Raw genomic sequence first — 60,948 nt, 5'->3', positions numbered from 1 at the left:
AGCTGGGGAAACACAACAATGGAGGCCTAGGCAAGGAGGTGGGGCCGGGAAGGGAGCTAGCTTCTCTTATCTCCCTCCCGATCTCTTGCAATCAGCTGCTGAGCGGTTTCTCTTTCCCTCTTGTTAGCCTTTAGCTCTTTCTTTTTCTTTTTTAAAAAAGCACGACCTGCTTTTTGCCCCTGGGCAATTCGGCTCCAGGGACCATGCATTCGTTCCATGAGACACACAGACGCTCTTACTTTTTAGGAGGAAAAAAGTGTGTCTTATGGAGCGAAAAATACGGTATCATCTATCTATCTATCTATCTATCATCTATCTATCTATCTATCTATCTATCGTCTGTCTGTCTATCATCTATCTATCATCTATCTATCTATCTATCATCATCTCTCTTTCTCTCTCTCATCTATCTAACATCTGTCTATCTATCATCTGTCTATCTATCTATCTATCTATCATCTATCTATCTATCTATCTATCTATCTATCTATCTATCTATCTATCTATCGTATCACCAATAGTTCAAATTCTGACATATAAAAATCAGCTGCATGAGATGGCCACTTGGATCTGCATGTTGTGGTCCAGCAACTCAATTATGAACTATAGAATTGGAAGGGACCTTGAGCGTCATCCATTCCAATGCCCCCTGCAATGCAGGAATCCTGCCTCCAGCCACCCCTGGGTGGGCTCAAACCACCCATCTTCTAGTTAGCAACCAGACACACCAAGCCATTGCGCCACAGAGACAGAGCTGTATCCTCCTTGGTCGGGGAAGAGGTCCAGAGTCGAAGATGACTGGTTCCCCGGTTGTACCCAGTAGTGGCATATGAGAGCTGAAAATATTTCCAAAATATTTCGCATCTGGCAACCAAGATGCCCCTTGGGTTTCAGATAGTACATGGGTAGACGAGTCTTCAAAGCTGGGGACACCAATGTTCTAGCACATATGTACCAGAAGTAATATATTTGGCATTAACTCGGGCAGCGTCTCTGCAGGTATATTTTGCTCTGGGAGGCTTAGTTTGGCCAGAATTGAGTATACACTTCCAGAGTATAGCTGAAGTGAATGGAAAAGGCTGCTTGCGCAGGAGCAATGTGCTCACACAGGATGGGGCTGCACAGAAGACGCTTGGTTGCAGGAGTATAGGAACATACCAACACCCACTTTTCCACGGGAGAGGTCCATCACCTCAAACGGAGGGGTTCATGGGATGGTGGGCTCTGAACTTAGCACTGTGCAGGTGTGTGGCTGCCGAATGGCTGGCAGAGCCCAGTGTCGGTTGCTGAGGTCATGCTCCCTCCATCATTCACATCACCTACACCTCCTCCACTGCCTTGCAATGTCCTTCAGTAAGCGGGTCATCTCATCCTGCCCCATGGATTTCTGTTCAGTGACAGATACTGGTAGATTCCAGCGAACCGGCTTGCGGGCAACTGCTGGCTATGCTTAGAAACTTTGGCCCTCCAGATGTTGCTGGACTACAACTCCCATCACCCCTGGCCAGTGGCCATGGTTTCCAGGTCTGATTGGAGTCGTCGTTCTACAACATCTGGAGGGTCACAAGTCCCCTAAATCTGGATCAGAACAAGAACCAGTTCCCTTTATGGACCCAGCTGAAAGCAGGGGAGAATGAGCATTAGGCCTAAAGATGAATGGTATTAATGTGTGTGTGTCTTTACATGAGGAAAAAACTATAGGAAGCCTCCCTGGTCTAAGAAATCTAGCAGCACAATGTTGGAATTTCCATGGCTTGTTTTTTTTGGTGGAAATTTATACCTCGATGCAGAAATGTTATTTCAAAATCTCTTTTTTTTTTAATTCAACTGTTATTCAGCAATATACAATACGGTTTATAAACAAATGTCTTACCTTGTTTCCAATCTTTCTCTTTTTTATATTTAAAAATAAATATTATTGACAGTGAATATCCATTATGGTAAGATGTGCCTTTTTAAAAAATCAATAGTTCCCCCCAAAAAGAAATAATTTAATTTAAAAAGAGGGGAGAGGGAAGGGAGGAGGAGAAAGGAAATAAAAATAATAAAAATAAAAATCCTAACCACAATAATCTACTAAAAAATAGGACCCTTCCTTAGAAGGGCTTTGGCCCCCCGCCCACCCATGTCTTTACATATCATCATAAAAGCAACTGTTCAACAGTTCGTGCAAAATTAATTGTCAGAGGAAAGGTTTAGGAAAAAAAGACGTTGGAAAGGAGAGAAATAATAGCTACCTTGTGTGGAACAGGGCATTGATACCATAGAATCTCGAAATTAGATGCATTATTTCAGGTGACTGACCTTTGTGTAATGTCCCAAAAATATGCTTTACCCCTCCCCTTGTTGAATGTGTTCATGCTTCTTTTCCAGTCTCTTTCTGTCCATCTTTAAGATTCTAGTTCTCATTGAGGGTTCTTTTTCCGTGTGTTTTTTGTTTTTGTTTTAAATAGTTTCCTTCTCATTTGGCTGAGGATTATCAGATAAAGAAGTCCATCAGTGGTCTAAGAATAAGTGTACAAGCTTATGGAACATCAACAGGAACGAATAGAGGAAAGGATCCGTCACGTAAATTGGCTCAGTACCTAGGAGGGAACAAGAGGAAGAAAAATGAAGGAGGGAGGGAGAGAGAGAGAAAGAAGAGAAAGGTTTAATTTTTGCAGCAGTTCAGAATCATTGATACCTTTAGTGTTTTGGTGAAGCACTGAGTGGTCACAGTGCAGGCACGGGGAACCTTTGACCTGTCAGGTGTTGTTAAACTACAACTCCCATCATCCTTGGCCATTTCTGCTGGGGCTGATGGGAGTTGTGCTTCAGTAACATCTGGAGGGCCACGGGCTCACCCCACCCCACCCCACACAGAATGCCTTCAGTTCAGGCAATTTACAGCAGAGGTGTGCAACCTGTGGCCCAGGGGCTACTTGCAGATCTTGCGCTCATTTTAGACGACCCCTGGGCTCATTTCTGGTGGATGGCAAGGAGGGAAAAATGGGGGGCGGGGGGCGGGAGGAAGGGTGGCAGAAAGAGAGTGTACAGTAGCCAGTTAGATGATGGACCAATGATGCAAGGACCGTTTTTAGAAGTGTATGTCCATAAATACAACACATCCCATGTTCATTGTCCAGGTTGGGTGTCATACCTACTGTCTATATAGGCAAGGGGAACGCTTGGATTGTTCTGTCTAGCCCAGGGGTAGTCAACCTTTTTATACCTACTTCCCACTAATGCATCTTTCTTTATGGTAAAATTTCCTTACCGCCCACGAAAGCTCGATGGAAGGAGGATTCAGCTAGTGCCGTTGAACCCCCTACCGCCCACCTAGAATCCAGAAACTCCCACTAGTGGGCAGTAGAGACAACGTTGACAACCCCTGTTCTAGCCACTACAAATCTTTCTGGACTGATCTATGCTGAGATGCAGTGGCTGGTTCCAGGGCCGTCTTAAGCATATCGGGCGCCTGGGCGCCATGGTGCAATAATCGCTCCGGCGCCCCACCCCGTTTCTCACCGTGGCGGGCGGGCGGGCACAGCGCTGCTGCAGCGGGCACAGCTGTGCAGCGTCCCCCCTGGCGGCCTGCGCCACCCAGGCTTGCCTTAGAGCCGGCCCTGGCTGGCTCCATAGTCAATATTGTTGACTAATGCATGCTGACTGTGAGCATGAAGACGCTGAACTCTGTTCAATGTTTAGAGCTTCAAAGATATTCTTTTAAAAGAAATCTTATCCCCCCCACGCTTATTTAATTGAAAATAAATAAAGGCATACTTGGAACATAAATTCTATGGTTGATTACAGCTTGCATGGATCGAAACAATAAAATATCATATTGCCTAGATGATGAAAAGGGATAAAAAGCAAGCAAAAAGGTGCACTCTTCTCTGCCTCTATCAATCGATAACACTCATCCTCCTGTCTGCATTCCTGCTATTAGATTTCAGTGCAATCCAATTTGGAGAGCCCCAAAGAGCGTTCCAAGAAGCCATCTTGCAGGAATACGGCTGGCCTCCGCTGTCCATATGCAATTGTAATTAAAAGCTCTGCATAAATAGTTGTGTAGGGGTGCATCACCATGGATTAGCCGTGTGTGTTGAAAAGAGAAAGGTGAGCTCACACGCCTGTGTTTCTGGTACAAGTGAAATACCACCCAATGTAAAGGCACTATAAAAGGTAAAGGGACCCCTGACCATTAGGTCCAGTCGTGACCGACTCTGGGGTTGCGCACTCATCTCACGTTATTGGCCAAGGGAGCCTGCGTACAGCTTCCAGGTCATGTGGCCAGCATGACAAAGCCGCTTCTGGCGAACCAGGGCAGCACACGGAAACGCCATTTACCTTCCCGCCGGAGCGGTCCCTATTTATCTACTTGCACTTTGACGTGCTTTCGAACTGCTAGGTTGGCAGGAGCAGGAACTGAGCAATGGGAGCTCACCCTGTCATGGGGATTCGAGCCGACGACCTTCTAATCAGCAAGCCCTAGGCTCTGTGGTTTAACCCACAGCACCACCTGCGTCCCAAAGGCACATATACTGCTCCCTTAAAGCAGAACAATACTGATGCTGTGTAGATGGATGAAGAGGGGAATCAGAAGAAGCTCCTTCCCCTTTCTAGTGACGGAGAAAAACTCGGTTCATTTCACATTTCAATGAGAAATGACACAATTCACACACTGTGCACCAAAATGTCACTCTCTTTCCAAGATCACAGATCTCCAAATTTTGCAATGTGTTTCTTCAGCCAAGTGATGTATACAAAAAAAGTGTATTTTTTTGGGGGGGGGGGAAGTGTGTATAAGAATCCATACATACATGGCAATAATGTCCGAAAATATGCACTGCATCCGCAGAAATAGCTTGCAAAAAAGTGCATAATAGGGAGAATGTGCACAAAAATGCAGATGAATTTTCATGATTTGCTGATAAGGAAATGTGGAGAGCGGAGAGTGGAACTTACGGTAGAAAGAGAAATGCCTGTGGGAAACCCACAAGCAGGATTTTAGCACAACAGCACCCACCCCTCCTGTGGTTTCCATCAACTGGTATTCAGAAGCATTACTTGCTCCAACTGGGGAGGTAGAGCATGGCCATCACAGCTAGTAACCAATAGTAGCTTCATCTGCCATGAAATTGTCAACTTTTCTTTTAAAGCCGTCTATGTTTGTGGCCATCACTGCCTCCTATGGGAGTCAGTTCCACTGATCCTTCAGTTTTTCCAACCCTCTTTTTTTTTAAAAAAAAAATGCAGTCTAAGCTACTGGCTATTTAATTTAATTTATTAAGCAGATTTACACTTGGAAAGAAAATATCTTCACACAGTGGCATGTAATTACATTTAAAATACACATAGCACTACAGATTCCACCCCCACAATTTGGGAAGCTATCATACAACCTCACGGAGGAGAGGATGTGATAGCTTGCAGAGCCTCCAACCAACATGGCTCGGAGCAAAATTGCTTTCTGTCCCCCCAGCAATGCCATGAGTACACATGGAACTCCCTGCAGCATGATGTATTTTGAGAGAGTTCCAGGCCCGAGCTCTGTAAAACGAAAACAGTAGAAGGAGTGCCTCTGTGCCTGCGGTGCCTTTCTCTCACTGCTGGGTAATTCGCAAACAGCCCCCACAGGTCTTAGATTAAATGACCAGACACTGTGCAGCAGATCCACTTAAATCAATAGTTAACTGCAGCCTAAATATAGTTTGAGATGCTTAAAATGTCAAGGCTATTATGATAGAAGCTCAAATCATACACCCTTAAAAAACAACAACAGACAACCACCCTTCACTACAACCTGAACATATTTCCAAGATGTGCTATTCATTAAATATATATCATCCCTGAAAGACTGATCAAACCTGAGTATGATCCAGGAAAAGTTACACTCCATTTCACACAGGCACACACGTCCCTCGGTGACTGCAATTCTTGATGATTGGCAGCTGTACATAGGAACTAGCAGTTCCTCCGACTTGCATTGCAGACGATGCAGTGTGGAATAAAAAAATGCTGTCTGTGGTGCAAATCAGGCGCGGATGCAAGCCATTATTTGGGTTTGCCCCCAAGCAAGTATCTATATTGCTTTGCAGCTTAAAATTGTGTGTGCCTGCAATCCAATGTTCACTCGGGGAGTAAGCCCCGCTGCACTTAAAGAGGCTTATGTCTGAATAAACATACATGGGGATGCTCTGTTAAGTCCCACTTGTACCAGTGGGATCCGAACATTTCAGCTTCTCTGCTAACCAGCTACCCTTCTGCAATAAAATCTGCTACAAATATAAAAAGGAATTCATGATGATGGAAAAGCAATTATTTGCAGAATTTGCTTTGCAAATTATGTGGCCTGGGAGATGCCGCAAATCCAGTGGTTCACTAAGCATCTCCATCAAGACCCTCTTAGAAAAACGGTACTGTTAGGGAAGAGTCAAAAGCTCTGCAATACAGCATCTGCTGCCAGGCAGCGTGTAGGCAATAGATGGACCAGTGGTCTGGCTTGGTATAAGACCATTTCCTATGCCTGTCAAGTTCACTGAAGACAAAAATCAGCACAGATCACCTAGATCAGCCATGGGACAGGATGTAGCTCAGTGGCAGAGCACCTGCTCTGTGTGCAGAAGGTCTCAGGTTCAATCCCTGGCATCTCCAGGTAGGGTTCTGCCTGATACCCTGGAGATCCTCTGCCAGCCATTGTAGACAACTCTGGGCAAGGTGTACCGATGGTCTGGGTATAAAACAGCTTCCTATATCCCTATGCACCACCTTTAACCTTTGCCATTTGGAGTATCCTAAAAGGAGCATTTAGTACAGGCATAGCTGCTGCAACCAGTCTGTTTCAGAGCTGACCTAACCCCAGACTGTAGCTTTCTTTGCACTTTGCTGTGACCAGACAATGGCCTCTGCCCCATCTGCTTGACACATCTGCATTATAAGTTTATTTAAACAAGCTTGAAGCCAGTTCAAATGCCATGGCTTCCAGCCCACTGGATAGAAGCAACATTCTGAAAGAAATGACAATGACATGGCACAAAATTCCAGGCTGCTTTTTAGAAGCACAACTCTCAAGGATGTGCAATCTCCAGCGACTGTTAGGAGATACTTTGACACTGATTTAGGACCGAGCGAAAGCTGGTTTTCAACATCACAATATATCACGATGTCTGAAATAAGGATGGAACTATGTAGAAGTGAACAGCAGGGTTGGGTGATATCTGGTTTTCAGCTTTGTGATATATCACCAGCTAAACATTGCAATATACTAATATATCATAATATCTGAAATAAGGATGGAATTATGAAGAGGAACTGGTTAGCGTCTCTTTTTTCTTTCATATTGTGATTTTTGCACAACACCCCCACCCCCAATTTGCAATAAATTGCCAAGTCAAAAATTATGAAATCAGTATCATGATATGGACTTTAAACTGGTTTTGGACGATATGTTGATATATCACTCAGACCTACTCTGAATACCAGTTCCTGGAAAATACAAAGGGGGAGGGTGTGGGATAGTTTCTGCCTCACACTTTAATCCGTCTTGGCTCCCCCCCCCCAATAATTCTGGGATCTGTAGTTTGTTATGGGTGCTGAGAGTTGTTCACAGGCTTCCCATTCCACTCACTGAGCTACAGTTCTCAGAGTCCCTTGGGAAGAGGAGTTGAATTGTTAAACCACTCAATGCATATTAATCTTTTCCTGCATGCAAACTGCGGAAGTTTAAAAATGCAGGGCAAATGTTGGTTTACAACAGATGGCTTGTGGAATCCCCAGGGGTATTTGCCTGTCTTTTGAGAATAATCTCTTATCTGTTTTGTGAGTAGGACAGCAAAGAGCTAGATAATTAATCTTTAAAGGTCACAACCCTATAAAACATTAGGCTTAGCATCATAGTTCAACACTTGGTCAGTTTTTGCAGACCAGTGGGTCAAACTGAGTTGAATTTGCTTCTTCCGTATGCCTGTGTGGATCTCTTAGATGAGTTGTGCAATGATGCTTAATATTTGTACAGTGCTTTCCATTGCTTAGAATACGTCATGAGAATGTGAAAAGAGCTGGATCAGATCAAAGGTCTATCTAGGCCAGTATCCTGTTTCTCACTGGGCAGAAAGGTGCCTCGAGAAAACCCATAAACAGGACCTAAGGGCAATAACCCTCTCCCAGTGTTGCTCATGAACTACAGGTATTTGTTCAGAAGCATACTCCATTTGGAGTAACCATTTGATAGCCTTATTTATCACAAATTTGTATAATGCCTGTTGAAAGCTGGGAGCAGGCTTGAGGAATTTGGGGGCAATGTGCCATCATTATGCTGTTGACACTCAGCTCTGTTTCTCCAGAACACCTGAGTTGGGAGAGGCTGTGAAGTCCCTGTATCAGTGTTTGGATACAGCAGTGAGATAGATGGTGAAAAGGAAGCAGAGCTTGAATCCTGGCAAAACAAGGCCAGTAGTTCCCATGGCCAAGAAATTGGTACAATTGCCTAACCTGGATGGGATTGCACTCTCCCTGAAGGAGCAAGTCTGCAATTTGGGGTGGGTGCTTCTGCATCCAGTTTTGTCATTGGAGGCCCAGGTAGCCTCAATGGTTAGAAGTGCAGATTGAAGCAGATGTTTTAAGGAACTGTTTTTTTAACTGGCAATTTTGCTGCGTTGTTCTTTTTGTAAACTGCTTTGAGGTCTTAAAAAAAATATCAAACAGTATGTGCATTTTGTGAAATAATAATAAATAAAGCTGCCTTTATTGTGAAGCTGAGGCTCCAATACTTTGGCCACCTCATGAGAAGAGAAGACTCCCTGGAAAAAGACCCTGATGTTGGGAAAGATGGAGGGCACTAGGAGAAGGGGATGACAGAGGACGAGATGGTTGAATAGTGTTCTCAAAGCCACCAACATGAGTCTGACCAAACTGCGGGAGGCAGTGGAAGACAGGAGTGCCTGGCGTGCTCTGGTCCTTGGGGTCACGGAGAGTTGGACACGACTGAATGACTAAACAACAACAAAGCTGCCTTAAGTCTGCAGCCATCAGCATGTCTTGTGGCAGTGAATTCCACAGGTTAACTACGCATGATGTGAAGAAGTAGTTCCTTCCTTGCCTGTCCGGAATCTCCTAATCATCAAGAAGTGGAGGAAAACATCTCTATAGACACTATGTCCAATTTTATAGAACTAGGAGCATAGGAAGCTGTCTTGGACCAAGTCAGATCTAGCTGATCTATCTCAGTATTGTCGACACTGACTTATAGCTGCTGCCCATGGTTTCAGACAGGAGTCTGCAGAAGTACAGAGACATTTTATTATTATTATTGGGGGAAGGAAAAACTTCAAAAACAGACATACACAGACAGAGTGCGCTTTGTAGCTGCTACGGAATGCCAACTGTTTGGGGTGGGGTGGGGGATGTAAAATCAGTTGAGGGAGGAGGTGGAATGGAGTATCATTTCAGGAGGGCATGGCTGGCTGCGTGGCTGGAAGATCTCTGCCCTGCCTCTCTTCCTTCATGGAATTCAATGCGGCTTTAGGTTTCCAGCCAGTCTCCTTCGTACCTCCGCATGTTCAGCAAGCGCTGGCGCATCGCATGCCTCCCAACCATCATTTTGTCCCTACTAAGCTTTGTCCTTTTGAAGTCGGAACTGCTGCCGGACTGAATGGTGACATCTTTTCCTTGCCCAGAGCCATATTTGCAAGATACAGATTCCGCTGTTCTGCTAAAGTGCTCCACTTCTCCGATGACAGCAATTTGCCTCCCCGTTGGTAACAGCCCAGCAAAGCAAAAATAACGGTTGCTAAGGACTGTTGTGACAAATAACCCCCCGTTTCACTGACACCCTGGCTTTTACCAATGCAAAACCCAACAGGAGCTGTTTAATATTGATGCACACAGTTGCTTTGTTCCTGCCTTGCTTGCAGGAGCGCAGTGGTACATACAAGCATTGTGCACTTGCCACAAGATGCACTCCTTAAATTAAAAACCTATAATCAATTCATCTTCCTCCTAATACAATGCTGTCAGAGATTTGTACGGTGGGGAGCGGGGGACAACAACAGCAACAACACAAACCGGGGCCTTTCAAAATACCCACAATTTCTGTGCTTTTCTTATCTGCTTCCAGACCTTTTTGGCCCTTGTTAATAAAAATGTTGGCTTTGCTTCACAGAAAAGAAAGAAGGAAAAAGACTCCAGCATGTAACCACCTCCAGTGTCAGAGACATCATGCCTCTGTATGTTTGTGGCTGAGAATCGCAGGTAGGCAGGGTGCTCTTGTAGGCTTCCCACAGGCATCTGATTGGCTCCTTTGAGAACAGGATGGTGGACTAGATGGGCCATTGGCCTGATCCAGCAGACTCTTCTTATATTCTTAACTAAGGTTGATTCATGGCAGATGAAAGGAAGGACTTCTTTACATAGCACATAGACTATGGAACTTGCTCCCACAAGAGGCAGTGATGGCCACCAACTTTAAAAGAGGAAAGGACCAATTCATGGAGGAGAGGATCATCAATGCCTGGGAAGGCGTATATACAACTGCACTATTAAGCAACTATTTACTGTTGCGCTTCTTCCTACCACTGCTGTATTGCCAAGGAGTTGTCCAGCAGATCGGGGAGAAGGTTTTCAAAATAAGGTGTTGGTTGCGGGTGTGAGGGTATTGGCGGTGAGCCCTTTAGGCTCGATTGTCGGTTAGGCATTGGAAATTGCATTAGAAATTGCATTAGAGCTGAGGAGGGCAGGTAGCGCCATCAAATGGAGGAGTATTCTGTTAAAGGATTCTGGGGGCGTGGTCTGGTCCGAAGCCAAGGGAGGTTAGGGCCGTAAGGCATGCCCCTAACGGTGATCACAGGAGGAGTTCCGGTTGATGTACATCACTGGGCTCCTTACTGGTGGTTAACTCTTCCCGGATGTCTAACACACGGGTTGGTGTCGGATATAGACGGTTAGGGTCCAATGCCTAAGCCAATACCGCTCAACATCCGTAACCAATAAAGTTGTGGCCTTTTCGCCCATTTAAATCTACCGTATCTATGTGTTGTGTGTCTTTATTCTCACGGGGAGGGAGGGGCATTGCAACACAACTATTTACTGTTGTGGTTCCTCCTACCACTGCTGTATTACCAAGGAGCTGTCCAGCAGATCGGGGAGAAGGTTTTCAAAATACTTGTCCAGCTAAGGCAAGGATGAGAAACTTGTGGCCCTCCAAACTTTGTTGGGCTCCAACTCCCATCAACTGCAGCCAGAGTGATCAAATGTTGGGAATCCAAACCATATCTTAAGGGTAAGCAGCAAAGCAGAACTAGGAAATGGGAAAGAAGGGATGTTGCATTAGCAACAGCTAAGCATCACCTTAGCAGTTTTTTAGTTGCCCCACTGCTTTCTATCTAGAGCACCAGCATAGCCATGATCCAGTGCATGATTCTGAAGTCAGCTTCCCACATAGGACTCAATGATTGGAGAACTTGTGTTGCCAGATAGTGACTGAACTTCCTGGTTTGGGTATCCACTTGGACTTGAAGCTGCTCCTGTTGTCCCAGGGATTTGGGGCGGTGAGAGCAGCGAGGGTGTCCTAAATTGGCAGCTTTCTTGAGGGCAGAGCATTTCAGGCCTTAGAGGGGGGATGCTGTTGTCTACTGTCGTTAGCCATGGACAAGTATGACCCTGGGGCTTCAGATTCCAAGCTGCTAACATACTATCAGTGACTAATATAGGTACAGTGGTACCTCGACTTACGAACGACTTGACAACCAAATTTTTCGACTTACGAGTGGGGCAAATGGCCGCGCGCTTACGAATTTCTCGACATCTGAACGGAAACTGCAGTGGTTTTAGATAGGGTTTTTTCGACTCACGAATTTTTAGATGGGGTTGCTTCGACTTACGAATTTTTCCGTTTCCAATGCATTCCTATGGGAAATTGCGTTTCCAATGGCGCTTTTCGACTTACGAATTTTCGACCTACGAAGGTGCCTTCGGAACGGATTAAATTTGTAAGTCGAGGCACCACTGTATATGAAAGCAACTGCGCTAGCAAAACCTTTGTTTTTTGGGGGTAGACTCACAGCATTGATGGATGTATTTACAAGCAAATATTGGGTTTCTGAACTCTCAGCAGGAACAGTCTTTCTCTTTTCTCAGACCTTTCACAGTTAATGACTATATTGGTTGTCTCTTCCAATTTTTTTTAAAAGGAGAGAAGTTTTTGCAGGGTGCCTCTCCCACCTACTCCACATAATTATATCTCTGTAAGTCATCCCACACACATCTGGGTTAGAGGAAAGACCTGCCCCATCAGATAATGACAAACCCTAAAGGCGTAAATGTTATTCTGTTACTCCAAACACCCCACAAAAGGAGCCTTATAACTTGATTTGTTTCCATTGTAAACTGTTAGGAGACCCCCCTATGCCATTTACAGAACTACTCTTTGATTGCTATACAGATTGCTATAGCAATCTGTGACAGGAATAGGAGTCTCCTAACAACTCTCAGAACCCGTAACAAACTACAGTTCCCAGGATTCTTTGGGAGACGCCATGGCTGTTTAAAGTGGCATACTACTGCTTTCAATGTAGGCCATTTTCAAGGTGCCTCTGTGGAAAGAGGCAGCAAGCATTCAAGTAAGACTCTAGTTACCTCCAGGCTTTTGCAAGGGGGAATTCAAGCGCAGGTTAGGAATCTAGGTTTGGATAATTAAAGTGGATCTGTTGCCCTAATGCAACAAATCTATTTTTTTTTAAAATGGTACCTCTGTGGTTAGGAAAATGAACTGAAAAGGATGGGATGAATGGATCACCATACAAACAAATCTTGATGAATTTACGACGAATGCCCATTGTCATATAATCTCTCCCAGGGCCAGATTAAAACCTTTAGAAGCCCTAAACACTGGAAATATGATGGTGCCCCTCCATACATAATTCTAAATACTGTAAGAACAACATGAAACTGTAAAATGGAAATATTTTTTTCAAAAAATGAGACAAATTTACCATGCATGCGGAAATTAAAACGGGTTCTTTCTAGTTTTCTGATTGCAAAATTCTTGAAAAGTTCATTGAAGCCGACTCAACAAAGAGAGAAAGTGAATCAAGTCTGTCCTGACACATTGTTGTTATCTGAGGGTTTTTTCTTTTCAGCCATGAAAAAGAGTGATGATTTAGTAATCATCAACATTAGAAAAATGATGACTACTTTGATGATTTTTTTAAAAAAATCAAATGTCAAATTCTTCTTCGTTTTTTAATTTTAAAAAAATCCTCAATTCTAGCTGGGTGCTCCTGTTTTACTGGTGCCTTAAAAACATGCTTAGTCTACCTATTCAGTAATCCAGTACTGACCTCTGCACAAACAAATCAGGATGGATGCTCAGTAAAGACTGAATAGAGTCTAACCTCTCTGTAAGCTTGGAGGAGCCCTAAACTACAACCTTTGCAGGTTTCATGGAGCACCCAGGGTTGCTGGAAAGATGAAACATATAAAGGCCAATCCCCTATTTTGGGAAAGATAAAATCCAGCTCTCATGCAGATCCAACTTCATCTTTAAGAGACAGATATTCTGTGTACCTTTGGGGACTCTTCTTTTTTGCATTCCCGTCTGTACATCAGCCACCTGAGAACAATGTTCCAGGCATGCATCAGACGAAATGAGCTCTAATCTAGGAAAACAGCCACCACAATAAATCTACTAGTCCTTAAGGTGCTTGGAGACTTTTTAATATATATTTTTAAAGAGTGTGTGTTCATAGCAGGGACTCCACATTCTAGGCATGCCTTAACCCTCATTTTAAGAATTAAGCACTGCCCAATATAGCTCTCGACCATCACAAACTTTCCAAATGAGGAAGTTCAACCACGTATATGCTTCCTCTGGTGGACTCTAAGGACTTTTTTCATACTCTATGAATTAATCAACATCCCATTACAAAACAACAACAACAACCCCTTGTTCCCTAACTTGACCTCACCACGATTCAATGGAGTCCTTAATAAGCCTGGCTTTAAAAACTCTACTGATGCATGTTTAATAAGAAGTTCCTTTTGCATGTTTCTTGCCTAGTGACATTTAAGAACTCTATCTTGATTTCAATTATGGCAAATATCCTTTGTGGTATTTAATATACCTAGAATAAGTAGACCCAGGTCTCTTCTACATCAATGCTGTAGCCCTTAGTTGTTAAAATGGGCAGAGTTGGTGCACACCCTCCAACTTTTCTCTGATGAAAAGAGGAATGTCCTATATCATCACCATCATCACCATCATCACCATCATATTTATACCCACCTATCTGACTGGGCTGCCCCAGTCACTCTGGGTGGCTCCCAACATATAAAAAAACATAATAAAACATTAAGCATCAAAAAACTTCCCTATACATGGCTGCCTTCAGATGTCTTCTAAAGGTTGTATAGTTACTTATCTCCTTGGTTTGGGGGTTGACTAACTCTATACTCACCAGCATTTCTCTGATGAAAATAGGGACATCCTAAGGAAAATATATTGCGGGATGAAATCAGAAACAGGGACGGCTTCTGTAAATCCAGAACTGTCCCTGGAAAATAGGGACACTTGGAGGGTCTGTTAGTGAAGTGACAGTATGTACCAGGGGTAGCCAATGTGATATTTCTCCCAGACACTGCTGGACTACAACTCCCATCATCCCTGACCATTTGTCATGTTGGCTGGGACTGATGGGAATTGGAGTCTAGCAACCACACAGGCGCCTCCTATCATAGGAAGCTGCATAGGAAGCTGCCTTATATTGAGCCATTGGCTCGTCTAGTTCAGTACTGTTGGACTACAACACTAATCATCCCATATCATTCACATGCTGGCTCAGCCTGATAGCAGCTGTAGGGCATCAGGTTCCACATCCAAAGTCTATTGACTAGGGCAATATTAGCAACATGGGAAGTTGCCTTATGCCAGGCCCAAATATTTTCCTCGGCCATCTCATAGCCCTAGCCATATCAATATTTATAACGTACAGTATTATCAATTTTAATCCCATGCTTTGTTACCCCTAGGATGGTATGCACGGCTATTAACAGTTCCCCAATGAGCTTCCATAACAATATTTTCGTCTGATTCTTGTGTTGCTTTGCAAGTTTTGTATTTTGTAAAGGTCTTTGACTATGCACAATTAACTTGACTGACTAGAGCTCACTGTTATCTGCTTTGAATGGCAGCAGCTCGTTAAGAGTCTCAAGTTCAGGGTATTTCCCATCACTTCCTACCTGATCCTTTTAAGACTGGAGATGTCAGAGATAGGGATGGAGAATAAATTCAATTCAGTACACATGCAAAGCCAAATCACATTCTCAGTATGCAAACTGAAACACAGCAGTGCTTTGAAACTGGCATTTATCCAAATTTTGCAATTCAGTTGTCCAACCAATGTTTAGAAAAACACACATATATTCTGGGAAAGTGTGTGTTTTGAAGATATTATGAAAACAACATGCAAGAACACATTGTATTAGGAACAACGGCTTGCAAAGATGTGTTCATGAGTTAAAACTGCATCTAAAAATGTGTTTACTAGGAGACATTCTCACTAAAATGCTGATGGATTTTATAAAAGAAAAACCTTCCAAATGCTGCAGAAAGGCGGAGATCTGAAATTCCGAATTTAAGATTGGAAAAAGGAGAAGCAGAGTCAACCAAAATTGTCAGGTCCTTCCATCCCAAAGTAAACTGGGATGCATATATGCATCTTAGGCAAATGCATTAAACATTTAATGACTTTAGTTTTGAGCTTCTATTTCTTGTACAGCTGCTTTTAAATATATTATTCACAGAGCGTCTGCCAAAAATATACATTTTATTAACCTCAGGATCAGAAAGGTTAAATCAAGGAAATGCAGAGGTGCTATTAACGCTTCAGTAATTAGGCAAGGATACAAAATGTACCGCAAACATCTGCTAGTACATCACAAAACTCAAGACTCGGAAACTCCCTTCACCCTCCAATACAGAGACTTCCACTAGGCACAGAGGCCCAGTGAAAAAGAAATGTTTCCCCCCCCCCTGTCTCCTGCAGATATGTATTAATGACGGTGCCAGGTGAGCCTCCCTGGGGGGCAGCAGTCCACAAACATGTCCATGATGCAATAATAGTGCATTGGTGGTGCGCTTATAAGGAACCATCCACCCCTCATTCCATCTTTTCTGGAGGCCAAAACTTGACGCACCCCTTTGTGGTGCCTCCCCTGGCTAAGCAAGGCACTGGGCTTTGGGAAGGAGGCACAAGGCTCTGGCAGGGTCCTAAAGCCCTCCCATCCCCTTCCCAAAGCTGGGAAAGCACTAACTATAGGCTTTGGGAAGGAGGATGGAGGGCTCTAGGACCCTTCCCAAAGCCCAGTGGGGTGAGGTGTCAAATGTTGCTGAGGGCCACCAGAAAAAGTCTCAAGGGCCACCTGTGGACTGCCCTGGGTTAGACTGTTGACGGGGACAGACTTGACACTAGAACTCCCCCGTTGTTTGCTTAGGTGTTTCTTCCATTCACATGCCATCGTTTTGGAACTCAGGGAAGGTGCCATGTTTTCCTGTCCCAGGAGTCCTCAGAGCCTCAGAAGGCCTCTTCTTTGCAGAGAACCTCCTGGAAGAGGCTTTGCTCTTAGAGTTTAGTTACCCCTTTGCATCATTGGATACCCCTCTGTTTTTGAGTCCCAGCCAGGGGAGAAGGGATATAAATAAACAAATAATTTCCCTGTCGGCTCTTTCCCCTCCCTCCTTCATTCCCTCCCTCCCTCTGGCCTCCCACTTTTTACTCTCTCGCTTTTGCTCTTTCCCTCCTGCACTTTTCCCTTTGAGGTATCCCTCCGCTGTCTGTCTCTTTGCCTCCTCCTCCATCTCCCCTCACCTGCCTCTCTTTCCTTGTCCCTTTCCCCTCCTCCTCCTCCTGCTGCTGCTTCTCGCTGAGGACTGAAACTGACTCTTCCTGGATGTTGCCTTTTCATATTGCTCTGGAACACTGTCAGCATCCTCCTGATGCCTGTTGGGATCCCCTCGTAATAGGGTTTCCTCCCCAGAAGATGTCCCATGAAGGCACTGACCAAACCCAGACCTGCAAAGCTGTGCCTTCAGAACACATTCTGAGACGGGCTCCACCCATCACACACCTTCCCACTTCCCATTAAATTCTCTTGTGATCTAAGATTGCCTCTCCATTAACTGGCTGCGACATTTCCTGCCCAATCATCAGTGCAAGAGGCTTCAAATGGTTTGTTAACACGGTGCCCCCTATTCACGAACATGTCCAACCACCAGAGATGTAGAGCAGTACGGCAGATAGAAAAAGATAAGGCCAGATTATCAGGGGCAGGGGATCTTTGCCCTAACAGACATATCTGACATGCTCTTTTAGCTGCAAATGTTTGTGCCCATCTGTTAGCGTGGCTTTGTGCCCATCACAATCTGTTCTGGCTGTTTCATTAGGGCATATGCACTTCACAACCCACAGGCAGTCTACGCAAGGCTAAATAAATCAGCTGTGCAGGAAGCTTGATTTTTCTCTTTGATAGTCGGAAGACTCAGGCCCCATCTGCACTGTAAATGTGAAGCGCAGTATCATATTGCCTCTACCCATATGAACCAACCCAGACCGTGCCATCATCATCTGAGGCCATTCTTCATGTTCCTCCTCCGCAAATGGTTTGGAGGGGGGCAACACGGGAACGGGCCTTTTTGGTGGTGGCTCCTTGCTTGTGGAATGCTCTCCCCAGGGAGGCTTACCTGGTGCCTTCGTTACATATCTTTAGGCACCGGATAAAAACATTCCTCTTCTCCCAGGCCTTGGAGTAATTCAACCACCTATGGCATTTTAAATTGTATGTTTTTGTTTACGCTTTGTGTTTGTTATTATATTATGCATTTTCATGTTTTTATATTGTAAACCACCCTGAGATCCTCATGATGAAGGGTTGTATAGAAAACTTAAAAAAATAAAAGCAGTCATGGCTTCCTCCCAAAGAATCATGGGAGCTGTGGTTTGTTAGGGGTGCTGAAGGTCGATAGGCACAATGGCGGCTAGTAACACTTTTACTTGGGAGGGATGCAATTTTTTCATCACAAGAGGTTCTGCCCAACACTTATTTAGAAAAGTGTGCCATTACACACACAGAGAGAGCCGTTGTCTCCCCATCTCTACCCCGCTAACAATTATTCTCTGCACTTCCTTCCTGGAAAGAGAGGTTGTTCTCATTGTGTCAAGCAGACAGTTACTCTACTTCTAGGATCTATGCCTCATTGATAGGAACCGGGGGGGGGGGGCAAAAAAGTACCACATACTCCTTCACAGCTCTCTCTGGAGTCAGCTCATTTATCATAAACAGCAACATGAACCAGTCTTGATACAGACAGAAATGACCTCTTGCTCTATATATTTGTGTGTAGAGGGGAAATGGTGGCCGAGGCATGAATAAAGCGCGGCGAAAATTTGTTGTGACAGTTTATGACAACGTACAGCTGTAACCCTCTGAGCATAGCATGCCAGATCTGTCTCTATTAAACATAGTGAGACCAGGACTGAACTCTGCTAAGCACTGAAATTAATGCAGTAAGAAATGTGATGTTGACTTATAACATACTCTCTTTCATCTTGTTGGAAGTTTTTTTTTTCCTGGGAAGGGAAGTTTGTTTTGGAAGTCTAGTACAGTACTCTTAATCGGGGGTGGGGTGGGGTGGGGGAGCCAGCATGGTGCCATCCATATATTATTGGACTCCTATCAGCCCCAGTAAGCATGGCCAAAGGTCAGAGATGATGAGAGTTGTAGTCCAATAACATCTGGGGGACACTCTGCTCTATAAAAGGTAAAATGGTCATCCCTGACCATTAGGTCCAGTTGTGACCGACTCTGGGGTTGCGGCGCTCATCTCGTGTTATTGGCCGAGGGAGCTAGCGTACAGCTTCCAGGTCATGTGGCCAGCATGACAAAGCCACTTCTGGAGAACCAGAGCAGCACACAGAAACGCCGTTTACCTTCCCGCTGTAGCGGTACCTATTTATCTACTTGCACTTTGACGTGCTTTCGAACTGGTAGGTTGGCAGGAGCTCTTGTGCTCTTGTGCTTGAATCCTGCTCTATACTATGCAGCATATTATCGTTCAGAGTTTAAAAAACATAACAAAAATCATTTCTGGATCAGGCCAGTAGTCCATTTTGCCATTTTGTTCATGGAAAGCACACAAGCAAGACCTGAGTGCAACAACCCTTTTCTCTCCAAAAGTGGAGAAAAGTGTTGGAAAATGGAGGCGGTGTTCTATTGTTCTAATGTCATAACTTTCCAATGTCCACGGATTTCTTACAACAGCACTTTTTAGGAAAGTTCGGCATTATTGTTACCATTTCACAGATGAAACCGAGGCTTGAAAAGGAATGGCTATGAGCATTCATAATGGAGGAACTTTCTAGTTCAGAGCACACATACTTTTACCAGGTACCCTCCAAAATGCTCTTCTATCAGCTCCAGTTGCCATGACCTATGGTCAAGGAAACGGCTGAAGCTCAGGGGCAGAGCATCATCAGGTCAGTGGCCCACCTACTCCAACATCCTTTTCTCACTTGAGCTGACCAGGTGCCAGTGGGGAACCAGCAAGCAGGATTCAAGCACAAGGGCACCCTCCCCTCCCGTGGTTTTCAGCAACCAGTATTCAGAAGCCTTGCTGCCTCCAACTGTGGAAGCAGTGCACACCAATCATGGCTAGTAGCCATCAATAGCCCTCTCTTCCTCCATGAATCTGACTAATCTATATACAGTATATAAAAATGTAAACTGGGCATGTGGGTTAGTCTCCACTTTTCTCCGAAACCACTTGACCGATTGCATTCAAATTTGAACACAACGTCTCAAGTGAATATGCGAGTGACCATATACAGGTTGCGTAGATAGATGTCACACCTATGGCAGGTAAAGCAGGTAGAACCCACTGTTTCGGAACACAAAACTCAGACAGCCAGGGATGCTGGGAGCACAGGAGAGGTTGCAATACAGCACCCTCTAGCGATGGCTACACTGGTACTGCAGCTAGGAAACCTTCCCTCTCCACAGCATCTCAGCTTGGCTTTGCAGATTGGGCCGAGGGGCCGGGATAAGTCATGGGTTGGGACAGGGTGGGGCCAATCACAGGGATGAGATGGGGGTGGGGGGGAGATGGGGGCAGAATAGGTCATGGGTTGGAACAAGGTGGGGACAGTCACAGGGATGAGCCACAGCAACGCGTGGCTGGGCCAGCTAGTCCTCTATGAAATCCATCTAAGTTGGTGGCCATCACTGTCTCTCGTGGGAGAGAATTCCATAGTTAAACCATGTGCTGTGTGAAGATGCTTCCTTTTATCTTTTCTGAATTCCAATGTTCCAATGTTCAACTTCATTGGGCAGATGCCCATGCATTCTAGTGTCACAAGAGAATGGAGAGGGGACTTTTCTTCATCCTCTTTCTCTGTGCCATGCATCATTTTATAAACTTCTGTCATGCTTCTCTAAACTAAAAAGTCCCAAATGCATGCCACCTTTTTGAGGGGTCAATGGTCTGACTCATAAGGATAAGGAAGCTTCCTATGTTCTAGGTATTATAGGAGCTGTAGTTCAACAACATCTGGAGACCACCAGGTTGAGGAAGGATATGCTCTCATGCGGCAGACCAATAAATAAGGGATAGTTGATATAGTTTGATCTTCAGAAGCACACATATCTTCTCTTTTGTTGATATGTACAGAGCTTGTTTACTATCTGCTCTAAGCACCCACTTCCTCATGCCTGTTACCTTTCCCACAAGCAATCAGTCTTGTGGAATTGCTATCAAATTCTTACATTCTCAATCACACCTGGAAATAAGCTTCTTTGAAATCAACAGGCCCTACTGCCAAGGGAGTTCAGTTCCAGCACGGGTGTCGCAACAAAACACAACATATCACAGAAAGAGTCATGGCGGCCTCAGCAGGATCCCTATTACAAACATTTCCCCAGTGCTAATTTTTGCAGCGGGACAGAACTCTTTAAAACTGTCAACAAAGGCTTGTGTGAGAAAGCATGTTTGCTTCCACCAAATTGCAATTGACAATAGTGTACTTTACAGGACTGAAAACACTTCACATCAATTATCCCTATAATCATTGTAATAACATCGTAAGATAGTATAAATCTATTATCCCCATCATGTAGATTGAATGGCACCCAGTGAGGCAAAAATTGTGTGGAGCCCACATTTTCAGTGGTGCATTACAACCACTTTCTAGTACTGAGCAGTAAAAAAATAGTTCCTATGAAAAGGTGTGAGCTTTTCAACTGCACTATTCAGAGCATGAATCGTTCTGAGAATCATTAAGAGCTATTTGACAGCGGAACAGACTCCCTCAGAAGGTGGTGGACTCTTCTTTATTGGGATTTTTTAGACAGAGGTTCGATGGCCATCTGTCAGGGGTTCTTTAGCTATTATTCCTGCATTGCAGGGAGGTGGACTAGATTACCCTTGGGGGCCCTTCCAACTCTACTTTTCTACAATTCTGTGAGAAGTTGCTCAGAAATATATCTGAACTCTTACGAAAATATTAAATGGTGATGGTGTGGTGGGGGAATTAAATAAAAAAACAGAGAATACTAAATAGCCACGAGCAAAAATGAATGTGTTGGGGAAATGACAATTTTCTATCCATTTAGTTATTTTCTGCCTACATTAGACTCAATTCTCATAAATGTTACACAAACCAAGAAATGTTGCAGATGTAAGTAGTAAAGCTTTCATCACACACACACACACACACACACACACACACACACATTTCCCCCTTCTGTTGGTGGGTGATTAAATTCACGTGAGACATCAAAATGAGATTTTAAAAACTCAGAAAAAATTATTAAGTCCCAACAGCAGAATTCTCCTTCTGTGTGTACATTTTGTATCTTTTCGTTCATGTAAAACTTCTGACAATTTAGCCTGACATAGTCGGGAAATGTTTTCCCAAGGAAGAAGAGGTGAACAAGGTCGGATTTGGCATTTCTCTTCCAAACACACCATATGCTTTTGTTAAAAGGATTAGCAGGAACCATTTGGAAAAGGAGACCCAAAGCGGACTCCAAACTGGCACTCGGCTTCTCCCAAACAGAAAAGGGAACCCAATATTTCCATTTCCCGGGAGATGCTGCTACATACACCCAGCCGTGCCCCGACGGCTCACTTTCTGGCAGGGCCTCGACATGGTCCACATTCGCCGGCTGCCAAATAAGGTGCTGCAACCGCGCCGCAGGAAGATCCCTGCGCTTCCCGCCGCGCCCCGTCGGGTGTCGCTGCGCCTCCACCTACCTGATCCGTGCTGCTGGCGGAGGATGGTGGCTTTGCCCGGCGGAGGCGAGGCCGACGACGCTGCTGCTGCTGCTGCCGCCGCCGCCGCCACGATAGTCGTGGTGCTGGAGTTGGAGGAGGAAGAGGACGACGACGACGAGGAGGAAGCCGCGGCGGGGATGGAGGCTGCTGACGAGGAAGAAGAAGAGGCTGCGGCTTCGCCCTGCGCCGGCAGGAGGCGCTTGTCTCCCAGGCGCGGCTCGGCCGTGGCTCGGCCGGGCGGGCTACTCCTGCGCGGGCCGCTGCTCTGGATGTGCGAGACCGCCTCGGCCGCCTGCACGTCGGGCGGGGAGAAGCGCGCCAGGACGCGCAGCTGCGCCTGGGCCTTGTGCTCCTGAGTGTCCTCGTCGCCGTAGTCCGACACGCGGCACTCGTACACGCCCTCGTCCTGTCGCCGCACACCGGACAGCCGCAGCCGGTGGGAGATGTCGTTGCCCTGGACGCGCACCGTCTGCAAAGAGAGCGAGAGAGAGCGAAAGAGAGACGCCTTAGCCGTCCAGCAGGACTGGATTCCCGGGATGAGGAAGGAGCTTGGGGTCTGTTCCAGCGCACAGCTCGAAGTAGACCCGCGATGTATATAAGGACCTTGCCTCCCACTTGTCCCTCCCTCTCCCCACTTGCTGGACTCCTGCCAGGAACATATTTTTCTTTTGGAGATCTGAACATGTGGGAGACAACTCGCCCCTCTAGAAATATTCTATGTGCCTTCGGTATCCCCCCTCATCCCCCCCCCCGCCACCACTGTAGAGTCAAGATCGAAGCTGCAAACTTTCCTGGGTGTAAAGGAGGTGTGCCCTGTTAGGTGCAAACAAGGAAAGCTGTATAATTTTAATAGAATACAGTACCCTCCTCCCCATAGAGGTGTGCTCACATGAACCCTCAATCTCTGCCACCCACAGCTTACAGCTATATGGCGAACAAGCAACTGTGGGCACACACCAGATCTTCTCTTATGGAATGTGCTCACATACTAGATTTCCAGCTATAACTGATTTACATGCACACTGTGGGAATGTTCCCCCACACACTTCGTTTCTAAATACACGTATGCAGAACTGCCTAGACTAGAGCTTGTAACCTAAGAGTTTGGGGCAACTATTTCCCCCTGGTATGTCAACCTCCCCCCCCCCAAATCCTGAGTAAGTGTGTGTACATTTGCAGCCTTAACACTGCAATTCTGACATACAGTATATATTTTTTATTTATTAGATTTATATACTGCCCTTCATCAAAAGATCTCAGGGTGGTCCACAAGGTAAAATCGGGGACAAAGTCCCCCCTGCACAAATAAGCTATCTTCAGTAACTACAGATGGGCTTTGCATTTTACAACATCGAGTGCCATAGTGTTTACATGTTTCATGTTTACATAGCATCTGCCAATGGTACATTAGGTGGCTGTGCAGGATTTGGTCAATATGCTCGCTGAAGATAAACCAGTCTCTGGTCACACTGTATGGACAAACACACACTTGAAGCTGCTTTGCACATAGGAGGTACAGTACCAGTGGGGAATTAATCTGAACCCGAGTCTGATTATGTGCATCCATGTTTTTCTTGCGTGCGCAGGAAGCCTCAAAGCTGTCCATGTTTCCCAGGAAAATGCCAGAAACATCCATCTATGTAATTACTTTTAGTTGGTTGGCTATTATAAAGTTGTATATCACAAATGATGATCTTCAGGGGAAGGGCAGGTGTAGAGCACCTTGTTTCTCTCTAGCCCATCATTGTCTAGTCTAGCAGGCAGTGGCTGCTCAGGGTCTAAGGCAGAAGTCATTCCTTTCACCTTTCCCCACAATAAAAAAAAACCTCAATAACTGGAGATGCCAGGGAATTGAACTTGAGATCTTCTGCATGGAAAGCAGCTGTTCTACCAATGAGCCGTGGTGCCTCCCATGAAATGCACGTGTCTCATGAAATCATCACCAGCTTCTCCTCTACTTTGAACCCTTCCCATCTCAATGACCTGTCAGAATGGCTTGCGGAGGGCTGGCGACATCCAGTTCTGGACCTCTGGCTGGAAGCAATTTCCTATCCATGGGCTACAGCTACCACTGTCCCTGCCAATTGGCAAGAGCAGATGGGAAATGGAGCCCAGCAACATCTGGAGGTCTACAGCTCCCTTGTCCCTGCTGTAGAAAAAAAAGCAATAGTTTGCTCTAAAATCCAGGTTTCTCATCTGCATTCTGAAATAAATATCTGCTTCATCTCCTCCTATTCCTCTGCTTTTGACACCTGAGATGTATGTTTTTGGGACCCACTCTATTTTTTGTGATTGCATTCCCCCACCCCTCTATAACTGTAATACCACCACCAACAAGTTATTGTGAAAAGCACAATAAAACTCCAGAAATCTGGCTTCAAGCACATTGGCTGTAAGCAGGAAAAAAAAGTCTACCTCTGACTCCCTGGAGACAAAATATTGAAACTGGCTGCAAAAGCACTCTAGTTGATTCTAATGCCCCATTAGGATACATAAGGAAGAAGTTGAAGGTAATCAGATTACAAGCAAAAAGGGTGCTTTGTAGGTTAGCTCAGCTAACCAGACTGCCATCCTTGAACCTAGAAATACAGAATTTACATTGTAACACATTAGATGAGAGTGTCCCTGAGCACGTGCAGAGCATCTTTCGTCGCAGGTCCACACACCTGAGGGATCATGGATCTGGACTTGCAGGGGACATGAGGCAGCTCCTCAAGGAACTTGAGTCCTGTCCTCTCCCTTTGTCAAAAATACACACAGTGTATGGGCAGCATGCCTGACATAATGTTAGAGGGACAACTCCTTGCAAAGATGCTCTGTGGAATTAAACAACAACAAAAAAGCCTTTCGATCCTGCCCTTTCCCTCTGTCTTAAAAATTCAATTTGTCTTCCTCCCCAAAATCAAATATTCCACTGCTGCAAGTCACTGCTTTTGGCCATTTCTATCCGCCCCCTGCACCAAGGAATACTTCCAAGCATGGGGTCACTCATCCGAAATCAAATGCTGGCCACTAATTCCATCTCCTCCTTCCCTTAATTAAATGCATTTCTCCATTGCAGTCAACAGCTAGCCACTAATCCTCCTTGCTCCCCCCTCTGCTTCCAGCAATAATGCATTTAAAATGTATCATCTGTCCAAAAGCAACCTCACTGTGCTGGCTCTCTCTAATCCTGCCCTCGTACTCTTGCAGAAACAAGTGCATCCAACAGCATCCAGCCATTCATGCTTCATCTCTGATTCCCCAAAATAATTGCAGCCCTTCATACCCCTCACCCGATAATAATAACAACGAAAAACAGCTTCTGCATTTAATCCTCTGCAAAGCACACAAAATCCCAGCCAGAGAAAGGGGAGAAAGAAAAAAGATGCACTTGCACCAGGTCCCTCAAAGTTGAACACAGCCATGTTGCCATGAGTGAGTCCAAATCATCTTCCAAAAATAGATGCATCGGGACTAATATATTTCCCCATTTCCCCTCCCGTTCCCCTGTCTGAAATGCAGCCCGCAACATCTGCCTCTGAAATTCTGTCACGGAACACTTTATCAATTCCCTCTCCTCTGATCTTGTCCATATTTAGACGTGCATATTCTCTCTCTCTCTCTCTCTCTCTCTCTCTCTCTCTCTCTCTCTCTCTCTCTCTCTCTCACACACACACACACACACACACACACACACACACACACACACACACACTCTCTCTCTCTCCTATGGTTCTGCTTTCTATATTTTAATTATTCCTTTTTTTTGTCACCAGAAATAATTCCAGGATTGCAAAGATGCATGTTATTCTCAGGGATCCCTGAGCTTGACCCTTATTTAAATAAAGCTCAGCTCCAAAGTGCTTCATCAAAGAAACCCCAAAGATTCCGTTTCCTATTGATCTATGTGCCAAACACCAACAAACAGTTCGTGGAGAAACCAATTACAGGTGGGTGCTCCAGATCTAAGGCAACCTCCCATTTGCAACAAACAAATTTTATAGAGGCAGGCCAGGATGGCTTTGCCTCCAAAGCTTAAGATGCAATCAGTCCAAATAATTTAAAAACCAAAACCAAAAAACAATGTAGCAGGTGGGAAAGTGTGTGCATCACCTCATTTGGGTAGGGGTGAAACAACTTCTGCAAGATGTCCCACTGTGTGATGCATGAATACAGCGAACTTAATTTTGGTCTTTTGTGCTGATTTAACAGTCACAACCTCTGAAGAATTCTGGGAACTGTAGCTTGGTGATGGGGCAGGGCATAAACCTATTAATGACTCCCCCTTCCACAGACCCTGGGTTCTTTGGGATGGGGGAAGTAAGAATATTGACTGCAGTGCAGATATATATTTAGAATTAAATTCAGAGTACGTACTTAGTCAAAGGAAGTGGTAAAGTTCCTAGACCAGTGGTTCTCAAAGGGTGTAGGATGGGAAGTGTGGCAGGAAGTTTCAAGGACAATCAATGAAACATTTCAGTGTAATGTAATGTAGTAATATACTATGTATATATATATAATTTGCAGAATATGGGTAGATATCTTTTCCAAACGAGCGAAAAGAGCATCAAGTGATACTGAGGACAATCCTAGTTGTGTTTTCCAATACATCTCTTATCAATTAAACATGTTGGTGTGGCACAGGCAAATTTTAATTCTGAAAGTGTGGCCCAGGGAAAAAAGTTTGAGAGCCAGTGTCCTAGACTGTGTGACACTGCAGTCCGGGGGTTTATATGTTTGCAAGTTCTGCCATGAGAAATGCTCCCTTGTAGCATTTCTTTCATGGAAAGGGCTATAGCTCAGTGGTAGAACATCTGTCCTCCGTGTTGATGTCCCATGTTCAGTCCCTGGCATCTCCACATAGGGCTGGGGATGTCCCCTACCTTAATCCAGTGCAGTGGGGGGACAGACCTGTGGCCCTTCAGATGTTGTTGGACCACAACTCCCATCATTTTTTTAAAAAGAAAATATGAGTGGTGCTGGCTGGGAATGATGGGCATTGTAGTCCAAAGAGGGTCACAAGTTTCCCCATCCCTGCTCTGGAGGTCTGACATGACGTGGACAAGGAGAACATCCAAGGAGAACGTGTACAAGGAGAACATTTGGCTGCATACCACAACGAATCAAGGCCCCATCTTTGTGAGGTCTCATGCGCAATCCCCTCTCCAAGGTCTCAGGAACAGGAGGGCTCTTCCAATCCCTGCTCCCTGAGATTCTTTAAACTGGAATTGACAGGGATTGTTTTTTTCCTATGTGCACAGGCTATGCTCTGCATGCACCCCTACTCCAGCTAGATGCTTACAGAAAAGCAGAATGTACTGAGACACACTTACACTGATCTTTGTTGCATCCTTATTTGTTACCTGAAAAAGAAAAGAGGGAGAAATTAAGCAGGGAGAATGGATGCATCGGAACAGTATTTCTCTCGCACACATCCTCCTTTCCCCTCCCCACCTCACATGCACCAATTAAGCAGACAGCACTCTTCCTCAAACAGGGTTAATGGCAGACCACCTTTCCTTGATTGGGGATACACTCAATTGCTTCTTAACTTACTGCGTATGTGGTCTGGGTGAAAGACAATCGGCTTGACTGGGTGGTAGTAAAACAGTTATCACATTTTGCTATTTGATAACAGCATTTGAGAGCAGGGATGGCCGCAAGTCGGTTAACTGATATAGATCGCAAGCAGCTGCAATTCCAAAAGCAACCTTGCGATGTGGTATAGCAATGGCAGAAGCAAGAAAGAGAGCTTATTGGTGAACTGGCCTGGGGTAGTGGATTTTGATCCATTGTATTTCCACACGAGTCTTTCTTGTTGCTTATTATCCACTATCCATTATCCTGACCTTCAGGTGCATGGTAAAGGTATCTGACGGTGTCATATTAACAGTCTTAATCATGTCTACTCAGAAGTAAGTCCTATTCCTTAGGGGTTAGGATTGATATTAAAACAAGCAGCGACTTATAAAAGCAACATCAAAATAAAACCTCAATTGATGTTAAAAAGCTAAAAAGGCCTAGGAATTATTTCAAAAAAGGTTTTGCGTGGCACTGGAGAGGCATTAGAATGGGTGCCTGGTGAGGTTTTCTAGGGAAGAGATTTCAAAGCCAGAGTGCCACCACTAAAAAGTCCATCCCCTGGCAGCTGCCCACTGCACTACTGATGGTAGGGGAACCTGGAGAAATGATCTGATAAGGGTAGCTTGCCATGCTGAGAAAATCACCTTGTCAAGCCTAGCTCTACAACAGGGATCATTGAATGCTTTAGTTGATGGATTACAAGAACCCAATACGGTAGCATATTGAATCACAGAATTGTAGAGTTGGAAGGGACCCAAAGAGTCATCTCATCCAATCTCCTGCAATAGAAGAATCACAGCTAAAGAAACCCTGACAGATGGCCATCCAACCTCTGCTTAAAAACCTCCACTAAAGATGAGGTCACCACTTTCAGAGGTCATCTGTTCAACTGTTGAGCAGCTCATACCATCATAAATTTCTTCCTAATGTTTAGTCGGAATCTCCTTTCTTGTAGCTTGAATCTACTGGTTTGGGTCCTGCCCTCTGCAGCAGCAGAAAACAAGCTTGCTCCATCTTCCACATGGTGTCTAGAGTGCAGTTTGCAAACAGCTCTGTCATTGTTAGAAATAGGATACTTCAGCTGGGCCTCTTCATTCACACCATCCATTTAAGGCCCTTTTATGCTACTTTAACAGTTGTGGCTCCCTGCAAAGGATCCTAAGAAGTGACGTTTGTTAAGGGTGCTGGGAATTGCAGCTCTGTGAGGGGTTTTCTAACAACTTTCAGGGCCCTTAATGAACCACAGTCCCCAGGATTCCTTGGAGGAAGCCATGGCAGTTTAAAATGGTATGCCATTGCTTAAATGTATAGTGCAATGTGCATCAACCCTGCAAGTGAAAAAAGCTATCAAACATCTCAGGCTCAACAGTTGACAAAGGAGGCCCTTAGTGGTGGTGCCTGCTGACATTGACCCACAACAGGACCTTCTCAGTGGTGGTTCCCTGTTTCTGGAATGCCCTGCCTGGTGAGGTATATCTGTCTTTCCCATTATTAACTTTCAGGAGGAATTTACAAACATAACTGTTTTCACCTAGGCATTTGGTGGCAGAAAGATGTTGTTCATTGTGACCTTAAAATTACTAGCTGTGAAAGTATATTACTGTTTTAGAATGTTTTTCGATGTTTCAATTTGTTTTTAGAGGGTTTTTTATATGTTTAAAACATGTTTTTATTTGTATTGTTTTTTTGCGGATGTGTTTGGTGCTCTGGGCTCCTTGGGGAGGAAGAGCAGGAGATAACGATGATGGTGATAGTTAGATTGAAGATGAGACCAGCAATGCAAGCAGTCCCTTCCCTATGTTGTTGTTTTTTGGGGAGAAGAAAATGAGATGAGGTGGATGGAGCCCTGTCTCAGATCTCCCATGTATTGTCCAGTTTGTCTTTTATGATGAGGTTAAAGGCAACATGTAAACCTCGTCTATTTGTTTTCCTCTCTGTTGCCACCCCAGCCAATATTGCTGGGCGAGTGCCTGCTTTGCAACTCCTTTTGAGCAGAGCTGTCATGCTATACAATCAAAAGGAGCACATTTTCAGCAATAGCTTTGTGACCTGGAAAGGACACTCTAACAAGAAACTCTGTTTTACAGCTCCTGCCTCTGGTTCTATCATTACATCTATTTCCGATGTTCCAGCGGTGAGTGCCTTTCTTTTTGTGCCTAAAATAGCACCATCCAAGCACAAGAGGGAGGCATCAGAAGACTTGAGGAAACCCTTCCAGGAGTGAAAATACCTTAAGGGCAGTGGGGGCACCAAACATAAGACAAAACCCTTAGTGTCCCTTCCAACTCTGCCATTCTATGAGTCTATGAAACATGGTCAGTGGCCATGAAATGCTGATTGACTTATTGGTGGTGGTGGTGGTGGTGGTGAATTGTGTGTATTTCTATGGAATAGAGTGCCTGGAATATTGATTGACAGGGCTCTCCACTGCAACATTTCGTTGCAGGTCCCCTTGATCGCATGTAAAAGCCAATAATCTGCCAGACTTTACTGTGACACAGGAACAGAGCCCAGGGCGGAGCTATGCAGATGGCTACATGGGGCTTCACAAATGAGAACAGGCTTGGTTATCAGCTGCTCCAGCTGGGTTTCATAGGAAATGGCTGCAATTTGGGATGCAGCTGGAATGAGACTGCATGTCTTCCTTATGCAAGTCACTGGGAGCAGCGCAACACCCTCCCTAAAAGTGTAAGAAGAAAGAAGAGCCTGCTGAAAGAGGCCAATGGCATATCTAGCACAGACAAATGCCTGTGGAAAAACTGCAAGCAGGACCTGAGCATAAGAGTTCTTACCCCTCCTGTGGCTTCCAGCAACTGTTATTCAGAAAGGTTACTGCCTCCACGTTTAGTCGCCACAGATAGCTCTCCTCCTTGAATGTGTCCAATCTTCTATCAAAGCCATTCAAGGTGGTGGCCATCACTGCCTCTTGTGGGAATGAGTTCCATAGTTAAACTATGCACTGGGTGAAGGAGGTGGAGAAAAGCTTTTCCTATCCACTTTCTCCATGCCATGCCTAATTTTATGAACTGCCATCATGTCACCTCTTCCTTGCCTTTTCCCTAAACTAAAAAGACCCAAACACTGCAACCTTCCTTCGCAGGGGAGTAGGTTTGTTTCCACTCCAATGGTTATTCCGAGCGATCCCTTTCTGTTCTCCTCTTTAAGCGAACGTGCGTCATTTATTCCTACAAGGATTCAGAGTTGTAGTGGGCGTAAGGAAGGCTCTGCACTCCTGCAGTGGATGCCTTGCCCTTTGCCAACAGGATCAACATGCGGGAGTGCAATTTGTCACCTTACGCTCTTCTCTGCTGTATGCAAGCCTTCTCTCCAACCGAGTGTGCACTTGTGCACACGCAGGTATGCACTCATAACTTACGGGTATTTTTTTGCTAGTACCTATTCACCAGCTGAAGCCCCAGTAGGTGGGCTGCACAGTTTTAGCTGATGCCGGTGTGGGCTTTAGCAATGGGACCACCACCCCCCCCCGGTTCTCTTCTACATTTTAATTATTACGAGCCAGAGCAAAGATAAATCATTCCGCTGCAGAGTTATCCCACAGCTTCTCCCAGGGGGGTGGGGGGTGGACTATGCACAGGTCACATCCCACCAGAGGAGGATTGGAAGGAGAAAGAGGAAAGCGAACAACTATGAATCACCGGCAGAGAAAAAGTTCCCTGTGCCAAACAACCCACCTCCTAGATTTGTTTACTTGGCTGGCAGATAGAGGGAAATGGAATGCTCGCTTGACAGCAGTGGAGCAGTGAGTCCGTAATGAGAATAAGGCAGTGGAGGCTGGTCCATTGGGCAGAATGACGAACTGCACCACCAACATCAGCCTGTCCTCTGCCAGCTGCCTGGCTGCTTGCTTACATCCAGTCCAGGAGGTGGCCCTGCCCATCAACTTCCTCCTTCCTAAGTCTCATTGCAGAATTCAGTGGGGTGGAAGGATGGGGACTAAACCAAAATTAGTCGGCTTTCCCTGTCATTGGCTCTGGCGCCACCTACTGTTAAGCTCCCTGCTTTCTGCCCCACCAGTCCAGATGGGCACCAAGCGCCGCTGGAATAAGGGGCGTTTCACACATGACGTGGAGACAAAACTGGATGCCCTCAACAGAGAGCCATAGCTAAACCCATCTTTTTCCACAAGTGAACCTAGATAATGCACCTGTTCTGCAAGCATGTGAGTCATATTCATGCATTACATCTTTAGGTGTACACTTGCATCATCTTAGATGTACCCCCCCCCAAAAAAAAGTGGTATACCATAACAATCATTCACCAGTGTTTCAGCAGAATCCTATTGGTTCATCTTTAATTATTTGGTGTGATCCGTTTATCGTGCCATTAAGTAAAGCAGGTTATGGATTTAGCAGTGACTGGCAAATCTTATATGCACCTGATTACCAAAGAAAAAGGCAAATCAGTAGTAATTCTGTTACTAGCTCTACTCTTACTAGAATGAATAATAATAACAGTAATAGTAATAGTAATAATAATAATAATAATAATAATAATAATAATAATAATAAATTTCCAAGGACTGCAACATTTAATCAATAACTGTTGAATTTTTGAGGGGTAACTTAGACTGCAGTCCTATGCACAATTACATGGGAACACAATAGAAATTCCTTCTCAGCAGAGATTCGTGAATTTTGCCATGAAAAAGTGGTGCCCTAATCAACCAGGTCCCTGCTTAATTTTTTTTTACTAAAAAGTTTTCAGCACAAATACTTATGCAAATGACAGGTGGCAAGGGCTACCTTAAAAGAGGCATTCCCTCCTGTGTATGAGAGGAGGATGCATCTTCTAAGATAAAGTCGTCTGCAAGGAGAGTCGTACATCACTTGAAAACAAAGCAAGCACCCTTTCTCCTTCAGAACAATTGCTTTTATCTTGATATGCAAATTTAACAAATTAATTCCCATGCAATTAATGAACTGAAATTAACATAATCAGGCCCCAGTCCTATTAAATTAATTGCATTTTCATTTCTCCGTAGTCTTGGGGTAGCTTACCTAGTCATCCTCACATTTTGTCCTCTCAACAAACCCGTGAGGCAGATGTCATTAGACTACATCTCCCATCACCCCTGCCATTTGGCCATGCTGGCTGGGGCTGATGGGAGTGATAGTGCAAAAGATATGGAGGGCACTAGGTTGGGGAAGGAAGCTGTACAGTAAGACTGAGATTTAGCAGCTTGCCCAAGGAGAACTTCACATCTGAGACAGTCTTCCCAGTCCATGTCTAGTTCACCACAATCACTCAATGCACCCCTTATGAATTTCCTGCCTTTTCTGATGCCGATCAGCCTCCTACCTCTTAACTCTGAGTGTTCATCAGGGGATAGCTCAGTCAGTAGAGCATAAGACTCTTAATCTGAGGGTTGCAGCCCATGTTGGGCAAAAGTTTCCTGGACCATCATGAGCCCTTCCTATGATTATGGTCAGTGGTTTCTGGTGCTCATTGGGACTGGTGGGGTGGACAACAGGGAGACCAACAGTAGGTGGCGCCAGAGCCAATGATAGGCAGAACCAACTAATTCCAGCTTTGTTCCCACCCTCCCTGCCTGCCTTCAGGCAAGGCAAGGGTGACCGTCAGTGACACCTACTGGAACCTTTGTGCAAGCGAGAAGGCAGGCAGATGAGAACCAGCTGAAGACAATGTCCCCTTTGCCCTAATGGAACAACCTTCACCGGTGTCCATATAAGCAGAGAGAGAGGGAAAGTCAAAGGAGGCACAAGGGGTGGAATGATAGCTGGGTAAGCAGAGGTGCAGTGGCACAACAACACCCAGGCCACATTGCGATATTTTAAGTATTTACTTATAGCATTGATATCCCACCTTTCCTCTGAGGACCTCAAAGCGGTGTCCATCGTCCCCCACTCCCCATCTGTGATTGAGTGACAGGCCCAAGGTCACCCAGGGAACTTCATGACTGAGTGGGGATTAGAACCCTGGTCTTCCAGGTCCTAGTCTGACACTCTAACCACTACACTGCACTGGCTTATAGTCCAAGCATTCATCTCTAAGCCAAGAATGAAAGGGAAGTTCACCAACAATTACCATTCACAACAACCAATAATAATAATAATAATAATAATAATAATAATAATAATAATAATTCTACCCATATCCTTCCCTTCCCCATCTTTCATCGAGGGCAGATTTGCAACTTGATTCAGTGGGCCTCAGATAGCACTGATATGGGGACTTACAAACATTCACCCATGGAGGTAGCTTGCATTTTGTGTGTCCGTTTCCCTGTGCCGAGAAAGTCCTTGTCATCTAATTTTAATTGTACATCATAAATACCCTACAGCAACATTTGTCATGCTGCAGATAACCACTGTAATTATCACCAGCCCAGGAAACATGCTCAAGCTCCCCACCTGCTCCCCACCTGCTCTGAACCAAAAATGCTCTGCTCCTTTCTGCTCCCAGTCCATCTTGCCTCCCATTCAGACAACCAGTTGATGTCCTCACAGGCTGATTCTCCCTTTTGAGTTCCGACTTCCTATGTGGCTGCTATGATGCATCATCACCAAAATGCAAAGGTTGTGGCTCACCCTGCAACCATTTTTTAATAAAAAATATATAAACCGATGAACCTAGGGGTGGTGCATTGGAAATGCACCACTGAAGGCCTGTTCACACATGCACGTACACCTCCTGACGCCTTGTCACTGGAGAACTCACAGCAGAGCAGCTGAATGTGCTGAAGAATCCTGTACCCTGCATGTGTGGGTAACATGCGAGCTCCACAAGTGAGCTTTGATCGTTGGCCATCCCTCACATAGGCGCACCACCGCTTGAAGGGGAAGGCCTGAGGCTCAGTGGTGGAAATTTTTATTTGCAAGCAGAAGGTCTGAGGTTTGATCCCTGCATCTCCAGTTTAAGGTTGTGGAGGAACCCTGCAGAGGTGCTGCCCTTCAGTGTAGACAGTACTGAGCTTGATGAAACAATGGTTTCACTCTGTAAAAGGCAGCATCCTATCTCCCTATGGCCCCTTGATTCTGAAGCCACCAAGTCCCATTTGTGAACCAACCATGGATCCATCACATTCCTGAATGTCCCTGCTAGTGCCCCCTCTGTGGCAAATGTTACACCCCCTAGTGGACTGCATTCCTCACTTATTTGTCTGAATCCACTCTGTTACATGCGGCAGAGGTGGAGATAAGCAGAAGCAACCCCAGAAATACCACTTTCTTGATGCGTGGTGCTGGACTCCTTTTCTTTCTTTCTTTCTTTCTTTCTTTCTTTCTTTCTTTCTTTCTTTCTTTCTTTCTTTCTTTCTTTCGTTCCTTCTCTCTCTCTCTCTCTCTCTTAAAAAACCCACGTATTGGGTTTCTGTTCCTACCTCCCATGGTCTGTATCAAACCTTGCTAATTAATGGTCTATGCATGGGTGGATATATATCTCTATTTGTGAGGATTTATTACCTTGGTTCTGCTGCCGGGGCCACTGATGGCTAATTCGTGAGCAATTTCTCGTGCTGGTTCCTTAAGATACCACCATTGGATTTCCAAGGAGTAGGAGGTGGATCCGCTGGCCCGGAAAGCACAAGGCATCTCAATATCATCCCCCTCTCTAACAGTCACATCTTTAGGAACTTCTGTAAATGTAGCTGGAGACCAAAAATAAAAAAGGGGGGGGGAGAAGGATAGGGTGGCAAACAGGGAGAGGTGGAAAAAGACACAACAGAGCTGTTCTGCTAAGAGTCCAAAATTCACAGCAAAACGTTGCAGAAGGAGGAGATTTTATTGGCTTTCCTGAACTAGCAGCCCACGCTACATGGAACTGAAGGGTGGCAGGGACCATGAGGGGGAAACCCAGAGGTCATGTTGTCGAGTCCCTCTATCCCCTCAAGTGCCCAGAAATGGACTCATCTGTAAGACCCCAATTATGGTGTATCACAAAGGGCGAGGTTCTCCACCCCTCTTTGCTTGTTGACAAGGGATGGCTGCCATGCCCCCCACCCCCACCCTCTGGCACCCCCTGGTGATCACTGCAGTCTGGGCACCCATCCATATCAGACAAGTGTCAGAGGAGAGACTGTAAAAGTTTGCCGGATAAATCCCCCCCCCCAGCAAAAACAAAAGCCTGCAGGGAGATACATTTTCCCACCCTCTCCACTTTCTAGCGACCACCACATTTCAAGGGTTGTGTGTCTGGGACACGGTGGTACCCCTCTACTGTTTTCACCACCCCCTTTTGCTCTGGGTTCTCCCTCTCTGCAGCAAGAGTGCAGGCATCCCTCAGTCCTGCAGCCCGGGCTGTGTTCTCTTGCCTGCACCCTTTTCTCTTCAGCATCATTCCCCAGACCCCTGCATTTCCAACGGCATGAGCTCTTTCTGATACAAGCAACCCACAAAACACGCAAACAGTGCAGCATCTATCTCTCTGTCACACACAAAAATATATAATGGTGCACATATCAATTTGCTTGGCTTCCAGACATCAGGTCAGTTATGCATCTATAGCCAGCTGCCTGCGCAGATTATGGAAACAGAAGTGAAAGGCAGTTAAAATACAGACACTTGCTGCAGACTGAGAACCAGATCCTTGATTTTGCTACCAAAATTCAAGCGGGGGGGGGGGAGAAGTTTGGGACTTACCCTGGACCATGAAGAGCAAGGGGGCATTGAGCATCAGGTAACAAAGGGAGCCTAGCAGCCCTCGATTTTCCATCTCATATATGTGGACTTTGGAGTACTGGGCAAAGCGAGGGGATCGGAGGGGGTGGTCAAAACAACCAGGCTAAGAGATCTTCACATCCCATGGCAGTGCCAAGGCATTGGAGAGCCTGGTCCAGCGACAGGATAAATACGAAGAGGGATACTTTTAAAAATGAAATGAAATAAATAGCCACCGAGCTCGATTTCTTTCCTTCCCCCACTTCTCTCTTCTCTCTGTTCTCTCTCTTTGGAAGCACATATAAAATCCACAGCCAGTTGGTCCAGCGGAGAGGAAAAAATTGCTGTCGTGACGTTGGAAGAAATTGATCCTGAGAAGCCAAAGCGTAAATCTGCCGGTTTGATTGTAATTATTAATTCCCACCAGCCAGAAGCCTCTTCTTCTTCCTCCTCCTCCTCCTCCTCCTCCTCTAACAACTCTGCGGCAACCACAATTCAACTTCCTTGGTCTGAACGGCGTTTTCTGGAGCCCCTAAACGAAGAAGCAATCCCAGGTTTCCTGCCCAGACCCATCTGGGCTCTCCTCTTCCAAGGGAGAGTGAAGAAGCCGAGAGAGCGATTCCCAGTCTCCCCCCCCCCCCCGCGCTCTTCCAGTCGTTATTTCCAAGGGATTTCCCTCCCTCCTTCCTCTTTCCTGACACAGCGAGGAGGAAGAGCTTCCTTCTCCTCCCTTGTGGTGGTGTGTAGGGTCCAAATCAGGCGCAGGATTCGAAGGGTTGGATATTTTTTCCTTCTTCTCTTCTTCTTTTTTTTAACCCCCTCTCAAATCAAGATGCTTTGCTCAACCTATAAGAGGAAATTTCACCATCTGACGTTCCGGCGTGGAGGCAGCGGTGGGAGAGAGACCAGTCCGGGAGACAGAGGGAGGGAGGGACGGGGAGAGAGACACAGAGAGAGGAAAAATTAAGTTGTGTTTCCCTGAGATCAAATGGTTGGATTTTAAAGCTGCACACACGCAGACAGGCAGAGGACGGAGCAAGTCACCCAAGCAGGGGAGGCACGTTGTCAACCGCTATCTGCTTTGCGCGTCTGGGTTGTAATTGACTATGGAGAGGAAGAACGCCTTCTATGACAGACTTGAGTCCCCCAAAGTGCATTTCCCCTCATTCATCGCGACCGATATTTCCCAAACTGGGGGACTGGGGCGGAGGGAGAGAAGCAGATGGCAGAGCGAGAGTGAGAGAGACAGAGAAAGGGTGGCGGAGAGAGAGAGAGAGAGAGAGAGAGAGAGAGAGAGAGAGAGAGAGAGAGAGAGAGAGAGAGAGAGAGAGAGAGAGAGAGAGAGAGGGGGTGGCAGAGATAGGGTGGAGGGAGGGAGGGAGGGAAGGAGAAAGCCGCCTCCACATCGTTTCCCGAAACTAGTTCCCTTCCCAACGAGTTTTTCTTCTTCTTAAGGGAAATTTACTCACATCCTACACAGACAGACAGAGGCTGGCGCCGTCTCCAGCTGGTCCCCACTTCCCCGCAAACGCGCAGCTGGGCTTCCAAGCGCCCAGGAAGTGAGACGCTGCTGTCCCCGAGCCAAGAGCTGGATTCGAATCCCACACACACACACTCGCACACGCACCGCGTTTAACATTCCGGCGGCGTCCATAGGGCGTGGAAACAGCCCTTCTCTCTCGCCCTCTTCCCTCCCAGCCGCAAAACGATTCTGACTGCGCGCACACACACAGCCCACTCGGAAGCCACCACAGCCCCTGGTGTGGAAGTCTCACTTTTCCAAATCTCTTACCTTGGTTCTTCTCTCCAGCCTTTCTGAGGTTGGGAAATCACCCGAGAAGAAGAAGAAGAAGAAGAAGAAGAAGAAGAAGAAGAAGAAGAAGAAGAAGAAGAAGAAGAAGAAGAAGAAGAAGAAGAAGAAGAAGAAGAAGAAGAAGAAGAAGAAGAAGAAGAAGAAGAAGAAGAAGAAGAAGAAGAAGAAGAAGAAGAAGAAGAAGAAGAAGAAGACCGGCGCTGGTCGAAAAGGAGAGGCGTTCGGATTTAAAAGAAATAAAATCTAGGGAGATGATGAGCTCCCTCCCTTAAAAAAGCAACACGCCAGCCAGAGTCCTTAGAGAGAGAAATGGTGGTGGTGGTGGTGGGGAGGCGTCCCTTGCAAATAGACAGTGGTGGGGGGAAAGCCCCCTCCCGGCTAAAAGTCCGCAATGGAGACCATGAAGAAGTGATGTCGAAAAGGAGGGGCGCGCGAGAGCGATGGGGCGAGAGCGAGCCGGCAGGTGCCTGGACTGGATGCAGGGGCAGATGTGGTGGCGGGGGAGGGGACCAGAGGGGGGAGGGGGAGCTGGGGACAGACTAGTTGATTCAGAGCAAGTTCGATTTCCGGTTTGGGATGGGGGTGGAGGACCGCTGTGTGTGTGTGTGTGTGTGTTGCGGTTAGAGCGTGCGGTGCCCATTCTCCGTATAGGGAGCTGGGCTAGGGTCTCTGTGTGTCAGAAACACAAGGTTGATGCCTTCCTCCTGACTCGATCCCGGAGAGAGGTGGTGCCTGGTGGAGGGATGTGGGGGAGTCCTGGCAGGTCTTCCCCAATAGTTCACCCCCCCACCGCCCACATGGCCGGTTCCTCGGAGGGAAGGCGCTGCATCCTCAGCTCGGGATGGGGGTTGCGCTTGGCTGAGCGGCGCGGATTCCCACGGAACCTAACCACTTCCAAACGAGGAGGGCTTCAGAGAAGAAAGGGTCTTCAGGACTGGGAGGGGGAAGGCGAAATGCCTTGATGGAATTGCTCTTGGAATTCCAACAGGTGAAGCTCGCCCCTCCCCCAAAATGCGCTTTCCCCCTTCTGTGCACCCCTCCCCCCCATCTCCACGGATGAAAAATAAGCAGGGATTTGTATTGGAAGTTGTTTAGTACTGCATTTCACATTGTCTGCTCAGGTTTCTAGTCCCTGCATTCCATACACTGACCAATGAGAAATATTGCGAGGGGGGGGGTTAACCAGTGAGAGCACATTTACTGAGATAAGCTGCTTTAAAACAAAAAATAATTTCTCATGGTCTGTTCAGGTTTCTAGTCCTTAAGTACAAGAACTGCAGGGCTGGTGACAGCACTCTTTAATCCTCAAGTATCTGAAGGCTTCCTTCTGCTCCCTCCATGCTGTTATTTCACAGTATTATATTATTTTGATTGATGATTAACTGGCGACATTTTATTTTACGGTAAATTCTGATGTGTTTTAAATATGTTGTGCATCACTTTGAGGGGGTCCAAATTGTGGTTGGGATGTATGCAGATCTCTCTTCTATCTATCTGTCTATCTACTGATCAGTCAGTCTCAGTTTATTTGGTCTACAGACCATAAACAATAAACCAGAAACATGAACAACATCAGGCATGTCTGCATGCCATCTGTTCAGTATTAGAACAACTGTTTATAAATCAGTGCCTGAGTTTTGATTCTGATTTTCCTCTTCCCTCCACGTCCCTTTCCCCTTGTGTGTCGTGTTTTTTTTCCTTTTCCTTTTAGATTGGAAGCCTGCGGGCAGAGATTGTTTTCTATGTAAGCCATCCTGGGAGACTTTTCCACTGAAAAGCAAGGCACAAACGCTTAGAATAAACAAAGAAAGAAACAAATAAGCAAATAAATAAACATAGGCATAAAGTGCAATACAGCAAAGCAAAAACTCAGTTGTACATGCATACAAATAGGTCCGAGTCACCATCAGTGGAAGAAGCATTCTAAACACTGATAATGGTATTTGGAAATCTCCATACAATTTCACATGCAATCCCTGCGTCTAAAGAAGCAGCAATCAGTGGCAGTGCTATCACAATTACTATTGCAGCGTTGAAAGGGTCATTTAGTCCAAGCCCCTGCTATGCAGGGATCACAGCTGCAGAACCCATCACCTCCTGGTGATGGAGCCCAGGACCCCTTGGTGTGTTCACTGGCACCAATGCTGGGCACTCCTAGCTGCAGGTTTATGGCTGTGGCCAATGGGCCTGCCAATCCACCTGCTGTTTAAAGCCTCACCTGGAGTCCCAGAGAGATCCTGTTGCTGGGGCATGATGGGTAATTTAAAAGGCAGTCGACTCACAGCCACCTGATGCAGTGGCTGATGTATGGCGCCTGTCTGATGCTCACCCTGACCATAAACTCTAAATTGGGGGTGGGGCAAAAATGATGGGGGTGCAGACCCCAATGGCATTTTGCTGACTACCCCTCATGAATGGAGCTTTACGACAATATAGCCATAGAAACCTGTGGAACCCTCTCCTTACTGAGTTTTGGTCAGGCTGCCTTCCTAGCTGAACTTCAGGTACATGTCCAAGAACAGGCATCCCCAAACTGTGACCCTCCAGATGTTTTGGCCTACAACTCCCATGATCCCTAGCTAACAGGACCAGTGGTCAGGGAAGATGGGAATTGTAGTCCAAAACATCTGGAGGGCCAAAGTTTGGGGATGCCTGTCCAAGAATTTCTTCTCATTTTAAGGCAGTGTTTGGGTTTCCAATGGTTTTATGATGAATTTTGATTACTTCGTTTTCTGCATGGTTTATTTTTTATGCACACTGCTTAGAAATGCTAATGACCAAGCGGTGAATAAATGCTAATAATAGTAAACAACAGCAGCAACAACAACAACAGTCCTGTAGATCTCAGCCACTTTAGGCTGGCAGCTTGTGGTTGCTTGTCTTAGACATGCCACACCAGATTGTGATGCGGGAGAACAACAAGGCAGCAGGCAGCATCCAACTAAGTTCTACTCAGAGTAGACCCATTTACATTAATGGACCTAAGCGAGTAATGGCCATTTATTTCAGTGGGTCTACTCAATGAATAGAACTAATATTGAATGTAACCCAATATTTCTAGGTTTTCAGTGTCTTATTATCCACCTTTTAATTTATTTTCTTGAAAACCTTCCCAAAGGTTTTCTACTTTATTTCTGCAGTTTTTAACTTTTTAGTTTTGTGTACACTGCTTGGGAGTTTATAAATTCTGAAACAAACAAACAAACAAACAAACAAACAAACAAACAAACAAACAAACAACTAAAACCTGAAGCCTGTGCACTTGCTGAGTTTATTTTACTATTTTGTTTTGTTTTGTTAGAGAAGTTGGCCTCTGGATTGCTTTGCAGCTCTGGTACCTGATATCCTCTTTAAATTGGAGGTGCTGAGGATTAATCTTGGGACCTTCTGTGTGCAAAACGTGCTTTGTCTCTTAACACTGTGAACATAAGAGCATAAGAAGCGCACTGCTGGATTTAGATCCCTTGACGCATCTAGTCCAGCATTCGCTGCTCAGTGGCCAACCAGATGCATATGGGAGACTCACAAGGTGGGTATGAGCACAACAGGGCTGTCTTTTATCTGACCTCCAACAACTAATATCCGGAGGCACACTGCCTTTGCTTCTGGAGGCAATATGACCCTCACCGAACTATTAGCAACAGATAGCTTTATCTTCCATGAATTTGCAGGATCCCCTTGTAGCAGTGAATTCCTTAGTTTATGGCCCAGGCATGTCCAAAGTTCATTTTGGGGGCCTAATTTAGCGCGCCCCCTGTGGCAGTATATGTCCTGGGGTAAAATTGTAAAAAAAGCTGAACAACTTCAAGCTGAAGAACTTCGGTCAGACCTCATGCATGTTCACTTCATCAAATGGCCCTCTTTGAAAAAAGTTTGGGCACCCCTTATGCTGTATGAAAGAGTACTTTTGTTTGAGTCTACAAGCAGCACATAGTTAAACTGTGGAACTCACTCCCACAGGAGGCAGTGATGGCCACCAACCTGGGTGGCTTCAAAAGTGGATCAGGCCCCACGTAACCTCTAACCTACCACATAACCACGTAGAGGTCCACGTAACCTCTAACCTACCTTGCAGGGTTGTTGTGGAGAAAAATGAAAGGGGAAGAAGAGAACCTTGCATGCCACCTTGAGCTCTTTGGAGAAAAGGAAGGGTGTGGATGCTAATGACAATGATGATAATAATCCAAAACACCTGGAATGCATATTTTGCCTCTCCCTATTTCGAGATTCCCAAGGATGTGTTCTGCAGGGAAGGGAACAGGCTTCAGGCACCAGGCCTGTTGGCAGACCAACTCTGTGTTACAATGATGTCCGCAAACGTGACATGAAGGTTGGCAACATTAACCCCACCATGCGGGAATCCCTTGCAGATGATCCCAGTGCCTGGAGACAGACAGGTTGTGTATCAACAGCAGTGACCAGAGGAGGAAGGACTGTTCTGAAGAGTGCAGAGAGAAGAAACGCTATGGTGCATCGGTGGCAGCACAACAGACACCTTCATCTGCTCCAGCTGCAACAAAACATGTCTCTCCCATATCGCTCTCCACAAGAGATGCTGTAACCTTCCAACAGTTTGACTTCACCCCCAAAGACGCACTCTTCCATTTTCTCCCGAGACAGATGGATGCCAACCAACCTGTCTTAAGCTAAAAAAGTTCCAAACCATGCAGCCTTAAGACTTGATCCTTCTGTACAGTTGCCCCCTAGCTATCACAAAACAATGCTCATGTGTGTGTGTGTGTGTCCGGGGTGGTGGTGGTGATGCTCACAGAAGGTGCACAACACAGGTTCAGCCTGCTGACACGTCACTCCCCCCTTCACTTACTCCTGAAAGGAACAGCCAGGCTGCAATTCAGAAGAGGCAGCAAAGATCTCGGGTGCTTTTACAGCCCCTGCCCGATGCATGCGAGGAGACCCGGGGCCTCAGAACCCAGCACAGGGGGAACTGCCTCTGGCTTGGCCCCCTGGGGGGGGGGGACGGCTGACAAGGACCAGTCGCGCACACGATGCCACGGAGCCGGATCTGCGTGGGAGTTTTCATTAACTCCAGCAATGGATGGCTGCTCCGCACGGAGGGAGCGGGCCCTTGATGGCTTTTCCTCTGGCAGTTCCCCTATGCCCCATCATGTCACGTTCGGCATCTCAGCCATTGGTACCCTGAGCACGTCCTTGCACGGAGCTTATATTTCACTGGCCTTGGGGCAGGTAAATGAAAGCGCGGGAGGGATGCTGCCGGTTGTTGCTTGTGTTGTTCATTATGTGATTCCCTGTGCTTTTCATAAAGTGCAGTGGACCCCAACGGGCTCCAATGGGAGTTAGTGGTTAGTGATGTTTCTTTAACTAAGATCCTCCCAGCCACCGAGACGGGGCAAAAGGCGCTTTTGCAAGGAGATTGGCCGAGGGAGAGACAAAAGAATATTTTTACACACTGCAAAGATTCCATGTTAGGGATCTCTCTCTCTCTCCCCGCCCCCCGCTCCGCTACATGTTCTTAGGCTGTGTAGTTTGTATAGCTATTATGTTGCTGCAGTCGACTTAACACACCACTTGCTTAAGTCTGCAGTTCTGATGCTTTTCTGGGAGGAGGGGAGGGAAAAGGAAAATGTCTTCACCTCCGAGTTTATAGTCGGCAATAAGTGCCACAAATTGTGAATGAATCAAAAGGGGATAATGCGGAGACGGTGCGCGCCCGCGGTGAGTTCTTTCTCCTCAATCCTGCTTTACGCCTTGTGTAAATGCTCTCCATATGTTCCATTGCAACAGTGCCTGGCTGCAGTAACGGGCTGGATAAGGGCCAACACACGGAAACTCAGTCCAGACCCAGAGGGAAGTGCCTGAGAGCGGGTGGCTCATCTCTTCGGGAGAGTGGCGCTTTCAACCTGTTCTGGAGGGGCTTGTGCTCACACCCCAAAAAAACCAGGGCTGCGGCCGGGCGCATTTGCAACTCCAAAATGTTGCTGCACTACAACTCTGATCAGCGCCAGGGAGCATGATGGGAGCCACATCTGGAGGTCCAAAGCTTTCGCGCACCTGCCCCAAAGAATCAGGTTTTCTAGTTGGGAGTGCTCACTGACCCACCTTTGTTATGAGAGGCGCAAGAGTTCTCCGTGGGGTGCTGATACCCCAAGTCTACTTGGATGGAGGTAGCTGGGCTTCAATGACCCTAATCCAGGCGCCAGCAAACTTTTTCAGCAGGGGGCTGGTCCACTGTCCCTCAGACCTTGTGGGGGGCCGGACTATATTTTGAAAAGAAAAAAAAGAATGAATTCCTATGCCCCACAAATAACCCAGAGATGCATTTTAAATAAAAGGACACATTCTACTCATGTAAAAACACGCTGATTCTCGGACTGTCTGCTGGCCGGATTGAGAAGGTGATTGGGCCGGATGCGGGCCCCGGGCCTTAGTTTGTCTACCCATGCACTAACCTAACAACCACCAGAGATGACCCAGAAGCTCTGGTATGGCTGCAAGAGTGGTAACCTGAGGTTCCTTGAAGCTGGAGGCACAGGGGAGCACAACTCCAGGACTTTTTTTTGCAGAGCAGTACGGTAACAACAGTGCCGTCTGTTAGAGCACATACTACCCATTGTCACCTAGTGTCAAGGCCTTTTGTCTTTTCTTAATTGCATGCCCCTAATATCTGGCTTTATGATGTGCCTTTAATGGGTTTTTCTTTTCTTTTCTTCAGGTTTCCTGGATTAATTAGTGCTTGCTATGATTTGTGAATTTTCTCTGATTGCACTGTTGTGCGGAATCGTTGACGGATGTAGACTAGTGGTGTTAAAGTGAATTCAATTATGCTTTTGTGTCTCCGAGAGAGCAATTGCTGCACGATGCCTGCTAAGCAGAGTGTTAAGTAAATAAATTTTGACCCTGGCAACAGCAAATATAAATTCTGCTCTCAGAATAAATTATGGCCCTTTGCAGAGCCGGCCCAGCCATTAGGCAGGGTGAGGTCACTGCTTCAGGCGGCAGAAGCTTCCCAAGCTTGCTGGGTGCACTGCCTGCCCTGCCCTTTTCCTGAAATTGGTGCTAGTGTGCCCCAAATTGGCACTGATAGTGGTGGTGCTTCTCCACCTGTGTCAGGGCACATGGTGGCAATGGGCAAAGCCCCACTCCACCTCAAGTAGCAAAATGGGATGTTCCAACCATGGTTTATTTTTTTGAGAATCTTGCAAGGAAGGCGGCCATGTGCTCTGAGACCATTGGTGTGTTCGCCCCTTAGGACTGTTCTTTATAATGGCTTAAATATTTGATTTTTCTTATTTGCATTGAGACACATACACAGAAAGAAAGAGAGTTTATAAACCACTTTGGGTGACGTACAGAAAAGCAGACTATGTTTGTTAAACCTGGGAAGAGGAAATTATGGCCTGCCAGATGCACTGGGGAGTGTTATTGGGTTGTTGTTTTTATTTTGATTATATATTTTGTGGTTTTATATTTTGATTTTGTTCTGTGAACTGCCCTGAGACCTCTGGGTATAGGGCGGTATATAAATTCAATAAATAATAATAATAATAATCTGGACTACAACTCCCATCATCCCTGACTATTGGCCTTGCTGGCTGCGGCAGATGGGAGTTGTAATCCAACAACACCTGGAGGGCCATAGGTTCCCCATCCCCATTAAATAAATAAATAGTCATGATGGGTATATGCTGTCTCCAGGATGAGGGGCAGTTATGCCTCTGAACGTCAGTCACTGGGGAACAAGAGTGGGAGAAGCCTATTGTGCTCATCAGGGGTGCCGACTTGAATAAAATATTGAGGGGGCCCAGGTAAGCCCCACCCTGCATAATTGATCACATGTCACAGTTCACACACACACCATTTGAATGGGAATGCCCATCAACTTTGTGGGGGCCCAGCCCCCTCAAATATTTTATTGTGGGGGCCGAAGCCCCCATGACTCTTAGAAGTTGGCTCCTATGGTGTTCATTGCATTCCTTGCAACACATGGGATGCACACCTATTGCAAATGAAGCAGGATGCCTGTTTTGTAGGCACAAATAACATTGAAAGTGTGATTGTATAGACTTATAACCACCCTGATAAAATTGTGAGCACGAGTAAGAACATGCGTAAGAAGAGTCTGCTGGATCAGCCCCAATGGCCTGCCTAGTCCCATATTCTGTTCTCACAGTGGTTTGCCAGATGCCTGGGGAAACCCACAAATACGGATAGTTCTGTTGGTTAGAGCGTGGTGCTGATAACACCAAGGTCACAGGTTCGATTCCCATAAGGGACAGCTGCATATGCATATGCACTGCAGTGAGTTGGGCTGGATGATGCTCAGCGTTCCTCCCAACTGATTCTAGGCCTCTCTGAAGTAGGACCCAAACACAAGAGCGCTCTCCCACAACTTGTGTTCAGAAGGATACTGCCTTCAACCATGGAGGCAAAGCATAGCATCATGGCAACTCATTGTTGATAGCCCTCTCCTCCATGAATTCATCCGATCCTCTTGTACAGCCACCCAGGTTGGTGGCCATTGATGCCTCCTGTGGGAGTGAGTTCCATAGTTTAATGATGTGCCGTGTGAAAGGATTACTTCCTTTCATCTGTCTTGGATCTTCCAACTTTCACCTTCTCTGAATGTCCATGAGTTCTAGTGTTATGAGAGAATGCTCCATAAAATAAAATCCCCTCCACCACCTCTCTCTTGGACAGAGTTTTGTTTTGTATTTTGGCCTGCTGTTGCCAGCCCGTTCTGTTCCATGCCCCACGTCCCATCAAGTTCATCCCTTTCTGTTCTCAGCAATTTAATCAGAAATGTGGGTCTGATCTTAGCGCCTGGAAATCCTCCTTCTTCTTTGCTTAACAGCAGCAGTTAAGCAATATGCTCCAGGCTAGAGGTGGGTTTTTTTTGTTTTGTTTTAGCCAAAGATATTGTCATTACCCAATGACAATTGGGTATCTGAAGAAGTGTGCATGCACACGAAAGCTCATACCAAAATAAAAACTTAGTTGGTCTTTAAGGTGCTACTGAAGGAATTTTTTTATTTTACTTCGATCCAGACCAACACGGCTACCTACCTGTAGTCATTACCCAAGTTATTATAGGCACTCGTCTGTAGTTATTTGCTTCTTTATACTTACTATATCACCAGAGGGGAATGTATTGACTAGCAGCTATGCAAAAATAACCCTTCAAGCATGGAGCAACAGGGGGAACGCAGCTACTTGAGAGCATCTCCATAAATATCAAGAGCCTGGCTGTCAAGCAAGAAAATGCTGAGGTGCAGGTTTGTGGCCAACAGGCTGGCTCTGTCAGGTTTAAAAAGAGGGGAGTTACTGCGGTCAAGCAAGAGTCAGCAGGCAGATTAACAAGCACCGGCAGAATAAGGTATGCTTTCGGTTATGAACTTGACTGAACTGGAAGTTTTCAGACCAAAACCTTTGCCTTCGAAAATCAGAGCAGAGAAAAATTCCAGGGTGCATGTGAAAACTGGGAAGTTAGCTCAAGGCATTCCGCTGCCTGAGGCAAAATGGCACCTGTTAGAGATTGGGAGGAAATGCAATTCAGTTTGCATTTAAAAGCAAATCTACCAATTTATTCAATTATTGCATTTACACCCCCAACCTTTTCTCCAAGGAGCTCAAAGTGGTGTACGTGGCTCTCCCCATCCTCTTTCAAACCACACATCAACCTTGCAAGGCTGAGAGGCAGTGACTGGCTCAAGGTCACCAAGGGAGCTTTAGGGCCAGGTGGGGATTTGAACCCTGGTCTCCCAGGTCCTAGTCTGACACTCGAACCACTGTACCCTACTGGCAGTTTCTGAAATAACACGCAAACAGGAACACAACCGTCCTTTTTCAGAAAATTTTCAGTTCTCTGAATTTGCAGTTCAGTTTTCCAGTCACATCATTTATCCCAAAATGTGTATACTTAGATAAAGTCTGCATAAGAAATGCATATATTTGTGAAAGCAGCATATAAAAATGCCCTGCTCTCAGTTGGTAGAACATCATCATCATCATCATCATCATCATTATCATCAACAATTGAATTTATATACTACCCTATATCCGGTCTCAGGGTGGTTCACAGAACAAAGTCAAAATACATAATCACAAAATACATAATCAAAATAAAAACAATAACAACCCAATAACCCCCCCCCCGCAAAAAACCCTACACACATTTTAAAAGGGCATAGGATGTCAATCAAATCAACCAAAGGCCTGATTAAAAAGGAATGTTTTTCCTGGTGCCTAGAGGTGTATAATGAAGGCGCCAGGCGAACTTCCCTGGGGAGAGCATTCCACAGATGGGGAGCCACTGCAGAGGAGGCTTGTTCTTGTGTTGCCACCCTCCGGACGTCTCAAGGAGGGGGCACACAAAGAAGGGCCTCAGAAGATGATCTCAGGGAGCTTCAGTTGGTTGGCTCTCGTTCAGTTCATTGCCAAGGCAAGACTGAGGCCCAGCACTTCCACTGCCTCACCTGCAGATGTAAAGGAGAATTAACAGGGACATGTTTCCCTTGTCTCTTTCTCGACAGAGGTCATCATACAGGGCAACCAAATCAGTTTCTGTGCCAAAACTGGGCCTAAACCCCCAACTGAAATGGATCCAGAAAACCAGTTTCTTCCAAAAGTGCCTGGGTTTGGTACATAGCTGCCAAGTTATCCCCTTTTTAAAGGGATTTTCCCTTATGCTGAATAGGCTTCCTCGTGAGAAAAGGGAAAAGTTGGCAGCTATGGTTTGGTATGCAACCACTCACATGAGACTCTTAATCTCAGGGCCGTGGGTTTGAGCTCCACATTGGGCAAAATATTTCTACATCACAGGGGGTTGTACTAGATGATCTTCGTGGTAGCTCTATGATTTAATGTTCTATAATCTTCTTTAAAAAAAATTTTTTTTATTAAGTTTTCCAAATAAACAAAAAACAAATAATAATAATTACATTTCATCTTATATTCACCCATCTCAGTTCATTTCACTCTGCTGAGCAGTGACTTGCCTCCCTCCCATCATTCGGCTTTCTTTCTCACTCTTATCTCGCAGTTTCTTTTTACAATCATGGATAGATTAAGTTCGTAGGATTTATTTCAGTCCTGTGGGTGTCCTTAAACTTCTGCAGTTTTCCTCCATATAGTCAATGAATTTACTCCATTCCTTCTGGAACTTTGTCTCTCCCTGGTTTCGGATCCTGCAGGTCAATGTTGCCAGTTCTGCATAGTCCATCATTTTCGTCTGCCACTCCTCAATCGTTGGTATCTCCTGTAATTTCCATTTTTGGGCTAATAAAGTCCTCGCCGCAGTTGTAGCATACATAAATAGTCTCTGATCTCTCTTTGCTATTTCCTCTCCCATTAGTCCCAATAAAAAAGCTTCAGATTTTTTGGGAAAGGTGTACTTTCAACTCATTTTTGGGAAAGGTGTACTTTTCAACTCATTGTATATCATTTCCCAAAATCCCTTTACTTTCTCGCATGTGCACCACATATGATAAAATTCACCATCTTTATCTTTACATTTCCAGCCTGTTTTACTACTCATCCTATACATTTTAGCTAATTTTACTGGCGTTAAGTACCATCTGTACATCATTTTCATTACATTTTCTTTCAAAGCAGTACATGCAGTAAATTTCAGTGTTTCATTCCATAATTTCAACCACGCGTCATATGATCTTCTTCTTGAGTGCTATGGCATGGCTTGAATGTATCTTTGAAGTGGGTTCATGTCTCTTGCTTACCTGGATGGAGAGAGGTGTGTGTGCATGTGTAGAAACCTTTGTCTTGTGTGTGATAGGAATGCAGGCGACTGTCCCCAGGTAAGATTCATGTCTGTTGATCTGCCCACTTTTCTCTCTGGCTCTGCCCACTGCTGGCATTCTGGCCCCTGGGAGTTTGTTCATGAAGTGATGTGGCCCTTGGACAGAAAAAGAAGATCATGCCAGGTGTTGCTAAAAGACTCCCATTTTTGCTGCCTGCACTGCGACCTTCACCAAGGAGTTTCTGCTTCAGTGTAGCTCACAACAATAGACTGGCAAGTGTCAGTTTAGTCCTCTTTCTAAAATGTCAGTGGTTTAACATGAAATTGGGAGGTTTTATTGCATCACCCTCCTTCCCCACCCTTCTGGGGGATTTCAATTCCAGTCAAGCCCAAACCAGTGTGATGGGGGTATTTGTATTCCCATAAGAAGCTGGTAAAAGGTCATCAATGCAGGAAGCTCAAAAGGCTCACCGTTGTTTTTAATATACACCCCCCCCCAACCCTCATCCTTCCTCTCTCTGCTGTTTGCAGGCAATAGACGGGGATGTCTCTGTGGACCGAGAAGGATTGTAGAATCATAGAATTGTAGAGCTGTAAGGGACTCTGAGGACAATCTAGGCAATCTAGGACGCGGGTGGCGCTGTGGATTAAACCACAGAGCCTAGGGCTTGCCGATCAGAAGGTCGGCGGTTCGAATCCCCGCGATGGGGTGAGCTCCCGTTGTTCGCTCCCTGCTCCTGCCAACCTAGCAGCTCGAAAGCATGTCAAAGTGCAAGTAGATAAATAGGGACCGCTCCGGCGGGAAGGTAAACGACATTTCCGTGCGCTGCTCTGGTTTGCCAGAAGCAGCTTAGTCATGCTGGCCACATGACCCGGAAGCTGTACGCTGGCTCCCTCAGCCAGTAAAGTGAGATGAGCGCCACAACCCCAGAGTCGTCTGTGACTGGACCTAATGGTCAGAGGTTCCTTTACCCTTTACCTTTAAGGGACTCTGAGGGCAATCTAGTCCAACCCCCTGCAATGCAGGAAGCACAGCTAAATATTCCCTGGCAGGTGGCGATCCATCCTCTGTTTAAGAATATCTAATGAAGGAGAGTCCACCACTGCCGAGATTGTCTGTTCTACTGCTGAATAGCTCTTACCGTCAGAAAGTTCTTTCTAATGTTTAGTTGGAATCCCCTTTCTTGTTGTTTGACTCCATTGGGTCCCGTCCTCCAGAACAGCAGAAAACAAGATTGCTCCATCTTCCATGTGACGGCCCTTTAGGTATTTTAAAATGGCTATCATATCTCCTCTCAGTCATTTCTTCTCCAGGCTAAACAAATCCACCTCCCTCAACTGTTCCTCATAAGGCTTGGTTTTCAAGCCCTTGATGTCTCTGAACTAGTCTAAACTAGTCAGCCCAGATAGCTCAGTTGGTTAGAGTGTGGTGCTGATAATGCCAAGGTTGCAGGTTCAATCCCTGTATGGGACAGCTGCCTATTCTTGCATTGCAGGTGTTGGACTAGATGATCCCCAGGGTCCCTTCCAGCTCTTATTCTATGATGCAGCTGCCATCATAAGATTTCTGGCTGAAGCCATAAAATTGCAGTATCAGCAGTGGCTGCATGTCTTAGATTTCTGGCCTACAGGTAATGTGTGCTTGCCTTTTCTTTTTTATGTTCCCCTATCAAAGCATCAGAACCCTCTGGAGTGCCTTGGAGGTTTCCAGTGGCCTTTCTGCGGTTTCTTGCCCTTTAATTTTTAATGTACCTTAAATAAATGCAATGTGAGTGATGGTGGGGCCGAGAGCGGTTTGGGGGAAACACACTCACACACACACTCACAATGTAAATGCATGGGGATTATTGCAACCACTGTCTATTTTGGGGATTTGAGTATACGGCAAAGCCTGTGGCTGAGCATTAGCATGGCAATGTCTTAATTAATGCTGCTGCTTGTCTCTGGGGGTAGCGGCAGAGACAGCAAGAGTAGGAAAGTGTGTGTGTGTTGGGGGGGGGAGAATCCCTTAAAGAGGAATCTTACAGCACTGATGTCATCCAGGTGAAGCATGGCTTCGGAAATGGCGCAATCAGACAGCATGTGCCAACTGTTCAATCAGCCGGCATGTGCGTGCGATCTGGGAAGGCATCTCCACCAGGCCTCTTCTCCTCTCAGCTGTCACCTGGGGGCAGCCATTCCATCAGTGGGGAAGATGGGAAGCAGAAGGCTCATTCCATCAACTTTGCTGGAGGCCTAGCTCCATCCTCTTTCCAAGCCAAGTGATCACTGACTCCTGCAGGAGCAAGGTGCATAGTTAAACTATGCACTGCATGAAAAAGTACTTTCTTTCACCTGTCCTGAGTCTTCTAATGCTCAGCTTTGTTGGATGTCCCCAAGTTCTAGAGTTATGGGAGAGGGAGAAAGACCTTCCTTTGTCCACTTTCTCCACAGCATGCTTAATTTTATAAACTTCTATCATGTCATCTCTACACTGATACCGAATACTGCCACCTTTCCTCACAGGGGAGTTGCTCTGTCCCCTTCATAATTTTTGTTGGCCATTTTTGAACCTTCTCCAACTTGACAATATCCGTTTTTGAGGTGAGGTGACCAGAACTGTACACAGTATTCTAAAAGAAGTCGCACCATAGATTTGTATAATGACATTATGAGAGCCACTCTTCTAAAGGTGTCTTTTCTGTGCCAGCCAGATGCCTCTTGGAAACCTATAAGGAGGACCTGAGCACAAGAGCGCTCTTCCCTCTTGTGGCTTCCAGCAACTGGTGTTCAGAAGCATTCCTGCTTCACATGCTGGGGTAGATGGACAATTAATCTGATGGGATATGAAACAGCATCCTATTTGTAATGTTGATGATGTTGATGGATGAAAATCTGCATTCAAAATCCATGACTTTGCTCTGTGCTCATTGGATATCTCTGGGTAAAATGTCTCTGCCTAAGGCAGGGGTAACCAGAATGGGGCCCTCCAGATCTTTTGGACTTCAGCTCTCATTAGCTCCAGCCAGCACAGCCAATTGTGGGTATAATGGGATTTGTAATCCAAAATACTGTATCTGGAGGGAACCAGGTTGAGAGAGGCTGATCTACACACATTGGCAAATCCAATTCATAGGATCAAGCAAATATCAGTTTACATTATCATAAATATATTATGATTCCCAGGGGAATCAGGGTGTAGCAAATTTACCCGCACTAAAATGTGGGAATGGAGTAGCTTGACATATGTACATTTTTACTTCTACTGAGCCGTTGCTACTCCTGATGTTGCTCAGGCGTACATCCTGCAGCGACTGTGGTACAGTTGTTCGGGGGTGAAGACAAGAGGAGAAAACCAGAATGTGGTTGATGAAGACACTGACAGCTAAGATAACCAGAATTAACCCAGTGGTTGTGATATTATTCAGCAGGTGAACTCGACATGTGGAAATCGAAAGAGGCGAGTTATCAGAGGTTTCTGGCTGTGCAAAATGAGTATTTGTGTTATGGCCGTGGAGATCCCTGCTTCTTTTCTGCTAACATTTTACTTCTATCAATTTAGACAGAAGCCGGATACAGAAAGAAAGATCTATTGAATATTCCCGCTGCAGTGTCCTTTGCTTGAGCAGGCAGCAGAACCAGGGAATGCTCTGTGAAAGCTTATGTTACTGTCAACTGGTGGCTTTCAAACTATGTTCTGGGGAACTCTGGGATTCGTTGGAAGCCCATCAGGACTTTTCAATGAGACAATGAGCTTGGTTGCTGCAACCATTCTTCCCCTGAAATTCACTGGGGAGAGTTGAGTGTGTTCTGGCTTCATATTATGCTGTTCTGCTTCTTTATTCTTGTGCGATCTACAGCTCTATACTTTCTTGTATATCTCTATATTTTTCTAGATCCGTGGACTTTTCAAGAAGTGAGGCTGTCCTCCAAAATATTGGCTGCAACACACTGAAGAGCTCTCTGGATGTTGTTGTTGTTGTTGTTGTTGTTGTTGTTGTTGTTGTTGTTGTTGTTGTTAAAGCACAGCAGAATGATTTTTTTAAATAAAAAGTTAAAAGCTTAAAGGTTTTTTTTTTTAAAATAAAAAAATCCTACATTGTTCGGCTTTAAAAATAACTAAATCACAGAGCTCTTCAGAACTCTGCAGGTAGCATTCTGGACAGCCTCTCACATCTTAAGGCCTCTTGGGAAGTCCCTAAAGGCCTCTTGGAAGACACAAACACCTGCCAGAAAGAAAGGTTGTTGTGAATGTGAAGCTGTGGTTTTTTAAAAAGATGTACCCCCAAGAGTACACACCACTTTGCCACCTCTTAATTATTTTATAGGAAGAAAGAAAGAACACCCCTTCCCCCATAAGCAATTAAGGAGGAAAGCTGATCTTTGTTTGCCTCCCTGCCTCACCCCCCCCCCCTTTGCACTTCAAGCTATTTGTCTACAATTTGACAGGATGAATCTACACTGCAAGGACTCCTGTGCCTGTAAATTTCATCCACTTTGGCCCAAAAGTCATTTTCAGACTCCCCATTACAGTGAATGGGGGAAACACAAAGCTTCACTTTAGGCAGAGCAATTCAGCACCTGAAACATAGATCAAATGAGAGAGAGAGGGGGGGGGAGGGAGGAGCAACTCAGATTAGAATTTTTAAAAATATGCAGATACAGATACAAGGTGAATCTTGAGGCTTGTGTACAACCTTAACATTTATGAAGAGGCAGAATGACCACATGTGCCAAGGATGCTGTGATTGCACCCTGCATTACAGAACATGCATTGGATATGGGATTAAACCAGCTGACTTCCTAGATCCCTTCCATCTCCATTATTTTATATCTATACTCCTTGCCCCCAAGTTCTCTCCTTAAATGATCCGGTCAATATTTCTCACTTTGGCATTTTCATTTTCTCTTGTTGCTTTTTGGCTCCTTACCTACCATCCTTCTTGTTTCTGAGTATATTTTCCCGCATTGGCCTTGATCCCCAGCAGCAAGAGAAGTTCAGTCTTCTTGGCAGCTCATTCTTGACCTTTTCTTAAACAACAGCTGATGATTTTCCAGGTTCCTTCTCTAATGGTCAAGGTTAAGAAAGGGTCAAGATGTTCATCTGATTTCACTTGAGCTGGACAAGTCCATACATATAAAATAGCCAGACTCTTTGAGTGAGAGGAACTTGCTTACCGAGAAATATGAGCATGTAGCTGCGTTAAAATATCCTATACTATTGAGGCATGCTGGGTGCCAACTTAGTCTCCAGCCCCCCCACAAAGTCACTGTCAGTACTAGCATTTCATCAGCCACATAATGTGATGCCTTTCTGGAAATGCATAATTAGCAATGATAGCCTTAGAAAATGTGTCCTTATTTATAAAATTGGATGCATCAAAATTAAGAACTGGAGCGAATGACTTGCCCTTCGTTCCTCCAATGAAGTCGCTTCATTTTCTCCCCCTTGTGAATTTAGTACTGTAATCGAGTAGCTTTAGTATACTATGGCTTCTGCACAAAAGCACATTACGGGACAGAATGTTATTCGATGTAATGAGTCCACTGTTAATTATACAAAGGCCTTCTTGCAAATCTAGGATACCATCTGTCCGCAAGCTACCTTCTCGATAGCGTTATGCCTCCATGCGCCACATCTGTACATTGCCCTTACACTAGAGGAGCTGAGTAAAGAGAAAGCTGTGGTATCTGTTAATGAATGAAATTTAGAATTACTAAAGGCTGTCCAAACAGATTACTCACAGTCTTATTTTCACAACAAGTCAGAGGGGCAGCATTTTTCTACATCTGTGTGGCTCTTTGCTAGGTTTGTACTTTGTTACGATTTCCATTACACATTGACTAGTCAGACTTGCTGGAAAATCAATAGGATACCAAATTGTGAGCACATGCAGATGTCACAGGTTTTCCCACTGCCCAGATTGGATTGGCAGTTCACACTGGTGTTCCTTGATGTAAGAAGCCACTGTTTCCCATTCTGCCCTGCATTTGCCCCATGCAGCAGCAATGCTTCCATTCAACTGCAGGTCACTTTCTGCCAAAAGCTATGTTACTCATCTTGCTCACTGAGGAGGGCATTCAGACCATTGGTTCACCTAGCTCAGTGTTGTCTATACTAACTGCCAGCATCTCTTCGGGGTTTCAGAAAGGAAGCCTTTCCCAGCCCTACTTGGAGATGCCGTTGGGGACTGAACCTGGGGGCTTTGTTTACGCAAAGCAGATGCTCTGCCCCTGAGCTAAGGGAAGATGCTATTCTGCCGATACCTTGCTTGTAAGATCAGAGGCATCTGCTTGGCCACTGTGGGAACAGATATGTCAGACTCTCAGTGACAGAGAGCTAGGCAAACAAAGGCCAACTTGGAAACCTAAGCCAGCAGCCTAAACTTCTGGAGAAGCTTGGACCTCTGCTTGGGCTTGTGTAGGAGAAAATTCCCTTGGGGGGTTCCAACCACATTCCCCATTAGTCAGGCTTTCATTCAGTAATGCATTGCACGACTGAGTCCAAAGAGAATTTTCCATTATGATAGATAGATAGATAGATAGCGTGATTTAGGCTGTTTCCTCTTCTCCCCAGCCATCTTTCACTATCCCATTGTCCCACCACCTCCCAGACAACCTCTGTCCTTGGAAACACTTTCCCCAGTTTTGAGCCATGGGCAGAGCCCTCCTTGCACCTTATCTGGAGTTATTTTTCACTCCAGGCAGTGTTAGAGTCCCCCTAAACTGGTTCTTACCAGTTTTGTGGGCAGGCTGCACTCTTGCACGTTTGCAGGCCCTGCTGATAATGGGTCTTGTGGAGTTTCTACCTCACTTTCCAAGAGGTTTGTTGAATATATCCAGCAGTGTATCAGAATCACAATCGGTCAAGAAGCAAGCGGTGGGGGCTGAGGTACTACGACAAGCAGAGCCGAAAAAAATCCAGGGACTCAATTCAGCTGATGCTGTCTTTGAAAAATTAATAAAAGAAAGAAGGAGTTGTGGGGAATGACTCAGATGGTGATGCAACCCAGTTTGGGGTCATAACTAAAGACCAATGAATCAGGGAGTCTACTCTTATGTTCCTTTAGCATTGCTTTATGTGATGCTAAAGGGACATAATGTACTTTATGCGCTTTAGTATTGCCCAGAAAGCTAGAACTTTGGTCTGTAACCATGTCCTTTCCCCTCACAGCCACAATTTATGACAAGAGAAGCTGAATTGTGTAATATAAAGCGATTGTATACAAGAGCCGGTTTGGCCTAGTGGACAAAAAAATTGGCCAACCAGACTGGTCCAGCTTCAGATGGCTGCTCGGTTGTGATAAGGGGTCAGCCCTTATCTCTCAGACCGATCTACCTCACAGGGTTGTTGTAGGGGCATGAAAGGAAATAAGGAGTATGAAAAGAGCTTCCAACCTAAGCTCCTCTGAGGAGGGGTGTGATAGAGGCGTAACAAAACAAATGTGCAGTTACTTGTTATTTTTCTTGTAAATATATCCCCCCTCCACCCCTCACCTCACTTTGAATATAGCAAAAGCTTCAGAGCGGTCGCACTGCTTCATGCCAATTACTGCATATCCTGCTGAAATTTTGTAATACTGAGACACACAGAGGCAGTAATGTCCCTGAATACCATTTGGGGTGAGGGACTACTGGAGGGGAGAGTGCTCTGCTGCTTGAATCCTGCTCACAGGTTTCCCACAGGTTGTCTTTTGCGAGAACAGGATGCTGGACTAGATTGGCCTGATCCAGCAGTTTGTTCTTATGCCAATGGAGAAGTAGTTTGGGATTGATGATCTTGAGGGAATTCAGCAAGGTCGAGGTAAGAACCTGGCAAGCAGCTGAATTGCCCAAATAGTTGGTCGGTTCCGCCACTAAACCAACTTCCCCTCCCAGAGCTACAATCTCCAAAGTGCTTTAACAACCAATCCCTCTTCCCAGGGAACTCTAAGAACCGTAGCTTTGGGAGGAGAATGGGTGTCTCCTAACAACTCTCAGCACCCTTAAGAAACTACAGTTCCCAGGATCCTTTGGGGGAAGCCACAAAGTGGCATGATACTGCTTTAAATGTATAGTGGAGATGGGGCCTTAGGGAGATGGTAGGAGAGCAGATACATTCACACCAATCTACCTAGCTTTGGCAGGCAGTATCACTCCAGAGCTGAGGAATGCTTCAACTTGGGAGTCCCAGGAACTCAGTGCTGCAAATCTACAGCTCTGGGACAGTTCCTGACAAGTTAGGGAGGGATCTGAAGTGTAAAAGGATCTGATCTTTTCCACCATCTAATGCTGAATCATCAGGCCCAGTAAACATGCCAGTTTAGCACAATTTGATCTGCTCTTGGAATATGGGGGTTGGTGATGAGCGTAATGTGGAATTCGAGACCTAACTGCTTGCACCAGTCTTCTCACTCGCCTACGCCAGCTGGATTGACAATAAAAATATAGAAAATGCATGCAAAGAGGGGTTTGAGACCAAGCTAGGAAGTAAGCCTGCGATGAAAGCAGAGAAGGTAGGAGGGGCATTGTCGCAAGGGTCTTGCTGGCTGTCCAATTACAGAGGACCCAGTGAAAGATAAATTAATTGTCAAATGTTGCATCTTAGCACATCTTTTCACATGTGCTAAAAATTTCCAAGTAACCATTTGGTGTCTACTATAGGATGAATCACAGTTAACGACCAGCTGTGTAAACAATAGATTCATTACTTTTCATGCTTCTTCAAAGCTGGAGATTTTTCTTCCCCCTTGGTCGAAAGAAATCAACTTTAAATTTGCCAAGTGTTCAGGGGCCAGAGGGAAGAGTTATTGTCAGCAAGCAAACTGAGGTGACAGAAACCTGCTCTCCATTGCCATCATTGGCCCTCATTGCCATCACTGCCCAAGCAAACATCAATGATCAGCAGGTGCTTTAAAGGGTGCAAATCTCCTTCTAGATCAGTGGTTCCCCACCTTTTTTTGGCCATGCCCCACCTAAGCATCTCTAAAATCCTGATGCCCCTCCCCCCGTGACATATAATTCTTTTTATATTATCCTCACGTGGAGGAAGCCTAAAAGGCCATTAACTTGGTCTGAACAAGCTTCCAAATATTGCCCCCCTGTGGGGCGTGTGCCCCACGTTCAGAACCACGACTCTAGACCCATGATCCTTTAGTTGATAGATATTCCAGAGAAGCAATAAGATTCATGTTTTCTGTTGTCATGCTGCTGGCTCTCATCTAAACAGGGCGAGGTCTTCTTCCCTTGCGCTATGGTCTCATAATAATAATAATAATAATAATAATAATAATAATAATAATTTATACCCCGCCCATCTGACGGGCCTCCCCAGGCACTCTGGGCAGCCTCCAGCAGATTACAGCGGTATCTCTACTTACGAATTTAATGCGTTCCAAACGCACATTCGTAAGTAGAAAAAATTTGTAAGTCGAATCCCATAGGAATGCATTGGGAGAAAAAATCGTAAGTAGAAAAAAACCTATCTAAAAATTCGTAAGTAGAAGCAACCCTATCTAAAAATTCGTAAGTAGAAAAAATCCTATCTAAACCGCATCCAAGATGGTGGACGGAGCTCCATTCGTAAGTAGAAACATTCGTAAGTAGAGTTATTCGTAAGTAGAGGTACCACTGTATTAAAATACAATGATTCATCAAATGTTAAAAGCTTCCCTAAACAGGGCTGCCTTCAGATGTCTTCTAAAAGTCCAATAGTTGTTTATTTCCTTGACATCTGATGGGAGGGCGTTCCACAGGGCAGGCGCCACTACTGAGAAGGCCTTCTGCCTGGTTCCCTGTAACATTGCTTCTCGCAGTGAGGGAACCGCCAGAAGGCCCTCGGCACTGAACCTCAGTGTCTGGGCAGAACGAAGGGGTTAGAGACGCTCCTTCAGGTATACTGGGCTGAGGCCATTTAGGACTTTAAAGGTCAGCACCAACACTTTGAATTGTGCCCAGAAACGTACTGGGAGCCAATGTAGGTCTTTCAGGACGGGTGTTATGTGGTCTCAGCGGTCACTCCCAGTCACCAGTCTAGCTGCCACATTCTGGATTAGTTGTAGTTTCCGGGTTACCTTCAAAGGTAGCCCCACGTAGAGCGCATTGCAGTAGTCCAAGCGGGAGATAACCAAAGCATGCACCACTCTCGCAAGACAGTCCAAGGGCAGGTGGGGTTTCAGCCTGCGTACCAGATGGAGCTGGTAAACAGCTGCCCTGGACACAGAATTGACCTATGCCTCCATGGACAGCTGTGAGTCCAAAATGATTCCCAGGCTCTGCACCTGGTCCTTCAGAGGCACAGTTACCCCATTCAGGACCAGGGAGCTCCCCACACCTGCCCACCCCCTGTCAAGTACTTCTGTCTTGTCAGGATTCAGTCTCAATCTGTTTGCTGCCATGCATCCTCCAACCGCCTCCAGACACTCACACAAGACCTTCACTGCCTTCACTGGTTCCGATTTAAAAGAGAGGTAGAGCTGGGTATCAACCGCATCATAGGAGGCTCTGTCTACCATCTCATCTTCAGTGGGACCCAGAATTATGGGGAGAGGAAGTACAAAGCACACATCCACTCAAGTACCGTGTTTCTCATATTTTAAGGCATCCCTAAAAAATAAGGCATGGCAGGATTTTCCAGACCTGGTGAAATATAAGGCATACCCTGAAAATAAGACATGCTGGTACGGTATGGCAGGGCACGCCGCGCCAAGTCCCGACCCAGCGGGACCCAGCAAGGGCAGCAGTGCGCGCTTTGCCGAGCCCCGACTGAGCGGGAGCTGGCAAAGGCAGCAGCCCGCCGCCGGCTTGGAGCTCGAGCCGGCAAAGGCAGCAGCGGCGCTTTGCCGAGCTCCACCGAATCGGGTGAGAATTGCGTTCGTACCCCTGCCTTGCAGCCTCCGACCCTTCACCCAGGGCGTTCACACGTGCATCCCCACCCCCGACCCGC

The 60,948-nt window shown here is 45.7% G+C and overlaps 1 protein-coding gene across 1 annotated transcript; it reads right to left on the bottom strand.

The window, feature by feature from the left end:
- Positions 1–2,145: 2,145 nt before the first annotated feature.
- On the bottom strand, positions 2,146–36,881 carry VSTM2B (V-set and transmembrane domain containing 2B). The gene is made up of 5 exons (XM_035120861.2): positions 36,484–36,881; positions 35,308–35,492; positions 27,616–27,645; positions 22,280–22,769; positions 2,146–2,585 (listed from the first exon to the last, which is right to left on the bottom strand). Exons 1-5 carry the CDS (start codon positions 36,554–36,556, stop codon positions 2,497–2,499), a joined length of 867 nt encoding a protein of 288 aa, XP_034976752.1. The 5' UTR covers positions 36,557–36,881; the 3' UTR covers positions 2,146–2,496.
- Positions 36,882–60,948: the final 24,067 nt, after the last annotated feature.

Source organism: Zootoca vivipara, chromosome 6 (assembly GCF_963506605.1).
Source record: "Zootoca vivipara chromosome 6, rZooViv1.1, whole genome shotgun sequence".
In the NCBI taxonomy this organism is placed as follows: domain Eukaryota; kingdom Metazoa; phylum Chordata; class Lepidosauria; order Squamata; family Lacertidae; genus Zootoca; species Zootoca vivipara.
Note: the sequence above shows the minus strand (reverse complement) of the source record. Positions and strands in the feature narration are given on the sequence as shown.

Excerpts from the sequence above, each read along its gene's own strand:
- VSTM2B (XM_035120861.2), bottom strand. The coding sequence starts at position 36,556 with ATGGAAAATCGAGGGCTGCTAGGCTCCCTTTGTTACCTGATGCTCAAT. Across the intron at positions 35,493-36,483 it reads CTTGCTCTTCATGGTCCAGG|CTACATTTACAGAAGTTCCT; the intron begins GTAAGTCCCAAA and ends TTTGGTCTCCAG. Across the intron at positions 22,770-27,615 it reads AGGATGCAACAAAGATCAGT|ACGGTGCGCGTCCAGGGCAA; the intron begins GTAAGTGTGTCT and ends CTCTCTTTGCAG.